Source organism: Aythya fuligula, chromosome 3, assembly GCF_009819795.1.
Source record: "Aythya fuligula isolate bAytFul2 chromosome 3, bAytFul2.pri, whole genome shotgun sequence".
Classification (NCBI taxonomy): domain Eukaryota; kingdom Metazoa; phylum Chordata; class Aves; order Anseriformes; family Anatidae; genus Aythya; species Aythya fuligula.
In genome coordinates, this window is record NC_045561.1 from 65,755,027 (window position 1) to 65,827,115 (window position 72,089).

General features: G+C 38.8%; 1 protein-coding gene across 4 annotated transcripts; it reads right to left on the reverse strand.

Annotated features, from left to right (window-relative positions):
- Positions 1–3,146: 3,146 nt before the first annotated feature.
- On the reverse strand, positions 3,147–59,790 carry FBXL4 (F-box and leucine rich repeat protein 4). 4 transcript variants are annotated; one of them, XM_032184792.1, is made up of 11 exons: positions 59,730–59,790; positions 54,755–54,926; positions 53,362–53,951; positions 44,589–44,934; positions 37,287–37,531; positions 30,688–30,901; positions 14,141–14,212; positions 12,690–13,002; positions 4,478–4,488; positions 4,200–4,399; positions 3,147–3,704 (listed from the first exon to the last, which is right to left on the reverse strand). In XM_032184792.1, exons 3-10 carry the CDS (start codon positions 53,868–53,870, stop codon positions 4,325–4,327), a joined length of 1,785 nt encoding a protein of 594 aa, XP_032040683.1. In that variant the 5' UTR covers positions 53,871–53,951; positions 54,755–54,926; positions 59,730–59,790; the 3' UTR covers positions 3,147–3,704; positions 4,200–4,324. The 4 variants fall into 4 exon arrangements, with proteins under 4 accessions (XP_032040683.1, XP_032040681.1, XP_032040682.1 ...); XM_032184790.1 differs by having other exon boundaries at positions 4,200–4,488; XM_032184791.1 differs by lacking the exon at positions 59,730–59,790 and adding an exon at positions 55,280–55,408 and having other exon boundaries at positions 4,200–4,488.
- Between the last annotated feature and the right edge of the window lie 12,299 nt (positions 59,791–72,089).

A 72,089-nucleotide genomic window follows, 5' to 3' on the forward strand; every position in this document is an offset into this window, starting at 1 on the left:
CATGCATTCATAGAATTATACATATAGCCGGTTAGATACATGAAATTTTAAAATAGAGAAAGGAGATGCATTTCAATTTAATAAAAAAAAAAAAAAAAAAAAAGACAAAAAAGACACTACAGGCATTGGCAAGGGACTTGGGGCAGAAGCAGATCCTGGAATTAAACAAGAAAATACTTTTTAAGTTGTCAACATCTCTGATTTATTTCTTTCTGGATAGATTTTAGAAGGTTTTGACATTCGGGGATGGATGTTGTTCCAGTCTTGTTTTTCACTATTCCAAGGCAGGGAGTACAACACTGGATGGAATTAATCTCCGTCTGGTATTCCAAAGAAAAGTATCTAACCTGAGCTAAAATCACAGCTTCTGCAGTCTCCACAGGGGCTCTCCAGAAAATCATTCATTCTACTTTCCTTAAATATCTATCTTAGAAGAAGATTAATAGCTCTCTTGAGGTGCCCAGATTCCTCCCATAAACCAAACGTCTCTCAGACAGCCAGCACTCAGCAAGATGAATTCCACTCAGTGTACCATGATTGCTGGACATCTTACATTTGGAAAAGTTGGCATGAGAGCCGTAAGGAAACGATCAGGCAACAAATAGAATGTTTGTTGTTGTTTGTTTGTTTGTTTTTTCTGAAATTTGGATATCTAAGTACATGGGTATCATAAGGTTCAAACTCCTATGTGAACTGTTCTTCTAAAGTCAAGCTCAGTAACGTACTTAATTGAGTGCATAATTTAAACAAAAGAAGCCCATCCATATCCAGAGAGATATCTAGACTAGTCAGACAATTCTGGATTATGTGCACTATTGAATTAAAACCTTTGAGAGTTAGGAAGATTTTAACTGCTAAAATTTTTGTATTAACTTTTTAAATGACCAGAATAATGAATGCCGTATCTCCTGATGTGACAGCCCATGCCAACTTCATATATATAGTACAGAAATCCCCCTTAAGTTGAAGAACAGGAGAACTTCAGAACAAGACACTTTTTTTTTTCCCCAGGCATTTTAGCAATTTTTTATTTTTATTTTTTAACATTCACCAAAGCACATCTTTTACCATGCTTCAGAAAGATTGATGAGATCAAAGGACAAGATAAGAAAAATGGAATATCCTTAAAAGCAGGATTTAGATAATGTGACAGAGGGATGGTCGACTGTTGGAGAAGATGACCCGATTCCAAAATAATTAAACTCCTCTGATTGATTTGGCATCATTCATTTTGGATTAAGTGAAACTAGAACAAGTTTCCCTCTATATGACTGCTTCACATGGAGTCTCCACAGTAGTTATCGGACTTTGCATTCGCACTCTACCATACCCTGTAATATCTTCCACGTGCAGACAAACAAAAGGCACTGTGGCAAAGCAACACAGGAAATACCAGGCACCTAATGGCCAGGCTTTTCCTGTTGCACAGATGGAGAGGGACTCAGTTTCTGTGTACAGTACAACAATGTTTTAAAAACACAACTGCTACAAAACACCTTTGCTATTATGATTACTTCACAAAAGTAACTGATACATGAAAACCTTTGAGATTTATACATAGAGTATATATACACACAACGTGTATATACATACATGTATGTATAAATGATATATATGCACATCTAAGTATAAAATAACTAAAAATACAGTGACCTATTCTTGCTTCATTGTAACATATAAGGAAGGTCTAAAACTATTTTATTTTTTTTTTATTAGAAATATCAGAAATGTAAAATCTGGTCTTTCCTTGCTTTGCTGAAAGACTTCTTGCCGGTATAAAGCCTTAGCTAAAAGAGCTTTTAACTCACTGATTGAAGGTTAAGGTGTACAAGTACAGATGAAAGTATTCCCCAATTATTTCTCAACTATACGACTTTATTACATTATCAATAGCTAAGTTTTAAATGGTCCAAATAAAGAACAGACTTCAATTTATCTTTCAAGATAAAATAGAACATTTCTGACAAAACCAACTTCAAAAAGAAGACACAACATAAAGAAAAAAATAGTATGAACAAAACGTCAATTTAAACCTCCTTTATACTATCTAAAAAGCAACAGAGAACAAAATCCTTTACACATACATGATTACAAAAACACTTAACTTGATTCACTGATGCTGAATAGTAGGGACACTCTACTATTTACCTAGTTTACCAGTATGAAGGCACAACGGATATAACTTCATCCACATCCCATTCTATTTACATTGGAAAACAAGGAAGATCTCTAAGAAAGAAGGAGATAAAACAGATGCACCCTGAGAAGTAAAATTTCTCAACAAAAACATTTGTTTTAAAATACTGTTCTTTGTAAACTCCTGTTATCTGAACCTGTGTTTTCCTACAATGCTTAATAATGCTTAATATTCAGTTACAATGAAAAATATTACTTGTAGATAAAAAAAACATCAAAAGTTAAGTTCCCAGAAAAATAAATCAATCCAAACCTGATGGAAACAAATGAAGTCTCAACACAGAATCATGCCAAAGCTGACATCTGTCAGTGGGGAAAAAAATATCTGAATTTAAAGATCTCTAACAATGTCCAGTTTAATAAAAATGGAATGGCATAATATAGCTGGAAATCCCATAGTGCCATCTGTGTAGAGGAAAAAAAAATCAGAAAGCCAACTGTATATGTCCATCTTCAGATCTAGAATTCCCAAAAGATTCTGTAAAATTAAAAAAAAAAAAAATCAGAAGAAAAAGGTCTTCCTATAAAATCAGATAGATGTTTTGTAGCTGTTTCATGACATGGTTTATAAAGTATTGGCACCTGCACAAAGAGTTCATAGTGTTCATTCAGGAGTCAGAGATTGTCGAATCTGTAACATTTCGTAGCAGTCCTCTACTAGTGCATGGGTTTTTACCGCATAAATTGAAGTATTCTTTGCCAGGGATCTTCAGTGCAATAACGCATTTCTGCCAGACAAAATATTTTCCCTCTTCTTCCAGTAGGTAATAAGTGCCATCGTGACAGTAATGGTGGAGCCAATATCAAATGACAGGCTGCATGTCATGGTCCATATTCATCAACAATTGCTAGAAAAGGTAAAACACTAAACTCTCTCTGTACATAGCAACATACTCTAGCCATAGTATTAAAGAAGAAAGAGAAAAGCTTCATCCAAGTAAGTACAAAAAGTAAAAAAAAATCTTTATAATTTGTCCATCAACACAGTTTTCCTTCTTCAGCAGCTAAACAGTATTAAAGAGAGAGCGCAACAGTACTTGGAGCTATCACCTCTTGGAAAACAAACAAACAAAACAAATACAATACCTTATATTAGTAAGTCACTAAATCATATTTGCCCTTGTTTCAGAACCACTGTATTTTCATTGCTGTTTTACTGAACAAAGATGCTTGTTCTTATACTTGATAGCAGATTTGATTTCAGCGCAAGAGACAGTTGCTAATACATTATCTCAAGTATTAATATGTTTTTTAAAATGGTACTTGACATGATAAACAGATGTATCACAAACCAACAGTCTTCACCATGACAGAAATTTGAAAAGAAAATTGCTGTGGAGTTTTCTACACACCATCAGTTATGACACTAAGTACCTGGCTCAAACTTTATATCCAATATCAAGAAGCAGCTCGCAATTTTCTCTCTCGTTTCTGCTATAAGTTCAGGTGGAAGGTTCTTGCTTTTATCTGTTGTGTCGTTTAGGCTGGACTGTAAAACATCACTACATCTATTTCAGATGGAGGAAGGGAGAAAAATGTATCAGATACAGTTCATTGCCAAAAAAAAGGAAGAAGACAAAGTGTCTCTTCAATCCATTCTTACAGAAGCTTAAGCAGTTTTTCAAAAAAAAAAATTTCTAGGCCTGATCATAAGATCTTATGCTGCAGAACAAACTAAAATGCTACAGTATGTGCGTATGTATATCTGTAAACATTTATATATACATACACACATGTACATATATATATACACATAAAAGGAAGCACCCATATTTTTCTTACTGCTAAATATTCAACATTTTCTTTTATCTAGATATTAACACAGTCTACTGTCTATAACGCCCTATAAAGGGATATTTAAGATGTTTTTCATTTTCTTGTCATTAAAACCACATACATGGCAAGTATTTAAAAACATGCAATGCCATAAATTAACAGGATAAACAATTATTAGGTACAATATCAACTTTAAGAAATGCATAATATACTTAAACGTATTTTACCCATTTGTGCAGATATTTAATACTCTCCACTATTTCATAGGGAATTTATACTCTTCTTAAAAAAGTCAGCACAAATTCACAGGAAATAACTGTCAAACGAATTCCATAGCAGCATATGTAGTGAGTCACTGGGTGAAACTCTTTTTTATGAACACGTTAGGGAAGTTGGCATTCAGTTCTAGGACAACTCTATTATCAATCTGTGAACAGAAGGACACATCAAGTAAAGAAAGATCTTTACAAGACTCCAGCAATTTTCTTAAAGATGCAGGGCTTACCATCCTTGTCCCTGTTTGAAAACAAAAAAGAAAGAAAACAAATAGGAAAGTTAATCTTTTTTTTTTTTTTTTTAAAGCTGCTAATACTACATCATGAGAAAAAAAAAAATTAACACTGTGTTACGTTTGGTTTTTTTGTCCAATTAGATTTCAAATTAAAAACTTCTCAGAGCCTGTCTTTGCAAGTTTTATTTTTTGTTTGTTTTGTTTTTTGTTTGTTTGTTTTGCTTTTAAGAAGCCTGTTACGTTTTCTTAACTCAGCTGCTCAAGTCCACTACTTTCTCCTTAGGAGAGATGTTGCAACTTCAAGAGCAGTTCCTAACTACAGAAGCTGACCAAAAGTATCCAAACCCACAAGATCCAGGATCTAGATGCTAGGCTTTGGCCACAAGCAAAATTGTATGCTACACTCATGTCCTTGATTCATCATCAACCGTTCATGTTCTGGTGACTCCAACGACTGGCAAAGTACACACTATTATGGGCTATTCCCATTATAAATAAATTAGCAAGGCTTTTAGGACTCTAGATTGAGTATTATACCCAGAAGCATGCAAGAGCAATTCAAGTACTATCTGTCTTTCCTGTATATAGGATATGTATAGGATACCTGTAACAGAAAACACACTAAAAACATGACCATAGTGACTGAACTATTAAGTTTCACATTGGGTCAGGTCAAGCACTGGATTCAGTCAGAAATAAATATATTATATAGAAAAACACATAAGCCTGGAACCTCTGCAGTTGATGGAAATCTAGTCAGCATAGTTAATGCAGCACACAATTCATTTGACTGGGGTATGACTCAGTTGCCTGTGAAGTGCCTGGTGCCACCTGGGATTCCTTAGACCATGCAGGATGTCCACACACAGCTGGCAGACAGGTCACAGGACCGACAGGAGATCCATGTCTTACTCAAACAGCTAGCAGCCAGGAAGGTTACTCTGGGCAAGTGAATCTAGCCTAGATGTCTATAGTGGGCTACACTGCTCATCAAGGTCATCCAACATGACTGTAGACATCTATTGGTAGATAAATCAATCTACACAGCTCTGTCTTGAACTGAATTTCACCCCACAAAGCCGTCCAGTCTAGTATCTTGTCTTTGGCAGGACCAATAATGCTTATAGCAAAACCAACAAAAATAGATGCAACAACAGATTTTTAAAGTAGCTGTTCACTGGTAGATACTCTTAACTGACAAATTATTGATTTAGAGATTTCTGAAGCTACCTTACCTTTCATGAATGCTACTATTACTTTTCTGAACTCATGTATATTTATGGCCCCTCCACTAGTTCTACAGCTCAACTGTATTTGGTGTTGAAAAAAGGAAATCAGCTTTAAACCCACTGTGTGTGAATTACAATAATTAAGGGGCAATAAAATAAAGAAGCAGTGACAGCATTCACTTTTCACTTTTTCAAAACCATTCATAAGCTTGATGGAACTGTTTTCCTCTTCCTTTGTTATTAGTTTACCAAGTATCATAGCCCCATTTTGCAAGCCTTCAGTCTTAAATTCTTCAGCTTTAGGTTTTTCTGTCTTGTATGCCTGTGTGTTATCGGCAAGCTCTGGTACAGCATTATTCATCCCTTTGCCTGGACTACTCAAACAGATCAGACAGCACCTGTCACAGTACGGACACTGGGTGAACACAGCAGTGACTGAACTTCGATGAGCAAAAAGACAAAGCATTCTTGGCCTCTGCTGTCCTTTCTCTGAAGCACAGACTCTAAGACAAAAGACTGGTAAGTTATAAAAGCAGAATAAGCTAGGTGAAGGCTTTTAAAAGTCCAGTCCTCTATGGGCTGGATCAGCATTCACCACAACCTCCAATGAATTCTAGGTTTGAAAGACATAACCATCCTCATATGGATGGAGCTCTCCTTCAAAATACTGTAACATTCCTCATATCCACTGATTCTTTAGTGTGGTTGCAACCAGTTTACACAAAAGATAATCCTACTGTTTCATAGCTTCTAACCTATGCAAAAGATAGTGCCATGTTTGTAAACCTTCACTCCTCTAGCGAAGACTTTAGTGAAGAGGCTGATTAATGTGACAAATCACGCACCATAAGAAAGATCTCAACAGTCTTGTGTTTGAGCTCCTTTACAACTGCTGCATAAATACGATCTAGTCCTAACAATTTATTATTGTTCAATTGTCCTGGTTTCAGTTAGCACAGAATTAATTTTCTTCCTAGTAGCTGGTGGAATGCTGTGTTTTGGCTTAGAATGAGAAGAGTGCTGATAACACCCCGATGCTTTAATTGTTGCAGAGCAGTGCTTATACTAAGCCAAGGACATCTCAGCCTTTGCTCTGTCCTGCCAACGGGCAGGCTGGGGGGTGCAGTAAGAGCTGGGAGGGGACAGACCCAGGACAGGTGACCCAAACTAGCCAAAGGGGTATTCCATACCATCTGACGTCATGCTAAACAATATATAGGGGTGGCTAGCCGGGGGGAGGGGGGCCGGACTGCTTGGGGTTAGGCTGGGCATCGGTCAGTGGGTGGTGAGCAATTGCATTGTGCATCACTTGTTTGTACATACTATTATTACTTTCGTATTATCACCATTGTATCATCGTTATTATTATTGTTATTATTATTTTTGTTATTTTTTTTTCCTGTCTTATTAAACTGTCTTTATCTCAACTCACGGGCTTCACTTTCCATTTCTCTCCCCCGTCCCAGAGAGGGAGGGGGGAGGGTGAGCGAACGGCTGCGTGGTGTTTAGCTGCCGGTCGGGTTAAACCACGACATCAATGTATTGATTTGTTCAAAAGCCTCCTCTATTGGCATTCCAACTTAAGACAGTTTTCCAGGCTAATCTCCTGGAAAGAAAGAGTTTGATGGCAGCCAACTTGATCCCCCTTGCAGTGACTGGAGGCAACAACAGTTTTCCTGGAAAGGCCTTCTCCTATCTAAGTGGCCAGATCAAATCTTGATCATCTACCAGTCTCCGCAATTTTCCCATAAACTTCTTGTAACACATGTGAAATACATTTTCAGCATTTACCTTTCGCCATCGGTTCCTTAATATCTCATTTCTGCCTTACTGTGATGATTTTTTACTTCCTAGAATTTATTTCCCTGTTTTCCTTCTTTGAACAGGTCTCATTTCCAGAAAGATGCCTCATTTTTTAGTGATCTCCTGTACTCCTCCGCATAAACAAGGGGGTGTCTAATTGTGCTTTTCACTTCTTTTATGATAGGTTCTCAGATTAGAAGTTTTGGGACATCACTTGATGTTATCTGTAAACGGGTTTTGCTATCATGCCCCTGTATTTTACCTTATCTACATTATTATATATATATATATATTATATACATTACCTTATTTTGATACAGAGGTATCAAAACTTATTATTATTGTAATTTTTAACTCTCTTGTTATTACACAATCTGTCACCACAATGGTCAACTGGCTGATGTAACAATCCCTATTGCCACACGCAAATTCTGTGATATGCTTCAGTTACATATTTACCTGACCATAATTTTACCATAGTACCACAGCCCTACCAGAAGGGCCAGCTCTACCATTCCAACTGAAACTCTACGAGCATTATGCTACTCATCTTTCCACCAACCCTCAAAATTGATACTGCAATTATCTGAACTTTGACAGTTGTCCTGTGGTTTCATTTAAGACAAAGACTTTTTAATGTATTTGTAACTGAAATAGGTCATTTAAATTACATGCTTTACTGCACCTCTTCCTTTTACCCTCCTCAGACTTCAAAAAAAAAAAAAAATGTGTTAGGAAAGACCTTTTCCAAAGCTAAAAAGGCCAACCCGGTTGGTGTTTGTATATTCACAGCACAGGATTAGCAAACATCGTCCACAGTATTACTCTGATTATACAATGTACAATTAGTGATACATACGTTTCTCTAAAGCACATCCAAAAGCATGGCAGAAGTGTGAATAATATGACACTTTTTTTTGTCTTTCAGAAATTGACAACATATAATGCTAGTTACCTACATAACACATTCTGGTTTAGTTTGGAGGCTTTTAGACCTTTGCTATTTACTAAAATATTTCCTACATGAACTAATTACCTATTTCTCAAAGTAAATACATAATCAGTGTATTAAAATCCACTATTTAATTTTGTTGTTCAGTTTATTCTCAAGAAAAAAGTTCTCCGGTATCCTCTTCATTAAAGGCACTGACTGATGATTTGTTTGCTAGAAGAGTTATTTAATTTATATCTATCATATATAAAGCTATAGAAGTACCACCTCTGGAAACTGTCAGAGCCCTAGTTTCCGGGGCAAAGGGTACTGCTACACAAATTACAATAAAGATGAATATTAAGTAAAAAAAGACGTGCCTTGAGTAATTTCATTTAAAAATACACTCATAATAAGCTTTCAACAGGATACATGTGAAAAAACTTCCAACTGTTATTGAAAAAGAATGCATATATGTTTCTTGGCTAAAGAAGTAGAGATCATGGAAATAACTAGCACTATTCCCCCCCCCAAAAAAACACGTATTTTCTCCCCTAGACCAGCCAGATTAGCCTTTTATTCTTTACGTTTTATTCAATTTATTGCACACCCTTTGAATTCTAAACTTCAACATGCTGCACATTTTCATGTTTGAATTGACTAACTATGTGTTGATGCTCTCAAGAGAAAGCTGAAGATTTTGACAGCTGGCAAGGGGGCAGTTGGGTTTTCTGTTGCTCAGGAAGGTGTGGGAGGTGTTGGTATGTAGACAGGAGTACATGAATTCTGCGGTAACAAGGGTGTCTACTTTTTATTACTCTTTTTGTGCAGGACAGACAGTTAAGATTGCTGGGGAGCAAGGTTAGCATGACTTATTCTCCATCCTTGACAGCAGCCTGTAGCCCCACAGCAACATAACTAACTGAGCAGCTAACACAGCATACAATAAAAGCTTTCAGCATTGCCAGGTTGTCTCCTGTCTTGTCATGAGGTTCCCACTTCAAGATCCATAGCACTGGACAACATACTGCATCACTACAAAGCAGTCAGATGATCACAGATGGAACATTCTACTGCTGGGTGGACATCCTCAAGCAAACAAAGAATAGGAGAATATTCCCTGTATAACCCACTGTGTCAGTTCATGGAAAAGATACGGGCATAGAATATTTGTAAGCAGGCAGCTCAGTATGTAATGGGTAAAAAAAAAAAACAACACCTCAGAACTTAAAAACTGAAGAAGGCACACCCTCATGTACTTAGTGACACACTTAATATCATACTTGCTCTTCCAAGCTGTACTATAAATACTGCAGATATGGATCCAAACCATGATTTTTAACAGAAGTTTACTTTCTCAAGCATGATTTACACACCATTACACCATTTAAACACAACTACCCATCAAATAACACTTCATACAGGCCAATGATTTTATGCAGCCCTTAGAAACTGGAAACTTCCATCTTCTATGAAGTCCACTGATTTAGGAACAAGGGAATTACCAAGCAATAATGGAAAGACTAAGGAAAGGACAGATAGTTAGCAAGCTGCAGGACCTGCCACCTGAAAACAGCATCCAGTGCACATGCAACATTGATTTTGTAATACTAAAATGTAAGATATACAATTCAACAAGCTTTCTTTCAGAGCCTTAGATTTCCTTCAGTCCTGAAAATATTGTGGTTGTAAATATTGTGTAACTGAAACAAGAAATTTTCCCTGCCAAGTTTGTAAGTTCTACCAACTGCAGAGAAATACCAACAAAGTATCGACTGTGACGGTGACTATACTATAAAGGTAAGACATTTTGATCCTTACTTATCTAAGTCCCTGTTTTACACAGTGTTACTGAGAAAAAAAAATAAGCTCCCTCACCACATGCACTGCTAACCTAGCAGCAATAGTTCTATGCCCCTCACAATGCAGGTATAAGCCAGCCATTTCTTTACTTGGGAATGACAAAGGATATAAAAGAGTACCTCACGTTCTTTCACATCATAGAGAAGACCTGCTGTTCAAGGTTAGTCTTGCAAAGTTGAGAACTGACCTCAGGCCTCTAACGGCTTAAGACCTGTTGTCACACTTCTATTATAAGCTATATAAATGCTTCATATGATTTTGTCCTTTTAAAGAAGGCTTGTCTGACAACAGCAGCCAAAAGTTAGAGTACAGAGATTTATTTTCTCAGTACTCTTGCGCTCTAAGAGGCTAGGTCTTTAGTTCAGACAGAGACTTCTGCATTTGTATTTGAACAGCTGGGAATTCTACTTCCAGATGACCCAAGCAAGGTTGTGATTCTACGTGGCAACTCCTTTGAACCACAGACTGTAATGGGTCCCATATTCAAAGACGTAAAGATGGTTTCCTTACTGTTGCCAACATAGCTGGGTCACTCCACATATACTGTATCACCTTGTACTGACTTATTTATAGCAGAAGAGTCTTTCTTCTCTACTAAGTATTGCTCTAAAGGAAGAACACTTCTAAAAGAAGTGTTCTGGGAATGGATTTTGAGGTTTTTGGTAACGTTGTAGACGATTCAACTGGATGTCCTTTGCAGAGCACCCTTCTTAACCCAACATGCAGTCTCACCAGGAAAAGTGGATTTGTAGTTAACCTGACTCAGTAAATGCTGGTAAACACTCAGGGAATGGAACAAAATTCCTTTTCCATGTTCACACATTTTTCTACAAAAACATCAACGAGGCATTAAAGTGAATTCAAATGTGAACTCAAATGTTAAAGGAGAAGCGTGGCAACAAACCTTCAGTACTGGCAGAGAAGCAGCAGAACCAGCAGCCTATCTGCAGGCTTAACACAACTGATCTATTCATTCGGCAGCCTCTGGTGTAGTGAAAAGGTCAGACCGATTTGTGGGCAGACAACACCATTGTAACAGAAATGCATGTAAGTGGGTGGTCAGGAGAACACACATGTTTATGAAAGACCGTATTCACTATGCCTTCTGGAAACTTTTCGTGTCTGACTAGGGAAAGGTACCCTTGATAATCTAGCTACAAAGTAGATTCCCTTAAATACAAGCAAAAACACATTGCCACCTGCAAACCTATGCATTAAGCCAGAACAGTATGTAGCACCAGGTGGAGTTATATTTTTATCCGTTCATTCTCCTTTGCCTTCTCCTTTTCTGTTGTTCAGAAGGTGAGTCTCATTTAGAGATAAGTAAAATTGCATTTCATAGTAAGTGTTTACTATCTATATTGTGGGAACAATATGAAGCCTTTTTTTTTTTTTTTAATGAGAAATAGTGATAGCCTTAAACTTGCTTGGAACATTGAGTTGAGGGCTCTGTTTCTCCACAGCATCACTCTCAACCTAAACATAATACTTCCACATTACAACTATTATTAAAAATATGCAGTGTGGTTACTTTCTTCCCGTTAATATTTTACATCTTTGTTTTTCAACTAACCCTGTGAAAGTAAGTCAGTAAAAGGATGAATAAATTTTCTACCACTGCTATCCTACACTATTTTAAAATTCCACCACAGACAGAATAAATTCAGTATCACGAAAAAAATATAATTCTCAAAGTCCTTACTCAGGAATACCAAGAATATTTGGATTTACCAAAATATTTTTAGCTATAGAATCTGCAGAAAATGAGAAAATTAAGATTCACTGTGTTTTTTGCCCCTCATCACTTCTTTCCCACCCTACAGAAAAGTCCATTTTAAGTTTTGTTATTAATTACTTCTTTTCCTCTTCAATAAGACAAACTCCTTCCTGGTAAAAAGTGACAAACACTCTTAACACTGCTCAGTATATCTGTCTTATGCAAAAGCAGAAATCTGTTTATTAGTCACAGACTCCCACTATAAATATACTTTGTCACACTTCACAGGAATAAAATAAAACAACAAAAGCAGAAACAAGAAGAAATTGAAGAACTTCTGAGAGTCAAAAGTCAAAAGATCTCAGTTAAATATACTGGTGAACGTGAAACTAGAAGTTGTTGAAAGAAGTCCACGACATTTTCAGTGTAAGCAATTAACGCTAAACAATCAAATTACACAGTTGGTATAAATCCGTTGGATTTTGTGTCAGAAGCTCACTTCAGTAATACTTCCATCCCTTTATTTTCATATGATAAGCCAAATTTTTAAGAAAGATTTATTTTAAAATGTCTAGAAGGCAATTTTGTCATATGGACTCCTTTTTAACTCTAAGGCTTTTGAGAGACAGTGAAATTTATACCAATATTCCTACATTTTCTTACCCAATATATCTAGCTGCCGTAAATGAGTACAGTTAGCTGCAAGCTCTTCAATGTCTGTGTCACACACAGACCTGTTGGCCGTAAGAAAGAGCTTTTGTAAGTTCGGGAGTTTACGTGCAAGGTTTGCAAAACAGCCTGTACTGCTCTGTAATGTAGGGCACCAGCCAAGATCAAGTTCTTCCAAAAGCTGGCAGCCTGAAGCCAGTTCTGCTATTCCACTTTCAGTTATGTTTTTACATCTCCACAGATCCAGACTGCGAAGTTTTTTACATTTTGCTCCCATCATGCTTGCTATAAGATCATAGTCTTCAATCTGCAAGGAAAACAAACACTTTGTCATATATACCATCCTTCCAGACATACATAGGTGTTTCAAGACTTGCTTGCTAACACACCTACAGATCTGTCTTAAGCATTTGACATTTCTAAAGAGCTCGGAAAATTATTCATTGTACAGTGAGGTCTACTTTTATATAAGACAAAAATAAATTTTCTATCAACCCCCAGACATACATGCTTTTAAATTCACTTGATACTAAGGAACAGTGAAAATGCAGTTACAAGTTCATTTCCTTTGAAGGCACCTTTTTTTTTTTTTTCCTTCAAAAATGATTAAAATTGTCTTTATGATCATAGGCATTGCAACCATAAGGACACATGCATTAAAGTACTCTATTTCCATTCTAAGTTGATCATTTGCTGCAGCTCCTTATGGAAGCAAAGTTCTACATGCAGAAGGAATGAAATCTACTATCAGAAAACACAATTTAGTCATGCTGCCTTATTCCTCTGTCCACAAGTCAAAGTTTGGAAGGTTTGCCAATTCTGCTCTGTCGTTTGCTTCTCAACTACAAGGAAGGTCCACAAAGTTTCCCTGATGAGTTATCAGATGTGCTTATCACAGAGACAGCAGCAAGTTAAATTCCACTGCACACAGTTCTGGCATGCACGTGTGATACAGCTCAGATGATTCCCCTACAGTAATTGCTGTGTTCTTTCTTAAAAGAAAAACGTGCACCTAGTCAAGTCTATAACTCAAATAACTTCTGTTGAAATCATTTCTTGTGTTTACAACTGTAGTATCACACACCAGAGTGGACCTGTCAGAAATGATGATTTAGTCTGAATGTAAAAGATAACTTAATTATTGTTTTTTGGAAAGGAAAAGTATATGTAAATGTATATAAACATATAAAAAATGCCCCAAAGTTTATAAAGAGGCTAAAGAACAACGGAAAAAACCTAACAAGCTAGACTTTAGGCCCACTAAACTGACACACAATCTTTAGATATACAACTAAGTCATGTTCATCTTGGACCTTTCAGAAGTTTGAAAACTGACATAACATCAGCCCAGCATTTAACCTATCTTTGTGAGGCATAAATCCAGGTCGAGTTTCAAAGCCAGTGTGTGCACACATACACGCCCACAGAGAGGTCTAACTACTCACCATGACGCAGCTGCCCAGGCTGAGGTGCTGAAGCTCCGAGCAGAAGTTCAGGATACTAAGCAGGGCTGTTTGCTGCCACAGGGGAACACATCAGAAGGAAATATGGAAAGCGAAACAAAGAGAAGAGGTCAATTAGGCATTAAAGGCTGTCACTGCATTTCCTGAAATACAGCTCAAAACTCTGTTACAGACACCACAAATGCCACTTAATGAGTCCCTAGGTACTCTACCCATTGATTGGCTTAAAGTAATGGTAATCATTACAAACCTTTACGCGAGTCACTTTGGATGTGGTTTTGCATTGCCCTAAAGATACCTACACACCCCTGACCTATCCATTCATTTCCCACAGGGAAGCTGCTGAAGAAGTGTGGCAAGTTCAAATAACAGGCAAGGCCAGACCCAAACCAGAGAGGGCTGGTGACATGCCAGCAGAACAGCAGAGCCTCTGACATTCGCTGATGGGCCGCAGCCTGATGGAACTGCCAATAGAGCTGTGCAGCATCAGGATGGAGCTGGTGACTTTAATGTCAAAGGAGTCTCCGTGCTGACAAGGACGCTGACAACCATTGAGCACCTGTCACTACCAGCATGCAGGCTGAAACAGATATAATGTGTACTTTACAGTCATGTTTCTGCCATTTAACGTGGCCATTCTTTTCAGAAAGTATTGCACATTACTCAGCCTGAAATTATACTGGAATGCCAGATGCATCTTACAAGATGTTAAATACATGGCTATTCTGTTCCATGACAAGAGAAACTTCACAGGTTTTTTTATTTGTGTTTCTAAGAGAAAAGATTCCTCTGCGTTGTCTGTAGCCATATTTTGTTTTGTAGTGTGAAACATACTCCAGTGCAAAAAAGAACACAGCCTGGGATTCATATCACAAATAACTGTGCATCATAAGATTTCGTGAGCTTGAAAACTGCAACAAGTTTCACAACACATCAATGATTTAAGTCTGTGGATACTTTCAGGATACACAGTAGTTCCTCACAGGAAAAAAAAAAAAAAAAACAAAACAGAATACATAGGACAAAATAACTGCTAATAAGCAGAATTCCTACAGGAACACTAGTCAACAATACTTGTACGCATGTGTAGTATAGCTTATATTTATGTTTAAGCTTGCTTGTTTTCAGAAATTTTAAGTAAAATACTTAGTTCTAAGTTATATTCTAACGAAACTCATCACAAATGGGACCTTTTGTCGTGGCACCATAAGGAGCTATCTGATGTCTTGCACTGAAAGGCTGGCAGACAGGGACACGGTGTGGAGTACTCCTGGAGATCATTTCAGACATCTAATTTAGGCACCTCCAGGGACCAATTAGAAACACCCAACACTTAACTTGTATGGAACCTCAGCTTCCAGCTTGGCCTTCTGAGATTTGATTTCCCAAAGGCAGCCTAAAAGTAGAGGGTATGAATAAGCCTTCCTCATAAACATCTTTGCAAAGGTCTTACAAACCATTGTCTGCCTGCTCTCTCGACTTTCATTTGTTTTTAAAGAAAAAGGTAGACTAGGGAATTAAACATAAAAGCATTTAAAAGTCATTATAAAAGAGATAACACTTTAAAGCTAGAAAATGTGTAAATATCCAAAACATTTTAAGTACTTATTAAGCAAGTGCTTTATTTGGAGCATTAAACCTGAGTAAATGAGAGACTCCAATAAGAGGAGACATACCCTTTACCTCAGTGAAAGCTATCAGCTTCAGAACCGACTCAGATGCTCAAATTGAAAATGAAATCCCCACGCCCATCTCTACAAACCTGAAATATCAGAGCTAGATAAATCAGTCCGACTGCACACCCAATTCTAAACAGGACTTCTGCAGGAATTCTGGTGACTCCAGAGGAAAACTGAACACCTTGATGGTATTCCACATTTTTCAGCAATGGTTTCTACAGTGGAATTTAAACATTGGCCTGAAAGGATAGGAAGCAGCAATACCTTTCCTTAACTGACACAAACAGCTCAGAAGTGAATAGACACTGAGCAGTCTGTAGTATGTAAGATCAACTCCATAATTCCTCTCCTTCAGAGAAGGGTGAAAAAAATAGGAAGATTGGTATTCATAGTTGTCTTGATCAGACAACTGAGCTGACGTGCTAATTTGAACACAAATTTGGTGTCTCTCTCGGAATAGCTTTTTTAGTTCCTCTAGTATGAGAGGGTTCTTTTGGTACACACTGAGTTCACATTTGCAAAAGTCTTTTCACAACTTATACCTAAAAGCATTATTTTTTGAACAGACATTTAAAATAAACAGAGACCAGTATTTAAACAAGCACTAGGAATGTGGGCAAGAAGAAAGCTTGGTGGAATACCAAGGCATACTGCCACACAGCATGCCAAGTCTAGCCAAATAGTAAACAACTGTTTACTCCACATTAACTATACTAGGTACATTAATTCCTCTTCTGGGATGCATACATGCCCCCACACAAGAAATCAGACTTCCTTCAGAAGCCATGTCTATTCTTTTGTAACTGAGGTGGTTTTTTGCATATGTCAAGAAAAAAAACACCTCTCTTTGAGTACGCCTAGCCAAGATGCAATCGAGAATCCAGATGGTAAAGGACATCAAAATAACAGGAGAGGATGGCAACTCACAGAATCCACATGCACTGTATGTGAGACAACTATACCATGGTAATAACCTGTGCCTGTTTCAAGCCACCTGTCCATAAAATTCATCCCTCCAATTTGCCTTCAATACAAGCTGAGTGGTAACACTTGTATGTACGCAAAGGAGAAGAGCAAAGCAATCTGACCTTGAAGCTGCAATGCAGGCCAAACCCCAGATGTCAGAGTGCTTTCTAAGAGGAGCAGAGAGGTACCTAAACTCTAGATCAGCAAGTTTCAACTGGAGAAAATCCAATTTCACTTTCTCAGCCAAGCACTGGCAGTCAAAGAGTCCCCATGTAACACTTCATACTCAAGCCTAGTAGCCAAGACATGTATAGTCGGGAGACTTAAGTTTTCCCTGGAGAGAAGGTAAGGCTTGCCTTTGTGCCTGCTCCCCTCCATGCACGCTCAAACTATGGAAAGAAAAGCATGGACATGTAAAAAATCTAAGAATTACTTTTTATTTTTGGAGTAATTTTCATCCTATCCTCAGTGGTAGGAATTTCTTCTACCACACAGGCCAAAGCAGTAACTACTGAATAAATGAGATGATGGTGCAAACAGCAGGAAAAGGGGCTCAAAGCAGATACAGTATGATGCCCTATCCTATCATCCATTCCCAGGAATGGAGGTGCTTTCAGATGATAGGAACATACACAGCTGAGACTGCACAATTTGCTTTATGAGAGACAACTGACATCAAGCTGCACAGAAGGATATGATACTGCTGCTAAACACAGACTTACAGAACAGATTACAGAAATATTTTAGGGCCTGACAGTTGGTTCTAAACCCCAGAAAATGGAAGCAGACTGCCTGAAGAGTCTCTAAACTCTTTAAGAACAAACATCTGTCAGAAAGGACATCAACAGAGTTCGTAATGCCTTTGACAAGGGGAGAGAGGAGATTACCTTTTGAAATCCTAACTTATTCCATGTGAGAAAGGTGAGAGTTCTGCCCAAACGTGAAGTCTTCCACTTTGTAATACAGCCTAGCCTGGAAGACATTTATGTGCTACGTATACATCAATTGGATAGCTGACAATGGATTAACTTGCATCCTACTTGTCTTTGTAAAGACCTCAGACATCACATGTATGTTCTGACCTGCAAGTTGGTTTGAACAAACAACCCATCAATGGAGAAAGTGAATACTGGTGTCAGAGTAATACACTTGGCAAGACTGACTCCTGAGTGAACTTTTTCAGCATTTTCTGCATTCATTAGCCTGCCAGAAGTGAAAATTATTTCTGATGTCAGTATGATAAGGAAAGCATCCAACAGAGAGCTTGAATTTAATATCCTTTCAATCTGAACCCTCTCCCTCTTCTGTCTGTGGTAACTTGGCTCAGCTGTGAAAGACACATCAAGTATCAGACCATTTCTTCATTGCAATTTTATTGACAAGTAGTCCAAGACAAAATACATAAGATTTTTAAAAATACAAGCGATGGGTATCATAGAATGGTTGTACTATAACAGAAAGTGTGAAGACAAGTATAATACAATGTGCTTCTGGTAGGTTAATATAAGAACTATAGAAAAACAATCAAGTTTCACTTTTAAGTAAAGCCTGCACCTTTTTTATAAACTACGTATAAACTATGGAAAAAAGTCTTAGGCTACTTTTAATTTTTTTATTTTTTATTTTTTTTTTTTTTTGTGATGGGAATAAAAAAATAGACTTTTTCACCACAGCCTGCTCAAAAGAACTGTGTCCGACATAGGTTGGGAATTCTTGCAATCCTTCAATGGAGGGACCACAACAATTTGAAAGCTTAAATCTTTCACAGGAATTTTATTCTCCTGCAGTTTCCTCTTTTTTTTTTTTTTTTTCCTCCATGAGGTGAATGATGACAGAAAGAAACCCCAAGCTCTGTCCTCCTTCATATCGCAGCTTTCTCTCCTTACTACAAGGAATGCATCCTCCATTCTTTAAACTAGGCTTCCCTTGCTTCCTATGTTTTTAATCACATAATTACTGATTCTCCAGCTAACTACCTGTCCTAGAAAAACTTCAAATTAGGCAAGACATTTTTAACATTAAAAATTCAGCTTGGGGTAGAAAAAAGACTAATTCCACCCCTCCATAATTGTATTGTATGAAAGGACAAAGTTGTATTATTTTTTCCTTATTGTTCCCAAGTGATGATCTCATCTCTAGCACTCCCCAGCCCCATGCCCCCAACCCTGATGCCCTCACTTACGTTCCAGTAGTTATATAACATTAGTTGCAGGCAGGTATCAGATAACATGCCTGTATTTGCAAGCTCACCACAACGAGAATATTGCATTTTTCCACAGCAGCATAGAATTAATATAACAGCATTCCTAAAGACCACGATTTCGTCTCTCATATTTCAGTTACTTATCTCTCTTTTAAAAATGGATCTTGAAGAGTCCTTGCAGTGAGTTGCCTTTGCATATAAATTTATGAGGTTGTTATATTTAATAACAGGTTCTATCACAGTGTTTTCCCATGTTTCTAGGTAGCATTTTAACATAGATGAGCAGAGGATGAGGAAAGTACTGTTCAAAACATTTGCTTTTAGGGTAAAATTAGGGTATTTAGGACTGTATTAGCCAGTTGTACCAGCTAACATTTAGACAACTTTATTCTGCAGTCACTTTTTCATAAGGCAAACAGAGAATCATCAAAAGATTTCTTCAGGTAACTAGTAAAGAATTATGGAACCCCAAATACCCAGTACCCAAGCAACAGCTGTCACATGCTGTTTGCGTACAGTTCAAATTCACATTTCTCAACACATTTAGCTGGGAAAGTTGATACAGCAATTAGATGTTTACTATAGGACATCAAACAAACATCATACATGGGATACTAAGCAGTTATATTTTGGAAGGCTATTTATCTGAGAACACCTGACAACATTATTCTATTTAATAAGAATTAATAACCTGAGTGAAAATCCAAGACAGAAAATCCAACCCTGCCTGAATGAGGAGGGTAAGTGCCTCAAGCGGACAAGGAATAGGTAACTCTGCAGAGTACTCTTAACCATTGTGTCTTCCTAATAAAAAATCAAAGTCAACGTTCTGTTCCTTAAAAATTTAGGATCTGAGAAACAGATGAAAAGGAGAACTGGAGACCTACAGACTAAGGTGAGGCCAGTGGAATCTACCATGTGTCTCAGCCCTTCAGTTGCATCCGTATTCTCAGAAGTCAATCCTTCAAAAATATTGTCAGAACTGCACAAGAAGGTTCCTTTAGTCATGATCTAGGCAGGAGCTTTCCTCATGTTCCCCAAAGGTTTAAGTTTACATACATGCACCACCCCAAACCTCAAGAAAAGCAACAAAAATGAGACATATTGCTTTATTACCAACCAAATTTACCTGTTTCATCTACAAGAACGAACATCCAACATTACCTTTTAATGTGAACATCCTAAGTGCCTCTTTCTGGGCAGTTACATTTCCATCATTGTTACTATCCTCAGATTACAAGTCAAACTATTCAGAGGTGAAGGACAGAAAAACAGAATAAGGAAGATGGCTGTTAGAGCAAAGCATCAGACCTCAAGCAATGGCTAGAAACACAATGCATGGTGCAGCATCTGGAAGGCCTCTCTCCTCCCGTGGGACCAGTGCTCTCGCACATGGCTGGCAGGTGGAGCTTTCCTGCCATCACGGGCTGTCCTCAGAAAGCCAAAGGCTTCAGGTTTTGGTGCTTGATGTTTTAAGATTTCAAAAGTTCCAAGAGTAAAAACCTCAAAGCTAAGGAAATGAAGAAAATCCTTTGTAAATTGTGCTGGGAAGGCAGTCCTGTGGTGCACCCTGTGCAGAGCCCAAAGGCAGAGAAGGAACACGCTTTACCTGGGGGCAGCCCAAAGGCCAGGCTGGCAGCACGTATCTCCTTCATCCAGTGCTGGGGAAATGAGCAGCTCCTGCCACTGAGATAAAGACCTGACACAGACAGGACCAGTAACTCTCTTCCTAAAAGGAATGTCCTGAACTGTCCTCCTTCATATGGCAGCTTTCTCTCCTTTCTACAAGCTGTCATATATAACTCTTGCCAAAATGTTTCAGAAAATGAACATAATTACTTCTAACTGCAGTGAAAACTAATCAAGACACTTAATGAAATGTTAACTCAGTTTTGGGACTTCTAGAAACATCTTAGTGAATATAGTAACTGCTGTGTGTTCCTGCATAAAATGGAGAAAAATAATCTCAATGGCAGCATATCGCTGAGTTCACATTTTAAACTACAGCTACTACTACAGATGACTACAGTATCTTTGGAATAGCAATTTATTTTCGTATGTGAAATTGGATTAAAGGCAATTCTAATAAGACTCCTCACAAGACAAACAAAAACAAAGATCCCGCAAGAAGGAACGAAAGGTTTAGAGAGACAATGTGTGTGTTCATAACCACAGGTCAGGCATTGGTTTAACCAGTTAGGAAAAGAAAAAGAATAATTAGACAGTTATACAGTGTTAGCTTTGGTTTTCAGGAAGTTTTTACACCTGCTGGATTCCCAGAAAGCACTCATTTGCAGACTACATCTATGATTTTGTGTTCTATCAATAACCCTCAGCATCTTCTTTTTGACAGAAAGGAAGAATCTTGGGTCAGTACATGAACAGTCAAGAGCACGCTAAAGACAACGTACTGTTTCTCTAAATAAAACTGGATCTAGAAGCCTAGTGAAACTATTCAAGTTGTTCGCTTTCTTTTGGTTTCATTTATTTTCACTTTCCTAAATGTTGCTTTTCAATTACTCATGGTACAAGCTGAAAACAGCAAGGAGTCATAGCCAAATCAGAATGAAATGATAGCCAGATTTGTTTTAGGGAACTGAATGGCTTAAGCATAAGCTAACTTGTCTCATTTTACGACCAAACAAGGAAAGGAGGAGGTGACCTCTTTTACAAGGTAGTTCCTCTGACCTTTGGGAAGAACAAGATTCTCATATGGTCCCAAACAGAGTAAGTACACTGAAAATCTCTAGTCATTTAGCTCACAAAAACACTGGAAACTCTTAAGCAACCTTTTCTTGGCAATCCTTTTTTCCCAGATAAAAAGGTTGAACTTTATAACTAACTGACCTTCCTGAAGCACAGAAAAGTTTGTATTAAGTTACAGTACTGCAAGTAGACTGCCTGTGTAGAGTGCCCCATGTGTACCATACATACCAGAGAACCTCAGTCTTCAGTATGTGTATCTCCTTACCACAGACAAAGCACTATTACGTAAGTTCTAAAGATGGGAATTGTGTGGCATACAGAAACTGTGCATCTTGCAATGGGCCATTACACCAGTCACAGATCAGGAGACCGAAGCTCATGTATTAAGTCCACAGCTAGACCCAACAGCACCAAGTCACCAAACCACAGTATGGTGAACATTGGAAGGGATTTCTGGTGACCCGCATCAGATAGCCTCTCCAAACAGACTGAAAGAATTGGCTTCTACACTTGCTGACAGTCTCTTCAAGGCCTTAACTGATGTCTGCAGAAGGAGATAACCATCCAGCCCACCGCTTATTATCACCATCACTGGTGTACTAATATCTTCTGGATAGAGACACCAACAGACAATTTCCATTTACAGATTCAAAAACATTTTCCTCTACAATATAAGCTGGCATTAGAACTGAAAGCCTGAAGCATCCATCAGCTATCTTCTTGGAAGATACAGCATGAAGAAGAACATAAGAGTGAGAACAGGAAAACATTTGTTAAAAATCAGCTTAGGGTAGCTGCCCTACCTCCCTACCTCCCCCGTCTTTTTTTTTTTTTTTAAGCTTACTCTGTACTTTGAACTACTGGACTGTTTTTGAGATCATGAAGTAACTTGTCAGCAATACAACTTGTCTCCAAAACTTTGATGGTTTTATACAGACATAATATGAACACCATATGAGCATCAGTTAAGAGAAGAGAGGGAGTATATGGAAATGAAATTGGAATTAATTTTATTGTTGAGTGCAGATAAAGCCTTTCAAAAGTCAAACCACTTGTCTCCTTAAAAATACGCATAACATTATTTGTGAGATAGGATTCAGGATGTACAGGGGCATCTTTCTGTTCTCTACAGCTATTTGTTAGTGCCAGGGACACGGTAACACTGCAATTACTGAATTAGGTCAGGGAAAGTAATAGTCTCTGTAGCTGATTCAATTACCGTATTTTGATTTCACTTCATTTGGTCAAATTATGCCCTCACTTATGTCTGCAGATCTGTTTTACACCTTCATCCTTCCCTCTCGCCCTTCACTTTACAGACTCAAATAAATGAATTCAGCCCTCTGAGTTTGACATGGGATCAGCAGGCATCATTAAGGCCCTGCATTGCCTAACCATTTGTCACTGGCTCAACCTCCTTCTAAGAACTGGTTAGATAGGGGCTTTCACTATTTTCACCACGCGTTCGTAACTCTTAATCCTAAAGATCTGTTCCCAAGCCAATGAAGTTTTATCCATGCTGAAAAGCCTCAAACAATAGCTCTAAGAAGTATATCATTACCCATAACAGGTTACTTCTGAAAAGTCTGTAGAATGTATTTATGGCAACATTAACTCATTGCTCATGACATAAGAAAATAAGGGCTGTTACATCTACCTCTAAGATTCTTACTTATCTTCTTGGTATCTAAAATCCTCCAGTGCTGAGTTTCCAAACAGATGATCAAGTTCCAAATTTTCTCTTGGTCAGAGATATCTGTGATATAACTTATAAATAAAATGTGTGCTTTAAAATGTGTACAAAAAATTTTTGTCCAATACAATTTGATTTTAATTCAGTTCATTTCTTACTTCAATTATATTTATAATAAAAACCTTAAAATTTTTCTTCACACGTTATAAAGAATGCACAACAAGATTGTATATTACATGTGTAATAGATTAAAATTTACAATCAGCAATAAGAAGACTCAAGTTTTTCTACTGTAATTGTGGTTTTGGTCTCTTAAAATACAATTTTGGGAGCATTGTCTATATGGATGGAATACTTCAAGCATTAAATCAAGATAACATTCATACTCAAACCATGAAGACGTGCATTGCCCATTACTATATACAATAATAGCATCTTTGTTCATTGTGTTTGTTAAATGTATCAATGCCAACAAGTGCTTAAATTATGCTGTGAGTACACTCTCAATGAATAAACATTAAGGAGTCATGTATCAGCAAATACCAAAACCACCAGCACAAAAATCTCACAAGGATAATAGTGGTCTTGAGCTAGCAGGACTTGCATTTACAAAGCATTGGGTTTAGTTTCTCAAAGCAAGTTACAAGTTATTTCAAGCAGATACAGAATTGAATTAGAAGCACTGAAAGCATCAGCTGTTTTAGTAGGGAGGAGCACGGTGATATAAGATTTTTTTTCTTGTAAGGCCTAAACAAGTTACTGAAAGTCACCGGACACTTGTTGCAACAGAGAGGGTAGAATACTTCAAGGGTGCTGGAAGCTTCACACTTTAGAAGTTTGAAACTAACTTTATACACAGGAGCTTGCACCCGGTAACTCAGGAAATAACGTTGTACATGGGCTTAATCAAGAATCAGGAGGGTTAGGACCAAAGATCATAAACTCTTCAAGATGGTACAGCTGTCTTCCAAAACATTAACAGTACTTTTCAGGCTAGAGAGAGAAGGTAGACCACAATTGACCATTTTGCTGGAAGCATACAGTTAACATTTGGAGCTTTGATTACAGAGACAATGGGAACGTGCTGTGGAGGAATGGTTAAGTGAAATAGGACATGTGGATGTTGGGCAGTTAGGAGGCAATGGGCTAGTGAAGTACCGTACTCAACTCACATGAGTCTGGCACGTACGCAGCTGGCTGAGAGCCAATCAGGCTCAAGGACACGATGCCCTTGAGCGATGGGGAAAGTCCCTAAGGCGGGACGGTGGCTAAAAGAAGGAGGAACTACCTGAAAAGAGCGGGAAACGTTAGCCAATCCTGAGCTTAGTTTTTGCAATATGTATGAGTTGATTATGTTCGAACTAGATAAAAGGCGACTGAGCTATCCATTAAAGTTGAAGTTCATTGTTCACTCATATTGAGTGTCTGTGTCTTCCTTCCATCGACAATGTGCTTTTAAAAGACAAAATCTATTCAAAGGAAACAGCTAAGACAACAAGAAACTGTCATAAGAATTGTTCAGGTGATTATGTAACACTGTCAATATTATATTGTTTTCCTCAAAATCCGCTTTTCTATTCCTGATATGTAAAAAATCAATCGCTAATTTTTCTGTAGAGTATCTTCTGAGAACTGGGATGAGTCCTGTGACTGGGGTGTTGCGATAGATGGTTACAGGCTCTTCAGGAGGGACAGGCAGGGTAGGCGAGGTGGTGGGGTGGCGATGTATGTGAAGCAGGGGCTGGACTGTGTGGAACTTCAGGTCGGCAATGGCAAAGTTGAGAGCCTCTGGGTAAGGATCAAGGGACGAACGAATAAAGGGGATGTCGTTGTGAGAGTCTATTACAGACCGCCTGGCCAGGACGATAGCGCCGATAAATTATTCTTTACAGAACTAAGAGAGGCCTCGAGATTAACTCCCCTTGTCCTTATGGGGGACTTCAACTTGCCGGACGTTAACTGGGAGTGCCACACGGCTGACACGAGCAAGTCCAGGAGGTTCATGAAGCACCTAGATGATAACTTCTTGGTGCAGGTGCTAACGGAGCCAACTAGGAAAGGTGCCCTCCTAGACCTGTTGCTAGAAAACAGAGAGGGTCTGGTGGGAGATGTGGTGATTGGTGGCCGCCTTGGTCATAGCGACCATGAAGTGGTTGAGTTCAAAATTTACGGTGACAGAAGGAAAAGTGCCACCAAAACCTCATCCCTAGGTATGGGGAAAGCAGACTTCAGGCTGCTCAGGGAACTAGTCAGCAAGGTCCCCTGGGAAACTGCTCTTGAAGGCCTCGATGTCCACCAGTGCTGGTCACTCTTTAAGCGATGCCTCCTAGAAGCACAAGATAAGGCAATTCCTAAATATCGCAAGTCAGGCAGGCGGGGCAGGAGGCCGGCGTGGCTGACCAGGAATGTTCTAATGGAGATTAGGCGGAAACAGAGAGTGTTTCGCTACTGGAAGGAGGGCCAGGCGTCATGGAAAGAATACAGGGATGCTGTTCGTGTTTGTAGGGAGAAAGTTCGTGTGGCCAAAGCACAGCTAGAGTTGAAGCTGGCTGTGTCTGTGAGAGAAAATAAAAAGGGTTTTTTTAGATATGTAAATGGAAAAAGGAGAACTAAAGAATACATAGGGCCGCTCCTTGATAGGGAAGGTCTCCTCACAGACAATGACATAGGCAAAGCAGAGACGCTTAACGCCTTCTTTGCCTCTGTCTTCAATGCCGATGATGGGCTTCGGGACCCAGGGTGCCCTGAGCTGGAGGGCCGGGACGGTGGGGATGACAAACTCCCAACTGGCCCTGAACGTGTGCGGGATTTGCTACTCCACCTGGATCCCTACAAGTCCATGGGTCCGGATGGGATTCATCCCCGGGTGCTGAAAGAGCTGGTGGACGTCATCGCGGAACCTCTTTCAATTATTTTTCAACAATCCTGGGAATTTGGAGAGGTCCCGGTAGACTGGAAGCTGGCAAATGTTGTGCCAATTTTCAAGAAGGGTCAGAAAGAAGACCCTAGCAATTACAGGCCTGTCAGTCTCACGTCAGTGCCTGGTAAAATCATGGAGAAGTTGGTTCTCGGACTTATTGAGGCGCACCTGGGGGACAAAGCAGTCATTGGTCCCAGCCAGCATGGGTTTGTGAAGGGTAGGTCCTGCCTAACTAACCTGATTTCCTTTTATGATAAGATCACCCGTATGGTGGACCAAGGGAAACCAGCTGATGTGATTTTTTTGGACTTCAGCAAGGCTTTTGACACGGTTTCCCATATGATCCTACTGGACAAAATGTCCACCATACAGCTAAATAAAAACATCATACGATGGGTGAGCAATTGGCTAACGGGCAGGGCCCAAAGGGTTATGGTAAATGGGGCTGTGTCAGGCTGGCGGGCGGTCATCAGTGGGGTCCCTCAAGGCTCCATTTTAGGGCCGGTACTTTTCAATATTTTTATAAACGATCTGGATGTAGGAATAGAATGTATTTTGAGCAAGTTTGCTGATGACACTAAACTTGGAGGAGTTGTGGACTCGAATGAGGGTGTAAAGGCCTTGCAGAGGGATCTGGATAGGTTGGAGAGCTGGGCGATCACCAACCGCATGAAGTTCAATAAGAGCAAGTGCCGGGTCCTGCACCTGGGACGGGGAAACCCTGGCTGCACGTACAGACTGGGCGATGAGACGCTGGAGAGCAGCCTAGAAGAGAGGGATCTGGGGGTCGTGGTAGACAGCAAGTTGAATATGAGCCAGCAGTGTGCCCTGGCAGCTAGGAGGGCCAATCGTATCCTGGGGTGCATCAAGCACGGCATCGCTAGTAGGTCAAGGGAGGTGATTGTCCCGCTCTACTCTGCGCTGGTGCGGCCTCACCTCGAGTACTGTGTGCAGTTCTGGGCACCACAGTATAAAAAGGACATGAAACTGTTGGAGAGTGTCCAGAGGAGGGCTACGAAGATGGTGAAAGGCCTGGAGGGGAAGACGTACGAAGAACGGCTGAGGTCACTGGGCCTGTTCAGCCTGGAGAAGAGGAGGCTGAGGGGAGACCTCATCACAGTCTACAACTTCCTCGTAAGGGGGCGTCGAGAGGCAGGAGACCTTTTCTCCATTAACACCAATGACAGGACCCGCAGGAACGGGGTTAAGCTGAGGCAGGGGAAATTTAGGCTTGACATCAGGAGGGGGTTCTTCACAGAGAGGGTGGTTGCACACTGGAACAGGCTCCCCAGGGAAGTGGTCACTGCACCGAGCCTGTCTGAATTTAAGAAGAGATTGGACTGTGCACTTAGGCACATGGTCTGAACTTTTGGGTAGACCTGTGCGGTGTCAAGAGTTGGACTTGATGATCCTTAAGGGTCCCTTCCAACTCAGGATATTCTATGATTCTATGATTCTAACTTATACAATAGCGTCACAATCAAAAACAGAAAAGTACGACAAATAGCTTAAGTATCAATGTTCAAATAAATTACTTTTTTTCCCCTTCATTTAAAAAATAAAAGTTTAAAAAATAAAAGGAAAGAGAAAGCAAGATGTAGTTTGATTAAGGAGATCCTACACCTGGACAGGAACATGGGAGTTTGTCTATATTTGAAAAAAATACCATTTCTTTTATGTTAATGTTCATGTTGTACTTTGTATAAAGCATCACACAGGAATACAAACAGCTTTATGACTATACTGACAAGGATGGAATATCCATTCCATATCTTATTTTACTTAATCACACACCCAAATTCACAACTAGAAGAACAAGTTGTCCTATTTATGCAGATGTGCTTTAGCACAGTACTGCATTTTACACCGAGACTGATGACTACGGAGAATGCCCCTTTTTCACTGGCATCACAAATAACATGCAGAGAGGGGTTCTTCATTAAAAATCAATTAGAGCTTTAATTCCTATTTTTCCTTTTCTTTTTCTCTTTATTATTGCTATTTTGGCACACAAAAATACAATCATTTCCATTAAATAATTCAACTTATGTGTTGATCAGCTATGACAATAAATTCATCAGACTGATAACAACCATAAAAGGTATTCCTCTTCCCATTTCACCTCATTTCACTATGTTTCAATTTCAGTGACTGACTTTTTGTGTATCTTAATGCACAATTAAAAGAAAATTATGATCCCTCAGACATCTCATTTCAGTCAACCTTTTACCTACTTTTCTCTCTCTCCATATTAATTCCCTCTTCACATTTTCAAACATACCTCAGAATCTCCGGAAACACATCACTCCAATTTTGTATCAAGGAGATTAATTACAAGATTACAATTCCTTCAGATTAACAAGTATCACAAAAGCATCCTACCCAAGTTCTCTACCTCTCTCTCTAAAATTTATTTTACATGGTTGGCTTTTGTTTATATTTATGTTAAAAAAAAAAATCAAAGCACTACCCTGAATAAGTTTCATTATGAATGAGTTTTCTTGTCAACTACAAGCAGATTTGTGTCCATACACACATGAAAGACAAATGAATCTTCACAATTTAAAGTTTTCAAAGTCAGGAAATCATTACCATCTACATCCAATCCAATTTCAAGTTCTGCTCAGCAAAGCAGTACCTGAGAAATGAGAGTTACCAAGCATTTTCAGAATAGAGTGCAGCTGTTGCACTATTACAAATGTGATTTTTTTTTTTTTAAAGTTACCTGAGTAAAATCAAGAACATGGTATAATTTTGTTTCTACTGTTGATTGAATAATCTTTACTTTTAATACAATAATCTCAGATCACTGAAGATGCTCTCTTTTCTCTGATAAAGTACTTCTCAAACTCGCAGATCTGAAAAGGCTGCGTGAATTATCTCTATTACAGAGCTCCCACACAAAGTGGCATAAGGAGATTTACTAAAGATTGACAGAGAGACTAGAGAGCTAGAAACAGAATAGATACACCCAGAGTACAGCAATTCAGAGTTTTATTCAAGGCACTTCGAAGTAGGGCTTACCAATTTTTTAGGTTGAATTAAACAATAATTATTAAGTATGTAAGATTTCAATACATGGAACAAATATTAAAGTAATGTGTTATTGAGGGACATTGGCTTCATGGTAATTGCCTACATACCCCACAGCAAATGCCAACAGTTCAAGGTAGCTGACCCTTTAACTACCTTGCTTTAACCATATCACCACTACAGACAGTTATCTAGACTTTGGATGTAAAAGTACATCCAGTTTCCCCCGAAAAAAGGACAACATAAAACAACTAACCTTGTAACTTGTGACCTTGTAACTTGTGTTAACTGTTAACCACTTTTAAGTGAAGCAAGATAAACTGTAACTTCAGACACCCCCTTAGAGATCCTGAAAATGAGGCATGACCTTTAGTTCAGCTGCTCTGATTTGAACACCCCAACACAATCCACTGTCAAAATCTCACTTTTGCGTAATGAAAATAAACAGTAGTAAACACAAGTTAACCCTTCTGAAAATCTTTAACCTAGAACCTGCAGAGATGTGTTTTGTGTTTTTTTTTTTTTCCTTCATGTTGGAGCTAAGCAGTAGCTTTTGCAGAAAAAAAAAGCACAATGAGTATGAGAGCTTCCGTGTAGTAGTAAGGTTATAGGACATGAGTAATGCTGTTAGTGAGAAGCAATGGAATTGCTTTGGATCGCAATTGCTGAATTTAGTAGGTTACAACGTTCATTGAATTGAGTAAACTACAGCAGTGTTTACAATTAACATGTACAACATTCCATCCTAGACAGGAAACATGCTGCAAATGATTATAATGCTGGTTTGGGAAGTTAAGCAATTATGTAAGGAAGTAATCTTTAAACTGTACTTGGAAAGTATTTTCCAAGTACAAAAAAGTGTGTTCCATATCACAAATACTGCTAATATACAAAGACAGTAGGAATCTAGCAATCCACTACCTGTTCTAAAGCACAGGATGTTGAGAATTACCGGAAGTTACATTACAACGTAATGTAAGTTACACGACAATTTCCCCGATTACATTGCCAAATACAATCTGTGTGGAGTACACTTCAAAGAACCAGAAAAAAAAAACTCACATTTATTATTTTATGATTTTCTTCAGACAGCCTGTGAGAAGTCACTCATGCTGCATGCAAACTAAAACAGGCTGATTTTTTGGTTTTTAAAAAAACTTCTGAATTTAACAAAATACTTAGGTCTTTGAGTCTACCTTTTTTTTTTTTTTTTAATTTACCTTTGAGTTCACATACAAAATTCTAATTCACTTCTTCAGCACTGAAAAAGTAATAATTTTATCAGGACTAAACAGACTTATCGAAAAGTTAAAAAATACTTGTTCCTACCTCCACTTTTGTTCGGTAAAGAATGAGACGCTTTAGGCTGCCCACTTTGGCTATGTGGTTGAAAGCCTGAGGTGGTATTTTATCACATGATGCAAGATTTAATTCCTGAAGATTTGGACATGTTTCAGTAATGACCTCCAAACATGTTTCATTCAGGAAATGGCCACAAGACAACTCAAGACGAACGAGTTCAGAGCCACAAACTTTTAAGAACCTGCAATAAATCACATTAAGTAAAAAATAAATGTGCTTTCTAATGAAAATCTTTGAATACTGTCACAATTTTAACCATGAAAAACAGGAAATACTTTTTTCAGGAATAAGAATCCTACAGACCACAGTAATTATGCCACATCAATTAATTAACAGAAAACGTGATTAGGTTAAAGTAAATTATTCGTAACCACTCTGAAGAAATTACTTGTGAATCAAATTTGTACAAACTCAGAAGACCAAATTAATGAACTGAGATCAATATTCAAAAATGGAAGGTGGTCTGACAGTTAAGGCTGTTTCATCAACGTTTACTACTGCATCCTAGATGTTATTCTTTTTGACCATATAAATCTTAAGAAACAAAAAGCTACATAATGCTATGCATGACAGAAGGACACTGATGTCACTAAAGCAGCCTTAAAGGAGCAATTGTACCTTGAAAACAAGTTGCAAAAGCATCATCTCAAGGGGAAAAAATAAAGGTTTGTTTAGGGAGGTATTTGTCAGTGACACTAAAGAATAATGGAGGACTTGATATCTCTTTGAAGATCCAAGCTTTCAAACCTTCCCTTTTCCTTATTTTTCATTACTCACTCAAATCTTACTTGCTATTTGTCATCACCCTTCCTGATTCCTTTCATCTTGCACATTACCCAGCTCCTAGGCCTTACTTTCATTATGCAAATCCTCTGCAACAGGGAAAGGAAAGTAGGTTCCAGGGGGAAACCTCCACCCCAAAGGTTTCTGAGAGTCTCCCGAGACCTTGACTGACCTGACCTAGCACAGGGAACAGCAGCACTTCAAGTGGGAGCTTGAAGAAGACAACCTTCAGAAGCCCCTAATACTTATGAGCTTTCACAAGGAGAAACAAAGACACTGAGGAAAGACAGAAGCCCCATACCCATGGGGGTTTTCTTAAGTATGGCCTTCAAATCAATTCTTCAGTATTTTTAGTGCTGAAGACTCCGCTGTCTTCAGAATCTATTTTAGCTTGTAAGAATCAGAGCTTATCAAACACCAAGCACCTGTCTGTTGTTTTCATACCAGATACAGCGAATTCACCTGTAAGCTAGACTGGTGAGCTCTTACAGGAATGTCACAGCTAAAATGACACGACATTTCGTGACAATTAACACCAAAAATCTAAACATCAGACTGCTATTTTAGACCAGCAACAGAGTTCAACACTGTTGTGGAAAAACACAGGATGGAAATTCCCTGGAAATCAGAGTGCAGACATATGGATTCATTGCTGATTGCCAATTAGCCGATTCCTCTCTTTAATGAGTGCTTTAACAACACATTCACACAGCTTCTTTCATCAACAAATTATCAGGTTTGTTTGAATGGTGATATTTTCCATAAAACCTTGTCAATTGCCATTTATTATACCTCTAGCTTCTAATTTGCTAACAGATAAATATTTTATGAACTATTCCATTGCATTAATAGATGTAAGGTTAACTGCCACATTATTTGACAGGGCTTGGCCATTATAAATATTGGTACAGATCAACACTTCTCCTCCTGTCACTATAAGAAGTTAACATTACCAGGTCAGAGAAACACAATATTAACCTCCTACACTTGGAAAAGAACTCGAAGCTCACCAGCTAGGAGAGTTATTATCCTTGTAACATTTTATTTAATTTCATCACATTTAAAACACACAGACAGTGCAAACAGAGCAATAGCAATGAGCACACCACTTGTTCTTCACAGCTTTGCTGTCTTCCTGGAAAAGGTTCTTCAGGAGATATTAAATAGAAAGAAAGGCAAGGGCAATAAGGGACACACAGCAGGGTACATGAACAAGCTGACAGGCACGAAGCGAAGAAATGAACAGAAACGGGAGGAGAAATTTGAAGAAGTCACCAACCAGAACAGGGCAGAGCACATTAGTACGAACTGCAGAGTTCTCCCACTGTTGTTTGCACTTCACAGGCTGCTCAGGGCAGAGGTTTTTGCAAACTTCGTTCCATGCAGATCTCCAAAGCCATAAGGCAAGGTAGAACACGGGGTCTCAGGCTTCCCAACAAAAGTGGCATTTTCTTCATACTTCTCAGACTTAACAGATACTGGATGTCTGGCTGTGACTGGGCTCATTTGAAAACAGTCAACCCTTTCTATCCAAAGCAATATTTCTCCACACACCTCTCCCTTTACTCACTGAAGATTGACTGGATACTATTTATAGTATCTCCTCCTTTCTGCATAGTCATCCATCCCTTTAGTCTTTCTTTTACTAACAGTGCTTTATACATGCAATTTCCAAAGTGATTTACCTTCACTCCCTTCGTGATTGTTATGAAATATGATCAGTTAAACAAACTACTGGAATCTGAACACTTACTTTAATTTTGCTAGGCACTGAAACAGACCTCTACCTTTTAGTTCATCCTCATTCTAGACTACAGTATTTCAGTCTTTTGTTTGTTTTAAATAAGAAATCTCTTTCCATCATTCTGCTTACTCTCAAGAACTGTTGTTCGTTGTCTCCCAAGGCCAAGACTTTTTTGTTTTTCTTTTAAATGAAGTCACATTGCCTCCCTCTAAACTATTCTAATCGTTAAAATGTTGTCTTCAAATCCAACATGTATTGAACTTTGTCATCAGATCTTAAAACACTGCATTCAAGTGTGGAGCTTAAGTATCTGATCTTGTGCTTTTCTGAACACAAATTAAGCAACTTCAATAAAAACATGCAAAATAAACATTATTTAATCTTTGCTTCAGTTACAGCAACCCTAGGGTTTACTAAAACTGTCAAAATTAAAAAACAGGTAGGAGTTTTAAAATGAGAATCCTTGTCAAGTTGTACAATACTCATATTTTTTGTGACTATTAAATGCATGTTGCAGTAGCTACCTAACCTTCCTGCTAGTTTGATTCATAGCAAGCCATCACCAAGTTAAATGCTGTCAAAGCATACCTGTAATAAACATCAACTAAAGATTTCAAATTGTAATGACAACAATTGTTAAAGAAATGTTTCTAGATGTGCTTGAAATGTAAACATTGCATCACAACAGGGAAATTCTGCGAATTCATTCTCTCAGTATAAAATGTTAGAAGCAAGTAAAAATCCTATCACCTTAGGTTTTTCAAGCAAAACAGCTTAAATAAGCCACATTACAAAAGATATAAAGAAACCTGCATGCAGAACTCTGTTTTTAAAGCTGCCATCACCATTTAGGTGTTTAAACACCTGAGCATCTATTCAGCATCTTGGTATTTACTGCCTCCAATCAACTTGCTCCACTTCTCCTATACAGGTCTTATCCTCTCATGCTGATATTCCCATTGCATTGACAAATTCACCACACCTCTACTGCCATGAGAAACAGTGTTGATTATGTAATATGTAATGCTTTCTGTGAAATCTTTGTTTATTCCCTGTCACTTCGCACTCCTGACACGTGATACTGCTCAAATATTTCATTTCATTTGTCTTTTACTTCTCTGCGTACTTTTAGTTCACTCTAAATCATAAAGTTCAGTTAATTTATATTATACGTTGATCTGAAAAATTTATGATAGTCATTTTTAGCCCTAAGGAATAGATATTATCAATAAGTAAAAATACCTTCAGCTTTGCCTCAGGATGTTCATATGCCTGAAGCATTCTATCTTCTCATGATAACACAGTATTTGTTTCAGTCACTTCTTAAATTACTCTTTAAAAAGTTTCTACTTTAATATATTTCTGCAAGAAAAAATGATTTTTTCTTTTTACAGTTATTTGTGTGTCACTTTAAAAGATGTAAGTACAAGTTACCTCTTTTAGGTGTCAGAAGAAAACAAATATAAACATTTTGGAAGATATTTTCCAAAATAAATCTCAAGCAAGAATATCATTTAAACAAGCATCTACTAGCAGGAATTATAAGCTAAACAGTATAGTTGTGAGAATTAATCTAACTCCACTGGTTTCCAATTCAACAGTGACAATTTTAACACTAAGTGCTGAGAAAAAAGTGCAAAAATATATAAAACAAAATAAAAAGAGGTTCTGCAAAAGTCAAATGCCTGTTATCTATTGAAGATAAGTTACTCTGGTTTTAGCATTTTCCTGATTTTATACTGCAGCAATTTACAGTGTTTATGAAGTATTTATAAATTTAATTTAGAAAATAACTTTTTCCCCCCACTTCTCCTCAAATGGATGAACATAGGCTAGCCTTAAAAATAACATAATGGAGCTCTTCAAAACAACTTCTACATTTCTATTTAAGTGACTTGACAGCCATTCATGGTTGTTTATACAGCAGCTTACCACAAAATGGATCAATCTGAAGTATCCGAACAAGCAATTTAGGCCAGTTTGAACTCAACCTAGTCACAAAACAACTTTTTATCAAGTAAATCCAAAATAAAAGACACAGCTTGTTACTCCACAGGACACCTCGCTGCCTTACTGAAAACTTGCTTTGCAGAAAGAGAGATGAACATCAATGCCAGGTTCAATATCAGGTAAGAGCCAAAAAGAAGGATGAAGAGAAACCATCCAACTGATTCAGAAACATTCATGCAGTAGGCAGCAAGAGAAGATTTTATACTAATAAATGTAGTCATACATGTCCTCTACTATTACACATAGAGAGAGAAATATATAAATATTTCATATCTTCAAAGGACAACTACAATCTGAAAGTGTGAGCAAGTTTTTTGGAAGATGTAAGCAATTAACTGATAAAACAAGCAATACAATCTCCCCAAACAACTGGTAACTTCTACAATGCTCATATTCTGAAGAGTACATTAAAAAGAAAATTTAATTGTAAGACAGAATTCCTAGGAAATTCAAAGTACCCCCAGTCTTTCGAAACTCTTGTTTAGCTAATAACTCTCCAAACTCAGGCCAGATGAGAAACGTCTAAAAGTTCAAAAGGAGAAACTGTGGGAAGTCATGACTCACATTTCCTGGATTCTTCAATACCCACATAATGGTGATATAATTATTTTAGAACAGCTGACTTCAAGTCAGTGCTGCTATTACGTCAGTAGTGAAGTTAAAACACACACACAATTTAGTTAAGAGATAACTATTTAAACTAACAGGAAGCCAGATATGCCAGAATTGCAAAATTTGTAGTTCTCTGAGCTTAGACATTCATTTCTTTTAATACTGCACAAAATTTTTAACAGCACTGCACATTTAAAAAAAAGAGTCATGAAAATGGAAAAAGGTCACACTAAGTTTTCAAAAACACATTTAATAGCTACACATCAGAAAACAAACTTTATGACATCAAATTCTCAGTTAAGGTTACATATTTGTTTTCCACATAATGTATCTAATAAGAAATCCAGATTTAGGGAAATTAGGAGAAACATTTGTATCCCGTTCAATTAATTGATGTTTATCTCCTTTTTCTACCAACAAGCACAGAAGACCACAGCATAGCGCTCTTGGATTATACTGTAAACTCTGGAAAAAGGAAGTAAAAGTATTTCTTCACATCATTTTACTACCCCAGGGAAGGCACCCAGGCACCAAAAGAAAGACAACATTTGAATACTTTTCAGCCTTTTCATTCAAAAACAAATGAAAGCTAAGACAATTTATGTTTTAGATATATTAAACATTTCTGGTTTTTATCAGTCAAGTTCACCTGCCAGTGCTGATTATCTTAGTTGGAGCAGCAATTTTTGTATAAATGAAGTGCACTGATAGATGCTGTTTAACTGATGCAAACAACCAAAAAAGCAAGAAATTATATGTTAAGGAAGCAGAGAACATGGCTATTATACAGAGAAGAATCTCTGCATATTTGTCGCTTTAATAACCTACAGCATAGTCATATTTTCAACTCAGTGTGAAGATGCACACACAAACCCCCCATTTCCCAATGGGACTAATGTTTTAAATCATTTTTACGAAAATATTTGCATTTACATTGCACTCCAGTGATTACTTAGGACCCATACCTTGTAAGCATGCACTGTAATCTGTTTATTACTGCAGTCCTACTGATGACTCAATCTGTGCATGGAACAACTGCAAAGATTTTCTTTGTAAGATGGACTTTCTGCAGCTTAGCTCTCATGGAGTCTTTCAGAATTCCAGAAGAAAGCAAAACACCGCTCACCACTGGAAGATGCCTCTCAGTCACTGGCAATTTGAGGCATGCAAACTATATGCTGAAACAACTTCTGCTTCCATATATAGCTAAAACTTCTTGCTGTTTTAGCTGTTTGGTGTGTTTTTTTTTTTTTTTTGGTTTTGTTTTACTCTACATAAGAACAAACTTTACAGCAAATCAAAGACATTTTTTGTCTTTTAATAAGGTTTCAATCACTTTTCAATCACTTAGTGACAAACCTGTGCAGCAACTCCACAAAGAGAGCTTGTCAAAATACTTTGTACATTTCCCACTGACCTGCTAAATCCAGAAACAGAAATGGCTCCCCTGTTTCCAGTCCAAGATAAATTCAGCCACTGGATGAGAGTGCAGCGAGACTGTAGGTATTCCAGAGACATGTCATTAATTCTCGCCCAGTAAGGTTGTAAACTGAGATGAATGTACTGCAGAGGATCGCAGCAATGTTGATACAGTAGCTTACAAGTTTGTGCTAGTCTACACAGGTCTGGTACTGTAAGGTGACTCAAAATCAACTGGATGAGCTATATTAAAAACAGAAAGAAAAAAAGAGGCAGATGGTCATACAGCACTTGAAATGCTAAGGCAAAACTGCAACAGAATAAGAAGTGTTCTAACTTCAAAGTTGTTTTTTGTTGTTTTTTTTTTTTTTAAACTTAAAAGTAACTTCTCAAATAAATCACTGATTAGCTATTAAATAGGATTGCACTGCCTTCTCAATTTGACAACATACTAAACAAGAAAGGAAAAAGCAGATCAGCATATAAAAGTGACAGGAAGCTTTCAAATTAGAAGTTTGTTTTTTTTTTTTTTTACCCATGCTAATTTAAACAGCGATATATATGTAAACACTATGTTTACATATTTCCCTTCACAATGTCTGCACTTCCATTGATCAGAACACTGAATTGGCATCCTCTTTCTTCTCTGGATTCAGTTAAGATGGTAGCATATCTGCAGAGTACATGAAAATCATACCACGTCCCAGTTTCCCCACAACTTGAGCTAATTTAGGATTTATTCCTCTGCTCTAAAAAAAAAAAGTGTTTTGATTTCTACCTTATATTTCCTCCCCATCCATGCTGGGCTATGCAACTAGATAAAAATTTCAACACATTCAGATCTTCCTTTATGAAGTAATCTCTTGCTGTAATATTTTGAGAGCATTTTTGTTCTATGCCAGACTCGAATTTGAAATGCAAAACCCCTTTTTACCTTTATCAAATTGAATCACCTCAGCTTCAGAATAACCACCAGCCCTTCTCACTAGCACCACTATATGCATTTTTTAATGAGTTATCTCACACTAAGAAGAAATATCCCGTCTCCTATCATGCTCTGGTTTTCCTTCTAGAGCAAGATTAACAAATACAGAAATACATACAAATACTCACTTTTGAAAATAGCAAAAACCTTCAACAAAAAAACCACCCTGCCCTAGCTTAGATAGCTGAGAGAAAACACACCTGAAAAATGAAATATGAGAAGTAATGTTTACTTTACTGTGGCTGCCTTTAACAGCTGTAAGCCCCTGCACTCAGGTTATGTAATTAGAAGTGAACAAGCACTTTCAAGCAGAGTGGGGAAAAAAAACATCTACATTGATTCACTGATTTCATTCAAACAAAAAAATAGTTTAAACCAAGGAGAGTCCTGTGGCCCTTTCAAAATACCATGTTTCATTTTAATTTAAAGACTCGTAAGACAAAACCATCAAAAATTGTAATAAAATGCCTGACATAAAACCAAAGTGAAGCCTTTTTCCAAGCAGACTGTACATCTACAGTAACAATTTATGCAGCTAGCTTCCACCTTCCCTCTTCCCCTCTACTTTTGGGAGAGGAAAAAAATAAGTAAACAATTCAATTTCCTGAAAAGTGAAAAGTGTTACTTCCTACTCAGCTCCAGATTTAGTATTTGGATATCAAACACTCCACATATCTACATACTTTTCAGAAATTTAACATAAAATCCAATGCCAAAACATTGTGCTTGCATATACTCAAGTTTCTCTCAAGCTTGATTTCAAGACTTTCCTCTTCCCTTCTCCTCCATTTTCCTTGCCCCTAAAAATACTCCTGTTTTTTTTTTTTTGTTTTTGTTTTTGTTTTTTTTACCTCTGCCTCAGCTTGATACTGTGGATCAGAGCAGACATTTCAATGTAATAGCAATGAACTGCATATACACAGCACAGTTAATAAATTATAATCAAAGTCTGCTCCCAGCTGACATTTAGGTTGTTAGCATTTCAGTAGGAGACACATCAAACTAGGAGCTAATGTAGATATGATCCTAAGTTAATATTTTGATTTTTCCTTTGCTCAGACTTCTGTTTTGCCTCATCTTAAAACACTAACACCATTTTGGCTTTGCAGTAGGATATACCTAAACACATACACATTTTTCTTAGACCACCTTTAAACAATAGACCAGCTTTAAACAATTTTTCAGTATTCTGAAAGACACTTTCCAACTGTTTTGCAACCTTCAGATATCCTGCATTCTGTAAACCAACTAAATATCTTGCATTTTCTCCCTCAGATTTGTCCAATATTTATTAGGTTTTCTAAAACAAACAGCTCAGCAATGAAGGCTGCACAGTTAGCTAGATTTATGTCTACAATTAATGTGGTGTAATAAATGTCTCATACAAAGCAACACAAATTCTGTTCAGTGGAAAAAAGTTACTTTGTGATTTCTGAGCAGTAAAGATAATGGTGAATGGAACTATAAATGCCTCACCAATGTTCCTTTATGCTAACTGATGACTGCAATGGGTCTTTTGTAACATAGAGGACATTGCAACCCTACTCGACCCAAGATGAAATATCTAGAATGAAAAAAAAAAAAGAAAGAAGTATCACTGAAAATAAAGTTTTCTTGATTTTGATTAAACAAATATAACAGGTCCCAAATCTACAGGCTAATAACCAGTAATCACTGTTAGTCTGGACTGTCAGAAATTTACGTAGGTGTATCCTAGCATAACGTACAATTTGATAACATTAAGTATGCGACATGATGTGCTGCATTGCGCTATGCTGTGGTCACAGTGATTCTATGAACATCACAAAATTATGTGCTTTGAAAATTGATCTTATAACACTGCTTCCTGCAAACAACTGCTTTTACTCTGCATTTATGAAAAATTACTGCAACTATTGTTTCACTTTCTTATAAATCAGTCAAAACAATGATACTGCAAAACAGAGGAAAACAAAATATAGCTAATTCAACACTGATTGATCTATCAACAGCAAAAATCAAATAAAAAGTACTTTCTTCCATTTCCAGGTAAAACACTGCACATACCCAGTTTTAGAGATCTCAGGAGATCAATAGATGTTGGAGATATCCAAAAACTGGAGGTTTCCAAATCGCCATTTGCTGAGTTGTAGGGAATTACAACGTACAAATTCACTGCACTATCTGCACACCAAAAGGATCCTGAGTCTTATCTGCCTTTTTTTTTTTTAATCATCATAGTCCTTCATTGTAGCACCTTAAACATTTACATATATTTTGAATTATAAATTCAAAAACACGACATCTTTGAAAAACCAAATAAATCTCACCTATTGCATCCAAGTTTGCTTGTAAGCTCAGGCAAAATCCCAATCACACACTTCAACACACAGGATAAAAATTAACCAGGGGTGCAGCTTCTAGTAGTACTTACCAACCAAGAAGTTCTTCAGGTTTGTTTGTTTTTATTAAGAATTGTAGCAAGCAATCACTTATATCCAATAATATTCTTTCTTTGGCTATAGTATGATAATGCAGAACTTGACATGGTCAGAAGACAGCCCTCAAATACTAGTCAAAACTAACATTTCCACACTTCCTGACAATTTCCTCCATCAATTCTTCTATTTGAGCTCTTCCAATATGAAAACACACTGGCCTAAACAAACTATAATTCAGAAAGACTTAAATTATTTGTAATTTTTTGTTCTGCAACTAGATCTGCCACAGCTTAGGCTCTAAATAATTAGAACTGCTCTTATGACATGCTTAGATAAAGGATGAAGGGTACATACACAAAAAGGAAAAGAAAGAAGGCAGGAGTAGATAATAAACATTCTGTGGCTTTTGATATTCCTCAGCATGGTTTAAAAAAAATGTAGTCCCTAGTTCCATGATCCCATAGCTTGCACCAGCAAACACATACACACTTAATAGCTTATATGAATACATGAAAAGTGGGCCTTGCAACTATTTTGCAACATTCCTTTTAAGTCTCCCTTTTCTTCATTCTACCCACATAAAATGCTTTGGTGTTGCATAAAATGCAACACAAAAGCACAGGCTCTGATCTTCTCAGCAATGAAAGGCTGTGAAGGTTTTAACCCCCTTCTTGATTCCAAGAACAGAAAAGCATCACACTGACAGCCTGCACAAATTATCAAGTCTCCAGAAGACCAGGGCTGTAGAGCTGTCTTCTCCATGTGCCGTTGCTCAGAGCCTAGTCTGCTATGGCAACTGGCAGTGCATTAGCCATTGACTGAAGGGAATCTTGTGCCATATGGTTATGAGCTGTAAAAGCAGCTTTTAAGACCCTTGTGCGATTCTCAATTCAAAGAGAGGCATGAAATCTTACCAATTATCTGAAAGCCTACAAATATTTGTTCTGGAAAGATGCAAGAATTTTGTGATAAAATGCTCCTTCTTATTGCTTCAGTTCTTTTAAGTATCACTTCAGGGATGTATGTCTTACATTTAAGACCAATTTTCCCGGAATGTAAGTGCCAAATCCATATCTAGTGACAAAATTCACTTCCCAGTAGACAAAAACAGCTCATAAATCTTTTAGGCAGATTCAGGAAAAACTGGCTTCAAGGAATGATGAAAACATCGTTTATACCATTTTGTATTGAAAATTTACATCAAAAATGTATTTTGGACTGCAGCATGCAAGATTTCTCCTGCCCTTCCTCCAGAGGAAGGAAGTTCTTGGTACCTGGAGCATCTAAGTGAGTCTCACACTGCACAACAGGTATGCTGCGGCAGGTATTTCTCCAATTTCTTGAAGCCCTGCTTCAGGACTTCAGGTCTCAAGCATGTCTACAAAGATGACTAAGACTAAGGCCTTACTCATTCCACTTTACAAGCAATGCAAGTTGATCAAAGATAATGGGGAGAAAGAGACATGAAGAGGCTCCTGGAAAATCCTTACTCAAATTTAAGATAATTTTGGAGAACAGATGATGAGAGCACAAGTACGCTACAGCTACTAAGGATCTGTCAACACTGCCCATGAGCAGGGAAGAAATATTCTCTCATCCAGTTCATCACTTTCTTCTAAGGAATTCTACACCCCGGGAGCTGAGCATTATTCTCTTGTTGGCAGAAGCTAACTGTACTATAACAACGTTTTTAGAGCACACACTGCAGCAATCAATCCTGAAGAGCAACATAGATTATGCTTTCATAGACTACAGAAGTTTCAGAAAGACACTGAAGGCAAAACAAAGACTGGAAGAACTGTCGTCTACTTCAAGATTAGCATAGAAGACCATTCGGCTTACATATTTTGTGAATTATGTTGGGTAGAATGAAGACGCCTGAAACAGCTCAAATAAGAAACAGCCATGCATGAAGACTAAAGACAGTTGCACATTCATAATCAGCACGAGCCTACAAGAAGAAAAATTTTTCATGTAATGTGTCATAATCAAAATTGGAAGGAGTCGGTGGTTTCCTTACTTCATTACAGAATTCAAACACTTCCAGAAAAATCTGACACTTGTCATTCTTGAAGACAGCATGTAGAGTACTGCTCCCATATCAGATGGGATAAAACACTGTCATACTACAAAGCACAACATTTTTGTTGCTTCAATACCCAAGCATTCCAGCTGGATCAAGAAAGCAGAAAACTGGTACTGCTGCTGTCACAAAACCAGTCCAGAAATACCCCTTTGTAGTTTTCTGGTAACTATTCTAGCCATTCAGGTTCTTTAAATCAAAGCAAAATAAAAAAAAAAATGTGCTCAGTATTGATATACCATATAAATGCATTCATGAAACCAAACATGTTAAAAAATTGATTAAAAAGGTAGCTGGTACACAAAAAGGAAAGCAGAAAAGCACAATAAGGCACATGGAGGCAGGAGTTCGAAGGAGTAACAGGACTACACATTATAATTACTTACACTATAATCTTGACAATCTGTATAATTATGCAGAACAAAAATGAGATTAATCTCAGATAGGCAACTATTATAAAGCAGTTTATCCAGTCTTTTCAAACAAGACTGCCCAGATTTAAATCAAGTTTTCCCTACAATTAATATTGTTGGAATGACAAAGATTTCAAACACATTTAAACATTTTAAGATGTTCTAGACTCAACTACGCCCTTGCACATGCAGAAAACTACTTTCTTTACTCCAGTACAGATATACAAGCAGCAACAGTGAAATATATTGACTGCTATATGGATTCTGTGGAGGAAGAAAACAGTAGTGCTAACTCACGATGAGGATAGTATCCTCATCTGTTATTCCACTGTAGCAACAACAAATAAGCCCTCAAGAACTGAAATAAGCTTTTAAAAGAAGACAAATACACAGGAGAAAGGTGGAGAGAATCATCATATTCTCGTCCTCTTTCCTCTTTACAAGCAGAACAGAAGTCCTGCAGATTACTAGAGCACACAGGCATCCAACATGGCCTTCAGATGCTGAACTAGGGAGCTTAGAAACAAAAGATATAATAAAAACAAAATACTGTTTTGTTAGATCACACATTTCTGAAAATGCCCTGCAATCAGTGACAGTATCTCTCACCACCCTCCTTCACTTTCACAACTGAAACTGATTCAAGACAGAAGCACCCTGAGCATTTGATAAGTTACCTCAGAAAACAAAACCTGGCGTCTTTTGCCAGACTGCAGCAGCCTAAAGGGTAGGAACAGGACCCGAGGTCTGACCAGCAAGTAAAGACTCCTCTCCCCTACATGCAAACCCAGTTTGTTTCTGAGGAGGTGAAGGTGACCATCTCTCTCTTCCTGCTCTATGATACCAGTCTCTGTGAATGGCTACACTCCAGTAAGAGCTTCCAGGTCAGCACACAATATTCAGCAATCATATTTCCAGCAGTTCTAGGTTTTTGTAAGAGATCAGGAAAAGAAACTTTAAGCTAATAAAAGATTTGGAAGCAGAAAAAATTAATACATTCTTTTTCCATTTTTTTCCTGTATCATCTTTGTCAAATATAAGGACTAAAAATTATGTGTCTGTACTACTGGAAAAACTAGTGGAAGATTCTAAATTCAAGAGCTAGAAGTTTAAGGCTAGAATAACTGGCAAAAAAAAAAAAAGTACATCAGTGGAGGGATTCCTGAGAAATAAGTGTTGTAACAATGTAAACACCAGCAAACTGACTTGTCAATATCCACCCACTGAAGTAGACTATCATAACTCAGGCATAACTATTCTATAACTGCAGGAGACTCACAAAAGAATGCAAGGAACTATAACTGGAAAAAACAACAGTCTTGGTTAGTACCTTATATAGAGCACTTTCGCACTCAATTATTAAAACAACTGTATTGGAGCATAAACATGCTTTTCTTACCTCATAAGGCAGTTTGTCAAAATACCCATTAGTCGGCCATTCCCTGAGGGTAACAACGCTGAACTGTTTGTTAAGAGCATCCATTCCACAGCCATACTTCTCTTCATCCTCATCTTCATCAATATCAGTCATATCAATCATTGAAGTCTTCAGTGAAAGCACGGGTTTCTCTTTCACACCATGTAGTACTACTGCATCTAATTCAGTGTAATAGTCTAGAAGAGAACTGTTCACTTCCAGTCGAATTAAGTTCGTGGGGAAGTTTATTTGTTTGATACAAGGTGTGAATTGCCGAGCCTGGGGACCATTCACTTTTGTAGGTGCCTCAGACCAAAGGATTTCCCATCTGTGGAAAAAAAAAAATAATAATAATGGGCACAAGTAAGGAATTGAGATAAGTGTAACTAAACCAATTTCTGAACACAGAAGAGTGCTTTTGTCAGAAGCATTCAGAAAGCAAGAAACATGGGTGAAAGGCAAATGAAAATTGTTACATTTTTCCCTAGCCTTGGTAAACATCCAAAGAATGAATTTACCAGGTCACACTAGTTCATAACTGTAGCCTATTTTCTCTGTATTGCTAATTAACAAAATGAATGGTACATTCATTGCCATGCACTTGTGTTAGACTACTGCTATACACGTTCCACCATCTCAGAGGTGAGGTTATTGCAACAAATGGACTGAAGATGTCTTGACAATGATCGTATGTTAGTATGCAGGGAACAGTCTTGTCAAGCAACTCAACTAAAGTCAGCCAACCTCACAGTTTTCACAAAAACACAAAAGGGAAAAAAAAAAAAAACACACAGCTCTCACTCATTCACATCACAGTGGTCCAAATTGCAGCATTAACAAATCATTTTAAAAAAAAAAAAATCACCTGCCCTTTATCTAACCAGGTAAGCAAAATACCATTTTTAGAAGCATTTCATTGTCAAATTATCTCACTAGTACAATGTTACAGTTAAATATCAGAGAAAATAGGATCTTCAGGTCACCTTTAAAAGGGCCTTTTGCAAAGAATATTAAAATTTCAAAACTGATCAACTAAAATATTTTAATGCTCTCTGTTCCGGTGACAGAAGAAGGTTCAGGGCATGCACAGAGCTTCCAAACATACATCCTCACTTGTACACACAGACCTCAAATCTCTTCCAGTAAATGACAGCGAACCCTGCTGCCAACTGAGTAATCTGGAGAATCAAGTCTTATATTCATTAGGTCTTGAGTGCTCCCAAGCTTGTCAAAAGGCCTGAAAACAGAAACACGCTCTTTATGCATGGGTCCTCATCCAGTGAGAGGATTTTGGAGGTCCTTCGGTCACTAATACCCATCTTTTCCTCCCCTCTTCCTCATCCTTAAGTCTAGCTGACTAGTAAAAAAAAAAAAAAAAAAACCTCCAGCAGCCACTGGCCCTTTGACGTTACACTTACAGCAACCTCCACACACTCCCCATGCAAAACCCAGACACTTCCCCATCTCTTCCACCTTTCGTATCAGCCTGGTCCCAGCTTCAAAGACGTGTCTCAGACTGTCTTATCCCACAGGTCTCAGAGACACTGGGTCTGCTTCCTCAGCACCTCTGCTCAGCACCTCTGCTCCCCCTAACAGACGCCACTACTCTGAGCTCACAAGTGCTGTTCAACACTGACATGTACTGCAGAACACACAGGAAAAAATCAAACACGCTTTGCTTTCCAGATCCAAATGCCTAAACCCTGGCCATCATAAAGTAAAACATGTAAAAGGACTTCCATTAAACATAACACAGTATAAATAAGCCTTAGAAGCTTGATATTTGCTCACATTTCAAGGATAGGAAAATTATTCCATAATGGCTGAAACTTCCATTTCACAATGGACATTTTCAGGTATGCACAGATAAATTTTCCTATCCTACATCATGCCACTCTCCATGAATACCTTACAGAAGAATAGGAGGCCTGAAGAAGTCTTCTGTCAAAGGAAAAAAAATATAATGAACTAAAACCAAACATGCAGGATTGGAGAACATATGGAACATCAGCAAGTACCAACACACTAGAGTGGACACCTCTGCCATAAAATTAAGAGGTTTGGTGGTTTTTTTTGTTTGTTTTTTTTCTGAAACTTACACTATGAATGAAAATTTCATTAGTTTAGTAGATGAATGTCAACTCATGGAAAAATACAACAGACATAGTCCCACTGTCACACCCTCTTCCATAGGTCGATGCCCTAAGCAAATACCTAATGTTGGCATTGCACATGACCTTTCTTGAACATACCCAGATGACCACCTGATATTTTTCTTAGACACTTTCTTATACCCAAACTATCCTGAGGGAAACTCAAGACTGTATTTTCATTAATTAACACACACTGTACTACCAACTTTTAACTGAACACATCTTAGTTACTGACTTCTCCTTTGGTGCCCTTAAGAAAGGATTAACTAGCAGTAGCACTGGAAAAAAAAAATGCATCTGCAGGCCTACATTCAAATTGCAAAGCAACAACCTCCTTCAGCAAGTACTGCCTTCAGCTCCCAGCCTTTATAATAAACTAGAGAACAGTAAATGAAACACATAGCAGAACTTTTTACAGTCTTGTGAAACTCCACATTACAAACCTGGTGAACAAGGCCAATGACTATTTTTCCACTGTCCTCGTCACACTGCTTTCTTTTTCATCAGCAGCCTACTAACCCATCTTTAAAGGAGTCAGCCGCTGGTTTAACTAGAAAACCTCAAGTCCGCAAGGTTGCTTTTGACATTATTCTCTCCCTTGGTGGCATCACACAGAAAAACAGGCCATAGTAATTGCTCCGAGTCAGGGTTGGTATATTCTTTCCTAGTGTAAGCAATCTCTTAATATATCCATTGCTGTAACTGGAAGTGGCCTCTTCCTCTAGGATCAATGAACCTTGACACTTCAACAGGCTATGTGCAAGAGGCTTCAGTAAGAACCGCATTTCTGCTGTTCCAGAGCATTTTTCATTAAAACCATCTGCTTCAAAACCCTTTGGAAGAAAGGCATTTTGACAGTCAAGTTCTGGTCTGAGGATGTATATCTTACTAGCTTCACTAATCAGGCTGCCTGCATTTGTTCTAAACTTAAGATCCTCCAGAATCTATTTAACCCTAGACAAAAAGAAATTGAATCTCAACAAACACCTGAATAGTAGTCAAAGGAAATTTCCCATTTCTCCCTCTTTGAGTTAATTAGGTTCTCTGAGCTCTCAAAACTCAAGCTGAATCAAATGACTGAAGATAGGACACTGTTTGTCCTCAAGTCTTGCAGATGTACAGTAATGGCTGATCAAAAGAAGTTGCAATGAGAGTGCTTTGATAATAAGCTTTTAACCACCAATGTGCTGAAGTCCTTTACACTGCCATGCAAAGTCTGAGAGGCAGTCATATCTGTACTGTTTTCTCTAGTGAGTAGAGAAAATGAGGACTTTAGCCAAGTTTTTCCATTCAGCTTTAATGAAGTCCATTATAGGTTTTTCTCTACTTCATGAAAATAGGTAGGAACTTGTCCTGCTCAAATTTCTGAAGCCAAAGACTCCATACACTTCCATGGGGGATGAGAGACATGACAAAAAAAAAAAAATCTCCCTCCTTCCCTGCATGAAGGAAAAATACAGCCTAATGATTGTCAAGTTGAGAAACAGACTGGCAAGGTTTGTGTCAAGCAACAGCACGCATTTACTGCCTTTTTTTTCCTCCTGTTTGAAAGCTTTTATGCAGAAAGGAAATAGCTATGATTATGTCTGAGTAGACCTGGTTACTTCCTTAGGAAATACATAAGAAAGATCTTTTGGAAAAGTGGCTCCTAGGACAAGTAAATCATGAGACAAGATTAAACTTTGTCTGCAATCTACTGAGAAGATTTCTTGCATAGTAAAATTTAGATTGGGGTAGAAAGTGAAGGAAGCAGTACATGACCCTCAAGCACAAGAAGTGCCCTTTCCCAAGAAATTCACAACTCAGAAGGCTACCGACTATCACTTACCTGTGATGGTCATCTGGACAAGAGAAAGGTCTGTTTTCCCTGAAGATGTCAGAACAAGAATAAGGATGCAAATGGCTAAAATTTAAGTTGTGTGTTAGACATAGATGAGATACAGCCCTGAAGGTCCCTTACCACACTGTAATGTGTTGATAGTATTAGCAGTGCTTTGGGTGCATTCCTCCAGGATTCACAGGGAACAAAAGGCAGAGCAGGAAGAAGCATCTGAATGCTGCTGTCTACAAGCAAAACACCCATAAGACCACACTACATTTCCAGTTTTACTCCCTTTATCAGAATGTGAGACTTATTTATTTGTTAAATCAAAGACATCTGCCAGCAAAGAAATCTGCAACATTCATATCTGGATTTGGCTTCCAGAGACAGAGCCCATTGACTATATACAAGGAAATTCCTAAAGGATGGAGAGGAAGCTCATCTCTCTTCCTTAGTCTGCTCTTCTGGTTGCAGCAGCTTTACAGGCTTCAACACCTTCAGAAAGAAGAGACCTCACACGCAGCTAACACAGCTAAGCCTGAAAATACTGAGCCAGGCTGTTCATCTACAAAATCAAACTTGAAATTTTGTTCAAAAGAACATCTAGCAATATTCTAAACAACATGAAAAAATAAGTTAAAAAGACGTAAATGGCAAGACTACAGAAGACAAAATGGTGCCACTGGTCGTTCTGGAACTGCTCCCAGCCAGTAAAATAATTACCATCTCACCTTTGAGAAACAACCTATTTAGTATCTGTGGAAAACAAGTTGGGGGAGGGGAGGTGGTTCAAAACAAGCAAACAACAACAAAAAAAAATCCCAATCTACTAAAGAAGCAATCATTGTATAACAGTAAAGACATACTGTGAAACATCACCCCAAGTACTGCCACACATCCCAGATGAGTTAAGAAACTGTTTTTGGAGCTTCTATGAAAACACATGAATGTGGTATCATTATAAAGGTATACTAGATAAGAGAAACTGTCAAATTAAGTTAGAAAAAGACCATGACAAAAGAATGGGGACCATTTTTTCTTTTATATTCCAAATTTAAAAATCAAAGTTATTTTTGTAAAAGGAAAAAGTTGAAAAACTTCAGAAAAAATTACTTCTGACTTGAAAGCTCCCGTTTAAACACACAAAAGCTCTTACTGCTTGACAGCAGCTAACAAAGTATTAGGAGCATCAGAGTGTTTCAAAAGGGTTGATACTGAAGAAGCCGTTAGGGAATTGTCACAAATAAACCTTCTGGGTAGATGAAGAAAAAGGAACAAAAAAGCAGACACTGCCCTCATCACAGAAGCTAGTTATATCCTATCCATCAATCTAACACACGATGAGAAACAAAACATGAGGTCTCCTCCTTGCTTGGGCTCAGCTCACACCTCCATCAGCTGCAGTGCCCCCAGTACAGCTGTGTGGAGCTGCCTCTTCTGCAGGCTGAAGAGGGACCCACCTTTGTCACCAAGCCCAGACCAAACACTTGCATGTATCACAGTACAAAACCTACATGCTCACATCAGTATAACCATTGCAGTGTCAAAAAAAAAAAAAAAAAAAAAAAGAAAGGGGTGGGGGGGCACTTCTTCAATAAAATAGTCCCTTAATCTCACTTCGGTAATTTTTGCTTGGATTTTCTGCACTCAGCTAATTCATTTTAGAAATTTGCACATGGATACTAACATATGGTTGTACAGTTTAACAAGTTACCAAAATTAAGAATACTTCTCACCAGCAGAAGTATGAGTAGCACTAATGAAAAGCACAAAAACGTCTCCGTGTGTAAAGACGCATGCTTCTCTGACATTTATGATTTTCAAAAGTTGTTTTATGCAGAGGTGAGTGATATAATGTTTTCTTTTTTTAAAGCAGCACAAGATGAGATGACAATACTCAATTCACTGGAAACTGTGGTTAAAATGAGTTTAAGCATTAGTTAGGCAGAATTACATTCAAACCTGAAAAATAATTTAATGCTTTCTCCTACTCAATGAAGAGTTGATCCCACCCATAAAAAGACTTAAAAAATAAAAAAGCTGTGATTGACAGTAATATCCAATTTACCACCACCAGAGGAACACCACTAAAGACCCTTTTCTGAACACATGCATAAGTCATTCTTTGGTGTGACTGAAGCACAGAACAAGCAACAGAGCAACCTGTGAGCCAACTATGTGGGCTATAGGCATTTTCCTACAAGGATATGTAAAATACCTCTTAAGCAAGAACTGTGGTACACCAAGCCTTCACAGAGCCTCTTGTGGTTTAGGAGCTTTCGAACACAGCAAAGTCTTGCATGTGCTGATGTTTTAAATACTGAGCAAATAAAAAAATATTATCCAGCTGGCTTAGGATAATCCACTAAGCAGAACATTTCCACTAAGCAGAACATTTAAACAAGTCTCAGACTTCTTACTCTCACAACAGGTTTGATTCCAGAATTTGGCCTCCTTTCTATTTCAAAGCAGAAGCTGCTGAAAAGGACTTTTTCTAATAACCTGCCCTTTCTGCAGTGGTGTTCAGAAAGAAACAAACCAATAGCCAGCAAATAAAAACCTGTAAGTGCTGGTTTGTTTTTAAATCAGGTGATTTAAAAGCATTACAACAGTCAGAAAGAAGAACACAAAGCTCTGAAAGCCCTCTGAGTAACTGAGACACAGCCTCCTAAGGAAAAAAAATGCTGTGGTAGTTCAAGTTCAACATGTCTGTCAATCACCTGAGATTATCAACAGCATTCCTACTTCCAGAATGTTATTCTTAGTTGGCATCTCAATTTTTGAAAGGGAAAATAAGGGAAATTAAGCAGAAGACATTCTTGTAACTCTTCATATTCCCCTCCCACAGGTGCGGGAAAGGAAGGAGAAAAAAATCCTGCATACATCATGTGGAAAAAGGGTTCCTTCACATTATGCATAAGACATTTGTATCTTTCAGAAGTAGGAGACAAACCAAAAGGTACATCTCTGAACAGCCAGCTCCTACTGAGGAAAAGTACAAATCCCTCTAGCACTGCTCTAGCATCAAGACCAGAAGTTACTGAAAATGTAGAACGGACAACTAGCAGTCTCAGCAAGCCTTGGGACCAGCCTTCTAAACAAAAATAACACTAACCTACGTAAGCAGAACAGGAAATACATCTGCCTACAAAGAAAAACAGGGTCCTACAGAAATTCCATCCGTTCTTATGAAAAAAGGGGAAGTCCGGACTCGTAGTCTAACAACATTTCAAGAGGATAAAGAACATCCCAAAGTTTTTAATGAGTATTTTCTCTTCTATTTTCTTTTAGCTCTCTGAACATTTTTTAGTGCACCTTACTAAACAGCTCCTTCATTTAACATTTAAGCTTTTTTTTTTTTTTAATTTATTGGTCTTTACACATAAATGGGAAGAGTTGTATTTTATGAACCAACAACTAGTCAAGCATTTTTAAGACAGCATTTTTCAGAATTCTATCCTTGCATTGCACTGCAGCATACTATCTTCTTATATTATGAAGTTACAGGAATAATCGCTACATTATTAAACAAGTAAAATTAAAGTTCACAGAACAACTGACCAGAAGTCATTTCACATTAGGTTCTAAGTTCAAGAGTCTTAAAAGCTATCTGCACCCACACAACCCTATAAATAACTTCTGTATTAGCGCCAAACGCATTCCTACTTCTTAACATACGCCTGTCCTTACTAGCTTGACCTATCGCTGCTCCTCGAATTCAGATGTTTACTTTAGAGCTACACAGTATCTATTCATTAGAGAGCTGGAAAACAAACTTACTAAACAGTAGATGACACAAACACACAGAACAGATTCATTGAGAGTTCTTATTACATACACAACACCTGATTTTCTAAGGTTTACAAAAAAAAACATCAATTGCCCAGTAGCTGAAACATGTTTTAGGCATACTTTTATTGCATATACCAATAGCTTTTCCTAGTGTTTTTTCCCCAACTCTGTGCTTTCATGTGTTCTTTCTGTTTTTATTTCCACACCTCCTCACCATGAGCTTCCCACCTTGCTTACAGCATTTTTCTTCATCCTTTTACTACTCTCCAGGTCCCCCTCTTTCTGATCCCTCACCCCCTACCCAAAATGTGATCAGGAGTTCTCACTATCAGAAAAAAACAACAGGACCAAGGGGGCTGCTTTTCACCCGTGGAGCAAATAAAAAAAAAATCAAGTGCTACTCACGCTCTTTGATTCAACCAAAAATAAAGATCAGATAAATGGCATCACCTTTTGTCTGACCATTCTATACTCCTGCTTTTGGCCTCATTTCCAAATGAATAGGTATAGTGCCCAGTTCTAATATATATATATACACACATGCAACCTAGAGCATGCAGAGAGAAGTTCATGGCTACTTGAAGCAGGACAATATTGCAGCCACAAATCCTCAGTCTTCCGGACAATTTTCCTTTCTTACTACAGAAAGGACTCAGAACTGCCATTTCACAAGTGATTTTGGATATACATAATTACTGCTCGTATGAATTCCAACAACAACAAAAAAAAACTCTCCTTACTCAAATTAAATCTGATATAAGGATCTGCATTAACTCATGCTACAAAAGAAAAATCCAGATCTCTTCAAGTTGCTACCAAAACATGTCACCAGTCTTAAACTTACACAGAAATAAAGAAAATCTCAGTGGGTCAGAAATGAAATAGAGAAATACTAAGAAGCAAAGTTTGCTAAACAGCATTATTTGTAGTATTTAACATTTTAGAGAATAGAGGAGTGCTCTGAAGTACAGAGAAAAGGAAAATTTACCTTACTTCAGCTGGTGGGTTTTGTGAGTAAGGATTTGCAGAGCATGCCAAAATCCGAACTACAGCTCCGGGATGATATGTTTCCAGAATGTGCACTGCGGTAGGATAAACTTGCTCCTCAAAAGCGAGTTCCACATAGTCCTGGCTGCAGAAGGAGGTGGGCGTCCTCTTGAAGGGCAGTCGAGCACTAGGACAGTGATCCCACCAGGTCCCGTAAGTTCGAAACACAGCCGTCTGAGTAAAGTCACCAGAGCTAGGGTACACATTTGGTATACCTGCTAAATTCCACATGGTATATGACATGCTGTTTTCACTACCATAATGGGAGCTGAAATCCAACACTTCTTTGGCATACTGAACTATTTCAACATTGATAGGTAAGGCCCGGGTGTTCGATTCAATAGCCCTCCGGCTATTCATCTCTCCTCTCGTAGCTGTCCTAGCTCGGCGCCGAAGGCACATATAGTAAAACATGCTCAGCACTGTTAACATGGGAAACACTGGTGACATCTAGATACGACTTACGAAGCTGCAAAAGGTCAGGAGTCCTTTATAAGGTGCATTAACTGCTTGTGGTGTTTTGCAAAACAGCTGACAAAACAGAATGAATAAACAGAGTGAGCAGATTAAATATATCTTAAAACATGACTTTATTCTTTTGAATATCCTCTTAAACAATGTACTGCTACTAAAACATTAATAAACTATCATATTTTATGACAATTATTTCTTTGTAGGCTACTAAGCATGGCTTCCCATTTATTGCATTTAAAAGAGAACACTATGAAGAAACATTAACTAAAACTAACCCTCAAGTAACAGTAAGACTAATAGTTAAAATAAGTATTGTTTTCCGGGACTTACTGAGAACAAAAAACATCTTGCACTGACTCATGAAAATGAAGTCAAGTATAAAATGACATCTGGCCCTTGCAGTAAACAACTCTTGTAGGGTTCGTGATTAACTATAGCTAATTTTAATGATGATAATCTGCAGCATAGTTTTAAAACAATTAAAAGAAAAGTTCTAAAGAAAGTACTCGGGTACATGGGCAGGCTGCAACCATACACAGCTCAACAAAACCTAAGTTACTTCACTGCTTGTATTCTGCAGCAAGACTGCTCCCAGCAACCAAATCATTTCATTTAAAGTTAGCTCAACTATATCTAGACTATCATCTGGAGAGTAAATACACTCTTCAAAGACAACTTACATAGGAAGTTGGACAGCTACTCCTGTGAACTGTTTCCTCTAATTTGTTCCCATACTTTGAATGGCTTTTAGAGTGAAACAAAAAGAGCTTTGGGCATTAACCTAAACCTAAAAAAAATCCCACAGTCTTTCCCATACCAGTGCACTAGCATGAATGGTTTCACAAAAATATTTTCATTACCCTTTGAAGTTGTCCATGACAGCATTAACCAATGACTGAAGGGTCACCAGCCTCCTGAAGGATGCTCACAATTCATTAACACTATCATCTTCCTTTAAGCCACACAACAAAGTAAGTCTTCTGAAGAGTCCTGGCATCAGAAGCAGAAGTCCCCATAGAAAGCATTTTAATTCTGGTAAGAGAAAATGATTTATGTAACAATTCAGTTATACACAAGATGTACTAGATCTGCACAGACATGCACCCTGAAAAAAATCAGCACAAAATGTACTAATAATTAAAGACATCAACCTGTTTTACGTGGCCTAGACTGAATCACAAGTAAAAGACAAACAAGTAGGTTTAACTACTAGAAAAAGGCTAATTATGTATGAGCCTCTTCAGTAAAGTTTTCTGTTTACAGTGGTAAAGAAATATTTATAGCTGAACATTTTTTTTTCAGGACAGAGAAGTGCTGTATCATATTCCCTACTAATAGAGATCCTCTTACATATGCTTGCCCCATATTTAGCAGCCACTCCATACCTGCATGATGCAAACAGTCGGATTTACCCACACACAGCAGAACCGGGACCGCGTTCCCTGATTCCTGCTAGCGGTACACAAGGCACCCGGGCAGTAACACAGCACTCCAGGATCATCCTCTCCAGTACGCAGACTGTTTCTCTGCTGGCCTCCAGATTAGCTTGTTTGCCAGCTCTACCAGGAAAAACAAGGAGCAGCGCCTGTAACCTGCTACAGGCCAGAACAGGGATGACGAAGCATATCTCAGAATAGAATAAACACGTCTCCAACAGCCCTTATGGAGCTGCCGGTTAGTTTACACTAACCAGCATACACTTACATACCACAGTGCGTATCCTGTGGTAACAGCTGAGCCATCAGCAATGACTCTCTAATAGCAGAAGATGCATCACACAGCAATTAACACGATGCCTCTCATTGCCTGGGAGACAAATCACCTTATTTACCATTCAAAATGGGTACACGTGGGGCTGTACCTTGCAGATCTTTTGAAAGCATAAATTGAAACTATGGTAAATAAATAAGCAAGATGGAGAGGAATCAAAGTGGCATTTGTATGCTTCAATGCAAGTCCACTGTGCATATTTCTTGGGTAACTTGCTCGTCTCCCATACTCACAAAATGGGCATACAAACCGCTCTCGCCGTTTGAACACTGTCAACACGGCGCATGCAGTAACAGATAAGGCAGGCTGCACTATGCCATCCTCTTACGCATGACAGCAAGAAAGTTTCCTAATGAAGTGTTCACTTCTCACTTTCTTGCCTCCTCTATTATTAGCTTTTTGTTTAGTTCCTGCCCTTCATTCAGTTTCACATGTTGACATAGCTGTCAGCAACATGAATTGCTCCTGACATTCAGTGCAGGAGGAAATGCGCAGAGATGGTATTCGGGATTCATTTTAAGCTCTGCTGGAATGCCAAAACCAAATAATGTCACATTTCCCCCAAACATCCTGTTGAACCATCTTTTAGAAAAAGCACTGGAAAAATAGCAGCAAACTCTCCAACCTTTTTCCTTTAAATGAAAATAACAGGTCCCCTGGCCATGGCAGAGGGGTCCCAACTCAGATAATTCTATAATGACAAAAAACAGATAGCTTTTCAGCACGGAACTGCCATAAGATGTATGTGAAGATTACAAGTATCTTCTTCTTCTGGCTTTTTCCCCCTCTTAAGTGAAATCTCTTTATAGAGTGTGCCAGCAGACATCAAGCTTCTTGTCATCAAGCCCTGGCATCACGCGGAGCCCAGTGCAGCCACAAGCCCCAAACTCAAACCTGCACCGATTCAGACAGCTTGGAGCCCACTCCACACGACTCAGGGCTTCACAGAGCTCCGCTTGCAGAGCCACTTGGCTGGGCTGCATGAGTGGGCATGAATCGCCAACCTCATACCACATGTGCCCTACGTAACTTCACACCTGCAGTGAAAACTCAGAACTTGCTCCAACCCCTGCCCAGCGCCCTCAGAGCCCAGCTTACAACTAAGCCACATTCCCATCGCCCCAGCTCAGAGCAGGGTGACCACCCGCTGCCTCGAGGCAACTGAGGAGCCAGATGCCAGGTGTGACACAATGGGTAAATGGCAACCATGCGCAAAGTTCTCCATGATCAGGAGCACCACTTTCTTTGGGTTATTCTTCCCCACCAACCTGAATGATTTCCATCAAATTCTTATCAGACTTACAACCTCGAGACGGACACGGCTTTGTCAGCCTTGGCTGTCATCAGCCAACAGGCTCAAGTTGAGAAGTGGGAACTAACAGGGAAGAGCATACAGCTGTCATAAAACCATGTTAGTCTGAACAATACAAGTGGAAGAAAATTATTTCTAAAGAGTTAAAAGTAACATAGGATTTAGTAGCTTATAAAAGCAGGAAAGAAGGATAAACATTAGGACTGCAATACAAATAGAAACCCTTTTTTCTGGCATTTTAAAAGAAGCATTAACACTTGTATGGAGTTAAAAGACCAATGAAAAACCACTGAAGAGGTTGAAAGACAACAAGCTGGTGAAAGAATTACGCTAAATATAGATCAGTAGGGCCAGGTGATGGAGAGGTTTGTTCAGAACTACCACAGGTCAACGTGACTTCCAGTTAAAGGGACCCACCTTTGCAAATGTAAAGATGCAGGCTCAGGCCTATGCAATGCATCACAATAAACACCTCCAGAGCAGTGCAAAGCTTACATAGAAAACTTTTTCTTTCTTCCTTCAAACTGATTATTTTTAAGAAACCCATTTGGGCCTATGCAGCTATACCTTCCTATCTGTAGCACTCCTGTTCCATATTGTTCTTTTCTACAGGCATAATTATGCCAAACTGAAGCTTAATAAAGGTTTCATTTAAATGTACCTTTTTTATCCTCCTCCCAGGCAGCAGCACTCTATACTTTTATTTGCTCTTTTTCACATCATATTCTTTTTCAAGACACCATTAAACAGGCTGGCACGGTGCTACTGCGTACCAGGACCACCAGCAGCCACTGCAGAAGCCACTGCAGCCGGATGAGCAGCTCAGCACCCTGAACCAGCTCAGCTTGGCTCGGCTCACTGCCACTTTGGGTGAAGCCAGCGCTGGCTCAGAGCTACCTTCTTTCAAAACACATCACAATCCACATGTTTTATTGGCACTTACAGCCTCTCTTACCCAATCGTCACTTAATTGACAACCATTTCAACGATGTGAGGAAATTCCCTTCTTCTACATGATGAACTCTTCCTCCCTTCTTGCTACACATGCAGAAAGCCTTCTGAGACTGTAATTCATTACTTCCTTTCTTCAAACACTCCTTGATAAAGGAATATATCTTATGGCTTCTCTACATATTTAATTGGAACAGGAAGTAACTAAACAAAAGTATTCAAGGGTACTAGATCTCTTTGTACCACTTTGCTCTTTTTTACAGGGTGTATACATACGCAAATCCATTGCCCAGCTTCCAAGTAACCCATCCTGTTCATAATTATTGTACCATTCAGTTTGTTTATTTTTGCAAATTCAACTCCCCAGCATTCAGTTTTCTCCCATAAGTGCAGAAACATGAGCAATACGTAGTTACTCGCCAATCAGAATGCTACAAAGATGTGGGAAATACACAGAAAAATAGTGGGGGGTCGAGGGGCTGCTGAGCGAAGGATGTGTGTAAGAGACATAATAAGGTAACATATTATACATAGGAATAAAAAAATGAAAGATGGCATATTTCATCCCTGAGCCATCCCTGACAATACACATGTTAGAGAAGAGTTCGTACTATTTCAAGAGAAGCAAATGCTGTATCTAAAAGTCACTCATGCAACAGGTTTGAGTTTTAAAGCCAGAGGGGTAGCAGTTCCTCTTTACACCAGTTTTGCTGATCCCATGCTTGGGAATACCACCTAGAGTTTCCTTTCGTTTGACTATAGAAGAAACAGCAACACTGATAAGTTGCAAAAAGCAAAACTAATAGATCATATTATCTCTGAAGAAAGATTAATGCAATTAATAACTACATCTCATGTAAAAGATGGTCAAGGGGAAACGTTAATTATCTTTGCATGTTAATGCACAGAGGAAATACTGGAACCTTACATTAGAGGCTAAAACAGTATTTTTACCACGTGTTAGCATCTCTCGCTGTTAATTTTGTACATTATGCCAATGCCTACATTCAGCTTGTTGAAGTGAGGAGCTAACATCAGTTAAAAGTGAGTAAGCTCTTACAACACTTAGGCCCCACTTGCTGTGCTGCTTTGTGGAAGATGTCCTGGCTGTGACACTGAGCCATTTTACACAGGGGAAACTTCTAAACTCACACCTTGGGACGCAACTGGATGTTAAGCAATTTGAACTATTTAAAGCCTTGTTTGTCTTGTTGTCATGAGCATCAGACCATCCCAAATCCACGCTTTCCAAATGACTCCAGTGACCGCCTCCGCCTTCTGGCGAGGACCAGACCTCAGGTGGCGGCTTGGCACCCCGGTACCCGTCAGACAAACCCCAGCTGTGCGGGCAGCTCGGGGCGACCACCGCCTCCCGAAGCCTGCCCAGGGCTCCGCGCCCCGCGGGGTGCCGACCACCAGGCACAGCCCCCGCACCCGGCGCAGAGCCACTTCCTTACCAACTGCCCTCCCAGCCACGCCGCAGAGGTAAGAAATAAAATCAACCCTGGGCCAGCCCCGTGGCCTCCCTCAGGTGTAAGCGGGCACGAGCCCGGCACCCCGCCCGGGCAGCGCCCCGCGGACAGGCGCTCAGGGAGCACCCCATGGAGCTCCCCTCCCGCCCCTGCCTCCCTCCAGCCGCCCCCCGGAGCCCCGCGGGACCCCAGCGGGACCCCAGCCCGCCCCTCCCGGCCCTGCCGGCCGCAGACGCGAGGCACCCGCCCGGAGCCCACGGAGCCCCCGAGCCCCGGCAGCCGCCCCCGGCCCGGCCCAGCCCGGCCCCGGCCCCTGCCCCTGCCCCGTACCGCTCCGCAGGGCGAAGCCGCCGCCGCCGCCGGAAGCCCCGCACGGCCGCGGAGGGCGGGCCGGCGGGAGGGGAGGGGCCGCCGGCTGCGCGTGCACGCGCCGTTATGGCCGCTAACGGGCGGGGCGCTGAGGGGAGCGGCGGGAGCACCCCGCAACACACACAGACATACACAAGGGGTTGCCGTAGGCGGCCTGAGAGCACGGGCCTGGCTTTAATTGATAATTGTTAATGAGCGCACCCTCCAGCTCGGGTGTGTTGCGAAATGAGCGTCACGGGCGGCTTCCGCGCTGCCTCGTTCGGCACGCATGCCCGGGCGCTCGTGCCTCCTGCCCCAAAAGCTGTTTCCTCTCCAGGTCCTGTGGCGATCGCCCAAGCCGCTGTCAGTCCCTCCAGGCTCCTCAGACCCCAGCGCCACTCCACTAAACGTGGTACCAGGCAAAACGCCTGGCGAGCTGTGGTAAGGGTGTGCCTCGCCACAAGGAACCTCCTTGGCAGCCCTTGTTTAATCTTTGACAAACAGTGACTAACAGAAACCTGCAAAACCTCAGAAGCACGTTTTCTTCATTTACTACTACTCCTTCAGCAGTACTACTGTATAGAAGCATTAACAGTGTGACATCAAACTTACACAAATATAACCTAAAGTCGTGTCAGTGTATGCACTGCCCTGATACCTTTCACTTACAGCAGAAAATATTGATGCTGACTTTGACCAGGTGTTCAGAAACCTCTAAAAATACAAAAAAAAAAAAAAAAAAAAAAAAAAAAAAAAAAAAAAAAAAAGTTTGCTATCTAAGGTACTTTATATATAATGCTTTAACACAAATTCTATAACCTTACAAAAATTTCCACACCTAGAAATTTATAATAGGAAGCTTCCCTACTGCTAAGTGGCAAACAGGCCACCACATAACCCTGCTTTCCATAGACAGACCTGCCAGGGTGACTTGTAACAGGCCTCTCATATACCCTCATATACGTGTGCACATGCAGATATATAAAAGATGTTTAGATTTAGAGCTTAGTGATATGGTTTAATGCAGGACTTGTTAGTGTTAGGTCAGAGGTTGTACTAGATGATCTTAGAGGTCTCTTCCAACCTAAATGATTCTGGATTCTGCATAAATATGTTGTATGCAGAAGATGCTGCTGTACCGTATATGGTCATTTTAAAATAACATCTTAACCCCAACTTTTAGGGCATTTCTTCTATGAAAGAGAAGGGCACGCTGTTCAGGTTCAAGGGCACAATTTATCTGATCCATTCGAGACTTCTACTTTGGCACAAAATGTATCACTAAGGAACAGGAACCTAAAAGTCTCAATTCCTGGCTATAATGAAAAAGCACACAACTAGTTTGAATACCTGGTCAAAGGTCTATGTTTGACCAAATTGTTCATATCCAGAGATTATTTTAAGGCTGCATTGATACTGAGCTCTCTGTTACTGAAGAAGATAGAAGAATATGAAAAGTTTTTTCTCTTATTCCACTCACCGTCCTCCAGCTCACATCCTCACAACTGAAAGATTCATCTTGTTCATCCCAGGCAGATACATCTTATTTAAATTTAGCTTTCTAAAAGTTACGTGTTTGATCTGGTCTGCTAGGCACATTCTCTGTGATCCATGGGGAGACAGCAAAACCTCCAAGTGTTTCAGCCTGTTCATTCACTCCTACAATAGATGCCTAGGAGATAGGGAAGATACCACCACTGCCGGGAGCTGCATACACTTAGCACAGACCATCCCCAGGCTTTCCAACAGCAAATACGATGTGCTGTTTGTGAACACACAATTACCAGGAAAGACCGATTACAGAACCAACTTCACTGATTCACAAAGGTTGCCCAAGGGCAGGTGACATTTTGAAACTAAAGAGAGGCTGGTGTTTTTCAGTGGGAACAAACAACATTGAGTGATGTACTGGGGCAGAGGTGACAGGGTCCTTTTTGTCTATGTTGCTGTCTCAAATTCTAGCTATCATCCAAGACAAGCGAGTAGGTCTTGAATCACAGTCAGATACTTCAACTAAGTTGTCACCGCAAGCTGCCATTGTGCTGAATATCCAGGGTAAGAATCTCCGTAGGACAGGAGGTGGAGATCCCATGCGGTCAGCAGTGTGCAGCAGTTGAAGCTACAAGGTTATGCTCTACACCCACAGAAGATGTGCATATCCACTCTTCTAGGTTATCAAGCAATGAAGCTTACCTAAGTGTGGGGTAAAGAGTCACAATACAGGTCTTCCTGAAAGCAGGCTAACACAGGTAACACTGAGATTTGCCAAAAAGGAGGCCTGTGTTGCGATTTCTAACACACCAGTTGAGAAAACATTTGTAAACAAATTGTGAAAAAAATACTTGACTTGTAAATCACCAGTTTCTGCTTTCAGTTGGAAACTGATCTGAATTTTATTATCCCATTGTAAAGCTTGTATTTTAAGTGTTAAACTGAACCCTGAAAATAATGAAATCATTTTAATCAGTGGGTTATTTTTAATAGAACAGACTTAGCCAAGCGTAAACTGCTAAGCTGCACTGAGCGCATATGCACAGCACTGTTACCATTGGTGTGAGTTGTTCTCTCTGGCTTCCTCTGCATCCCAGGATATTAACCCACCATGGGAAACAACTTGCTGTCTCTTGGGCCAGCATTACTGCTTTTTGATTTGTGAAATTACATATATTCTTTGAAGTGGAAGAGAAAGTACGCTAAGTCAATGAGACTTTTCACTCAGTAAATTTAAATGTTTGTAGGTGTTCTCATGAACCAGGACTAACAAGGCCTTGCTTTCAGTGTCAGTTTAAACTGAAGAAAGAAAATACTCTCTTCAATTCCTCTGGAAATTTTTTATTCCGTGTGTTTTGCTTTTTCCCATGTCACAATATTTTGCATAGCATCCTCTGCTATGCTCTCTGACAACAGCAAATTGTATAGTTAATCATATTGGTTGCATTTTATCTTCCTTTTTTTCATGTATTTTTATTAAATGATAAAGAGAAGAAAATGCCACAGTACAAGTATGTGCTTAATTGTTATGCACAATTAAACTGCTGCAGTATTTCATCTGTCTCTCTGCTGCTTGGCACTGGTTCCTGGTAGATCACAGACTGTAGACTATGTACTCACTGGGGCAAGGGCAATGCCTTGCTATGTCTTCTGTGAAGTATGTGAATACATATTGTCAAATTATTTAATAAAAACAGTTTTAGCTTTTGAATAGCTAAAGACTGCAGTTCTTATGGAAGCACTCTGCATGCTATGTAATTAAACTTTAAGGAAAAAGCAAAAAGAATGAGAAGAAAATAATTTATCAAAATACAGTATTACTTGGACTTATCATGGTTAAAAATCTTTCCTTTTTATCTTTTTGCAGAAATACACTCATGAGCAGTAATCCTAAAGCTTGGAAACGATGTGTTAACTAAAATCTTCATGAGGTTTTTAATGAGGATTAGGGAATCTGAGATGATTAAAACTACTGTGTACAAGGAGGTTGTTGTGTGAGAATCTTCAGACAAGTTTTAAATCAGAATCCTTTGTCAGCAGCAGTGGGATCCAGTAAGGATAATATGCTAATTTTTAACTAGCAATAGGCTTCATATAGGGATCTAAAGAGACAGAGATAGATACAATCTTATTAAGCTTTTGTGTTGACACTGCACAGCTTGTTACTGCATTCAACTGAAATTTAAGAGTGGGAATGGAAAACCTGTATAACATTTTAGTAAGATATACAGTAACACTGAAACCTGCATAACAATTGGAAGAATAAGTAGGAAATTCCCTTAGCCCTTGGGCTACCGCCGTTTTTCTGTTCCAGCAGACAAGTAAATGCTCTAGGTGTCTATGCCATAAAAACTTTCCCAGAGGCAATTCTGGCAAAGCACCTACATTCTTCAAACCGGACCCGTTGCTTTAACCTTCTGAATGTCACATTTCTAAAGCAAAGTGCTTCTGCTGCACCGCCGGCTGCTTCTAGTCTCCAGGCTTTCCTTACAGCCTGCTAGGAGTGCAGGAGAGTATCACAGGAATGTATGCTCAAGGAACAGGGACAATTGATTCTCTCTTCATTACAACTGGAGAGCTGCAAGGTACATATGAACAAGGTCTTGCTGTAATTTCATGATGAAAGGAATGTTCTTATAATTAGTGGGACTCTGTATTTTATCGAGCTTATGATATTGATCGGTAGTGACTGTTAATCAGCTCAAGTCTCCTTTGTCACTCCAGTACTTTTTCTTTGTAAATACATGTATATCAGCCATTTCATATTTTCTTGCATAATGGCTGCATGAGCCTGACTGGCATCAAGGAGCAGATGACTGGTAGTTTTGAAATAGAAGTATGTAATGGCCACACTGTGCGTGTTTTTAGAACAAAAGCCAAGGGAATATATATACAGCTGCAGTGCAGTACTTCAGTGCTTGCAGATCTGAGCCATATTGATTTCAGTAGAGATATGTCATTTAGCCTCACAAAAAGACATTGTTAGCCTCTCATCAAGCATCACATAACTATTTTAAACCCTTTTAAATATGTTCATGTGACCAGAGACATTTTTATAGGTCAGTTGTGTTCCATAGCTACAGAGCTGTCTGTGGCTCATCCAACTGCTGCCACATTTCACAATGGCATGATCAGTCAAAGCAGAACTCAGCAGAGCTGAAGACTTACAGAACTAAACAGTGAGCTGATTCCACCCAAGGGTTAGAAACCTGGAAAACTATGAAAAGTACTGTGAAGTTCATATCACTGCTCCAGTCCGATCAATGGGAGCATTGTTACCAATGTCAATGAATGGAGAATTGTTGGTGCTTTGCAACCAATGTCTTAGACTTCCAAGACGAAGGATCAGATGTGCTAAAGTTTTCTTTCAGAAATAATGTGTGCATCCACTACATGCAGAAAAGCTGCTTTCAGCCATATAAATACACTAATAGTAAAGCCATATGCTTATCCAGGACCATTCTCCACTGTTAAAGATGTCACACAAGTATAAAACCAAAAGTAATATATTAAAAGACAGTATAAGAAAATTTATCCACAAAAATTTAAGGAAGCTTTATTGCTTGCTCAGTTTTAATAATAGCAATAAAAAAAAAAAAAAAAAAAAGGAGGGGAAATATACAAAACATATTGCAAAGCTTATTTTGTGATGGAACTGCTCAGAATATGTAATAGAATTCAGCGTCTTATTATATTGCCTTGTTCTAAAGCAAAATGATTCCTAAACTTCAGCAAAGGAAAGTCTGGGAGCTCTAGTCTAAACATGGTTTACCAGCCTTGAGAAGTTATGGGAAATCTACCACAATGTGGGCAGTTAATGACCTAATGACCTCGTGGTTAATCTAATGAGTCCTCTTCAGCAAGCAAGGGCACAAAAAAAAAAAAAAAAAAAAAAAAAAAAAGGAACATATCTTCTCAAAGAGATAAGGTCTATTCATCAGCAGAAGTTCAGTCCTCCCAGAATTGAGGATAAATGGCTTCAGGTCATCTGGCCCAGTTTGTCATTGAAGTATTTTTCCAGAATATAGAGCAAACTAGAAGAATGAATTGAGAAAGAGGACTCGTATTGCTAGGGTGTGTGCGTATAACTGGCAAGAAGTCTCTAGTTTTGTTCTTTCTGCTCTTTGTTTCCAGCAGATAACGTGTAAGAAAAGAGGCTGACACTTCCCTAAATATATAAGCTTGTAGCAGACAATTTCAGGAAAGACTTAATGAGCTTCTGCTTCTAATGAGAAGCTTGTAGCCACATCCCCTTTCCTTCAATGGCAACAGCTGCAAGTCCCACTGTGCAAGCATGCTTGTAATGTGTATATGCACACACACACATATGGTTGCAGGAAATACTTTTGAGTTGTTTAATTTGTGAATGCCACACAAGTTACTGATGTGGTGCAAATACAAAATAATACAGCTAGTTGTCTGACCCAAACACTCTCTGTTTAGGAATGAATTTACTACAGCAATAGAAACAACTGGGCTGTCGTTTGTGCATTAAGCATGGATACCACTTCGGTATTCGAACAGGCAGAACACAGAAGGCAAGAATCTGATTTTTTCATTCTTATCTACTGATTACATGGGTATTTTCTACCTTAATGAACTAAATTCTCTATTTCCATCTTACGGCTAGTCGTAAACAAGGTAGCTGATGGTTAAAAGTAGTTCTCCAGCCCTTGTGTCTTAGTTTATTTAGCTAGCTGCCTTCTATTATGTATATTTAGAGCTTTTTAAATCATCACATTTTCTTGAAGGAATTTGGCTGGTTTCCATAGCTGATGAAGTAGGTTTGTCATCCAGGTAATATTTATAGAGAGAGGGTGAATAAGCAGCAATATCAAGCAACATAATGTCCTATTTGTACATAGGGAAATCACATAGGACAGGACATCTACATGTAAGTTCTTTGTGCAGCATTGCTAGGGAGAAATTCAGGGAAGTGGAAGGAAATGTTAGCTGATCCCAAACAAGAAAAAATAGGCATCATTTTAAATTAATTCATTTTCCAGCTCCACACATCAGTGTCACTTTGGAAAGAGGGCTCATAGCATAATGGGTGGCAGCAGTTCCAAGCTATAATGTTATCGGTGCTGTGAAACTTTAAACACGCAGATGTGTTCAGAGTTAAGTATGACAGAGTCGCACACTGCTAAGCCAGCATGGTCTGTGATTTTATCAGCTGTGGATTGATTCCTGGTATGTTAATGAAGACCTATGTATAGTTTTCTTGATTAATTTAAGGCTTAGAACTTGTTACTTCAGTACTAAACAAGATTTAGGCTTTTGAGCTGTTGCATCCGATACCTCAATTATTCATCCTGGGAATTAATGTACAATTAGCATGAATTCCTGCTCACATGGAAATAGATGGTTATGTTAATTTGGATGCAGTTGCAGAAAGAGTTCTGAATAATGAAAAGATGCATTAATATCTTTGTATTGGATACAGATCAGGCTGAGCAAGAAACCATTTTTTTTCATGTAAAACTGTCTTCACAGTTTGTTTTATTTGTTCCTTTCTCCCTTTGGGTTCAGGCTACTCAGCACATCTGCAATGATTTCCCATAATTATGACAGTTAAATATTTTTTGACTACAAAAATATATAAATGTTTGGCCTACTTCCATACTGATTTATACACTTCTGACTGAGGGTAAGTCCTTTGAAGTGACTGGAATTACCCCATTATGAAGTCACTTAAGGAAGATCGTAGGTAGGTCAGTTCTTCCTGGAGCTTTTTCCTCCAACATGTCATGCCTGAGATTTACCAGTGAGTAACTGGTGCTGTAATTAATTAGTTCATCCAAAAACAAGGTAACAAGGTGCAGTTGCTAAGAGCACTGGAATGTCTTTTCATGGCAGATCTGTTTCGTTCTTAGCTTTTAAATGCAGCAAATTCACCAAAAGTGCAGGCTTTGGTTCAGTTCTGTTTTTTTGTCTATTGATTTCTCTGCTTCCTGGCACCAAACACTTTTCTTGATGTTTGGAGGACATAGCTAGGGATCATCAGTCCAAGCCTGAAGCTGCAGTGACATCTGCAGTTCCTGTGTGAGTTAGGGAGGCTTGGGATGCACAGAAAGATGCTTCTGTCTGTGCAGCCCTCTCACCTCCACACAGGGGACACCGAGTTACTTAGAATAACTGCTGAAATGAACCAGTGTTTTGCTGCCTGCTGATAGCTTCCAGCGTGCATTCATGAAAGATATTCAGCATTGCTAGTGAGATTTTTCCCTCTCCTCATATAATCCTTTGGACTGCTGTCCCGTCCCTGGCTTTCTGACAATCACTTATTCTGAGCACATACTTAGTCCTGAAGGTGGCATTGTTATTGACTGAATGTACTAACTGCTTGAGAAAATGTTGATTACTTCACATTCTTGAAAATTAATCCTGAAACCTTCCTGAACTATATTAGTCAACTCCTTTAACTTGTCCTGCACTAGAGAAGGTGGAGGCCAGCAATGTCATCAAAGAGCAGGTGCTCCTCCCTGCCTCATTAGCACCTTGCCTTTCTTCTTCGGTAGCAAAATCACAGAACCAAGAACACTATTTATAGCTTTTACAGGGCTGCAGTGGCCTGTCCCATCTCTGCAGCTAACCATTTGTCTGCTCACCATGGTGAATCAGCCCCTGGTGACAGCACCCTCAAGACATGCAGAGGCGACAGCTCTGGAATGAGGCAGCAGGTCTGAAGGAGGTTGGTGGCCACCAGAGTGGTGGCCAGTGGAAGAGCTTAAACACGCCAGCTTCTGGGAGACAGAGGAAGGAGTTAGGAGCGTGAGGGTGATAAAAGGGGAATACAGGGGTGACAGAGGGAGGAGAAGCCAGAACTCCCATAAATAAAGAGCTGGCTGGATCCCAGGCCAGAAGGGTAATCTCAAAATGCCTATAAAGAGGATGCTGGTAACAAATGACTTTTTATAGGTGTATTCAGACTACATTAGGAACAGAATGCAAGGGGGTGATTAAATGCAATAATAGAAGCTAAGCTAGAAAAAAAAAATGGGATATTTTCTGCCCTGTATTTGCAATAATTACCTTTTGACAGTCACCTTTGGGTGAAGTAACAAAATCAAATACTAGTGTTGCATTATTTTGTGATCATCAAGGATGTCTGTAGTCCTCTGTCTTAATGTATATTTCACCAGATGTCTTTGTGGTTCTGGGATATCTGTAGAGATTTTTCCTTCCATATACAAGGCAGAACAGCACAGCTGGCTGAGGATATTGCTCTGAAGTGCTATGCCGGCCTGCCTCCACATACTGAATACTGGAATTAGGAATCATTAATTCAGGTTGAAATGGAAAATCCTGTACTTCTAATGACAATAGCAATAGTTACAATGACGAGAAGTGCTTTTCTTATTACATTAACAGGTAGGGACCTGTAAGTGCTGCTAGCAGAGGTGTGCAGTGCAAGTGCTGTGGTGATCTATTTTCAGCACATAGGAAATGTCTCTGTACGGAGTCCTAGCATGCTGTAGTGGCCATACACACAAGTGGCAATCAGATGCTCTAGGTAGTAACACCTGGCTCTGCTGCAGCCAGCTAAGTGACCTTAAGTATCTATCACTTATATATGTATGCAGATGTTCTCCCATCACAAAGGAGGATTAATAGTGCTACTTCACAGAGCTAATGAGAAAATGGATCAGTTAATGTTTGATTCACAAGAGCCATAAAGCATTATATAGACAGTGTTTGCTTTTAATTTGTTGCTCTATCATGCTAGCTAATAAGCTGTATTATTCATATTCATACCATTATTAAAATCACATTATATTTCTGAGCTAACCCAAAGCATCTTTCTGGTATGTTTTTTCATGCTTCTTTTCCATTTAGTATTTCTCTGCCAGGCTACCTGATGTGCAGAATATCAGTTCTGCAGTATGCTTGTGTTAGAAGATATGGGCAGGTAGGATCTGGTTTTGTTTGTTTGTTTGTCTGTTTCCTCCAGAAAGTCACGATCAAAGAGGTTTATTCTCCTCTTACAATATCTAATGATCTCTAATTTTTTCCTCAGCTTCAGGATTTCATTGTTGAGAATGTTTACTGTTCTGGATGAAAAAGTCTTAAAGGACCTGACTCAAAGTTTGTCCTCCCACTGCTATAAAGCTGAAAGAGATAATTCCCAAATAATAAAACCATACACTCAGATTTCAATAGAGCACGCATGCTTTTTCCATCTGGTCCTTGTACCAGCTAACAGGGGTGAAAAGCCGTCATCAGCAAATGATGTGAAACACATCATTTAGTCACACATAATTTCTTTTCTGTTTAATACCAGAGGACGTATGATTTTGTAAATATTTCTATGGGGTCTTAGAGCCACCTATATAAAAATAGAATCATATTCAATAATGGCAGATCACCAACACAAAAGCGAGTTCATGTTAAAATGGAATGTAGCAACAAATGTACACTACTAATGCAAATAAACATTCTGTTTTGTGTACTTATCTGCTTCTTCTTGTTGTTTTTACTTTTGTCACTAGGATTTCTATTCATCAAAGCTCACACGTTCCTCAAACAAGGTGGGCTATAGCCTGTCCTGGTACAAGCATAAATGTCCTGGCAATGTAGTTTGAGGATGAGACAGATCCTCTTTAGAGCTCTTCAAACTCTAAACTCTATTTCCTTTAGGAAAAAAAAAAAAAAAGCCACTCTTTTATTTCCTTCTGTTGTATGCCACTTAGCCTTCCTGATGTGAGCTACTTTCTTATGACAGCAGTTCATTTGAAGCCTCCATTAAAAGCATCTTTCTACAGCACTGTGTGAGTCTTCCCAGTCCACCCAGTCAGAGAGTTTCTTTTCACTTGTAACTTCCCATCTGGAAGTGGAGCCTTCTGAAAAATCAGTTCTCACTCTTTCAAGGGTTAAATTTCTGCTAACAAATATGGACTATTTGATATGAAAACCATTATTGTTTGATATGTCAAATAAAACATTTGTCAATCAAAAGTCTTTAAGCACTGGGCTATGTGACATTTACTCTTTTATAAACCGACAAAGTCCCTGGCGGCATGCCTTTCTTCCTCTCATTTAAATAGTGGTAGGAGAACAAATCACACTTCAGGGCAAGTTGATAACTGCCAGTCACGATTTCTGCCTTGTTTACTATAATGAGGAGGGTAATAAATGCATCTGACCATTTCAGCTGGCATTTGCATAGATGAATGATTTGTCCAGTCAGTCGCTCTCCAGTGATTTGGGCCTTTTTGTCAGCACAAAGAGCATTCAGTCTCCCTGGAATTTACAGCAGCCAAGCTCTCATTAGCAAACATCCTTTACCATGAATGATTCAAATAATTACCACTGAAATAATAAACTGTTTCACAAAAACATTTTATTTGATGGCTCCAAACATCAACTTTTCTGAATTGTTGACATTCAAATAAGCCAGAGAGCTTTATTGTTAGGCAACAATGATCCCCTTGTAAAAGGGTGGGCATTGTTTTACCTCCAGTAGACCTTTAAACTTGGCCAGATATCAAATGTGTCCCTCAAGCAGCTAGCCAACGTGCTGGGTAATCGGAGGGCACGTACCAGATGGAGCTATAGTAAAACTGTATGTTCAGACTTCCAACTAATTTTCACTACATTTACTTACGATATTGCAAGCATAAAACTCCAGACTAATTAGCAGCAAGATATCTATTTGCATCTACAGGAGTTGTATAATTATTAAATGCTTCTGCTTACACTGAACTCTCAGTTCTGAGTTCTCTTCTGTAATGATATTCTATGTGTATAATTAAGTGTTATTTGATATAGTTTTGGAGTTCAATCAAATGAGCAAGCAACAATTATATCCTATTATGATCTCCTCTAGTGCCTGGCAGTAGGAATGATGTCACTGTGTTTCCAAACCCATAGCACGAGGCAAAAGGTATTTCCTGCCATCACTCTCCTTTAGCCTTTCTACCATGCCTAATTAGAAAAGTTTTATTATTTAATTTAGAGCAGGGCTATTTACTCTGAGTGTTCATAGGCTGCAGGAATGTATTCAGTTTTCATTGCAACCTTGTTTGTATGGGTATGTGTGTGAAATTATTATCTTAATATCAACCGAACAGGATTCAATTGCACATTTTATGCTGCTTTTAACTGCAAGGAGACAAAACACAACCACAGAAAGGGGAAATATTTCACTCATCCTAGCACATCCTTCACTGCATTATTTCACTTTCATATTGAGGTAGGGTAGGTAACAATAATCTTGAACAGCCTAATACCTAAACAACCTAATACCGAAAACCTTGATGTTTGGAAATAGAATAACTGAGCCCTGATTTTCATTTATAGACCCTTTATACCCCTCTGGCAAGATGAATTCCTTATGCTGCCAATGTGAGGTAGAGAGCTCTTAAAATATATGAAAAGCAAGCCAGTAAAATTAAATACATTAAAACACATGACTGTTGTTTACAAGCTATAAAGTATACTCCTTAAAATATAATGCCTGATAATTGTTCTGAGCCAGGAAAGCAAATATTTAGAACTCAGCTTTTCATACCTAGGTATTTGCAATAGGAGGCACAAATTCTGCTTCATTTTTATTCAACCAGAGATAATTGCCCATTACAACACACAAATTTGGGACTATATATCCTATTTAAGTGCCAAGCTTTGTGAACTGAGTCCAAGTGAACAAAGTTCCTTAGATAAATTCCACACTTTCTTTCAGCTTTCCAAGTTTGTCCACTGGCATTTCTTCCTCACCCAGCTAACACTTTTCAAGTCTGGCCCAGTCCAATGTTGTTTTTATTTCCTCCTGCTGTTTCTTTAAAGTGTAATCAGTACCTAGATGAAATAGACTATTTCTCATTTTTATTTTTGCCTTCTCAAGGAAGG

What these genes read in the sequence shown, in the direction of transcription:
- FBXL4 (XM_032184790.1), bottom strand. Translation starts at nt 53,870, where the DNA reads ATGTCACCAGTGTTTCCCATGTTAACAGTGCTGAGCATGTTTTACTAT. An exon ending in TTTACCGAACAAAAGTGGAG is followed by an intron (nt 14,213 to 30,687) that starts GTAGGAACAAGT and finishes CCCCTGTGGCAG; the next exon opens with CAAACAGCCCTGCTTAGTAT. An exon ending in GCCTGGGCAGCTGCGTCATG is followed by an intron (nt 13,003 to 14,140) that starts GTGAGTAGTTAG and finishes TTTTCCTTGCAG; the next exon opens with ATTGAAGACTATGATCTTAT.